A 72,089-nucleotide genomic window follows, 5' to 3' on the forward strand; every position below is an offset into this window, starting at 1 on the left:
CAGATGGCTCTAGGTGTTTTCTTCTAGAGTCAGAAATGTGGGCAGAGAATAGTCTTCTCTTGTTTCCCTGGCGTTTCTGCCCCTCTGACGGTCTAGCTCTCCCTCCCATGAAATTTCGGTGTAGGGAGCTGTTTATCTGAGTACTTTCAGATCAGGGTGTAGTCTGGACCACAGGGCTCCACACTATACAGTTTCTTCTTGGTCCAAGGATGTGGGCAAAAGTGGGTAGAAGTGGCGGTCTTTCCTGCCCTGTGGTCTCAGGATTGCCCACTATTCTGGGCAATCCATTCTCTCTCACAGTGGGTTTGTGAGCAAGAGCTATGGGCTGGGTTCAGCGAAGTCCGAGGGCCAGCTTGAAACCGGAAGTGTCTGGTCCCAGAGGAATTTTGCCTTTGTGTGTCTGGAATCCACCAGGCAGGTCACTTGGCGCAGAAAAATTGGTCTTACCTCTGGTCTCGGTCCTGAAGTCGCTCCTTGGGGCTGGCTTTCAGCTGTCCCTGTAGGCAGGAACCAGAAGGGCCTGCTCCTCAGGATGATTATTTTCTAGCCCCACCCATTGGCTCACAAAATTATCAATTTTCCTGTTTTTAATAACTGAATAGTATTCCATTGTATAAATGAATGACATTTCATGAATCTGTTGCGAATTTCTTAAAACCTGGGATGTGAGAGGTGCCCAGGACTCAATGGGGGTAACCTTATCTAAATTTCCCAATAGTGGGTACATGAAATCTGAGGAAACTACCCTCTGTAGTAAGATAGGGTCCCCAGTAGTGGGATGAGGACACCATCCCAGGTTCAAAATTTTTACCTAGAATTATTCCTCTCTGAAATGCAGGAGACTGTGACAGAATGACAGGGAAGTGACCAGTCCAACGTGGGATTCATTCCATGGGCAGGCAATAATCCCTGACACTATTACTAATGCTATGTTGTTGCCTTCGTCAGGGTTTCTATTTCTGCACAAACATCATGACCAAGAAGCAAGTTGGGGAGGAAAGGGTTTATTCACCTTACACTTCCACCTTGCTGTTCATCACCAAAGGAAGTCAGGACTGGAGCTCATGCAGGTTAACAAGCAAGAGCTGATACAGCGGCCATGAAGGAATGTGTCTTACTGCCTTGCTTCCCCTGGCTTGCTCAGCTTGCTTTCTTATAGAACCCAAGACCACCAGTCCAGGGATGGCACCATCCACAATGGGCTGGGTCCTCCCACCTTGACCACCAGTTGAGAAAATGCCTTACAGCTGGGTCTCATTTCCAGAACTGAGGACCTTTTCCTGTGATAACTCCAGCTTGTGTTAAGTTGACACACAAAACTAGCCAGTACAATTGACCCCTTGTCAACTTGACACACAAACCCATCACAATTAAGCCTCAACCCTTAGTTTCTTATTCATCCCCAAGATCTATATAAAATTGAGAGTCCCACAGTCTATATATATTAAAGTTCAATCTCTTTAAAATATCCAATATCTTTTAAAATTCAAAGTTGTTTTAAAATTCAAAGTCTCTTAAGTATGTACTCCACTAAAATATTTCTTACTTCAAGAGGGAAAAAATACCAGGGTACAGTCACAATCAAAATCAAAATAAAACCAAATGCCCAATGTCTGGGATCCACTCACCATCTTCTAGGTTCGTCCAAGGGCTTGGGTCCCTTCTCCAGCTCTGTCCTTTTTGTAGCACATGCCTTGTCTTCTAGGTTCCAGATCCTGTTCTTCACTGCTGCTGGTGGTGGTGGTGGTCATCTCATGGTACTGGCATCTCCAAACTACTGTCTTCCATTGCAGTTAGGCTTCACCAATAGCCTCTCATAGGCTCTCTTCATGGTGCCAGGCCTCAACTCCTTTGTATGACCCCTTCAATCCTGGGACATCAGTTGCAACTGAGGGTGCACCTTCACCGATGGCTTTCGATGGCCTCTCCCAGTGTTCAGCCTCAGTTGCTCTTCACAACCCTTTCATGCCTTCAAAACCAGTACCACCTGGGTGACGCTTACACATTACCAAGTCCAGCCACAGCACATGGTACAACCTTTGCTATCTCTGGAACACAGATTCTTTGCACTCTCAAACACTTCCCAGAAGATTTCACCCCAACGATGCTGGTCTCTTCTTAATCACCACTAATTTCTTAGCTCCAGCTAACCAGCATCAATTGTCCCAGTAACTCAAAGGTTTACTTTAGTAGTTCTGGTATCTTGTTAATCACAGCTGATTCTTCAGCCTCAGCTAACCAAAACCACAGAATCTTCACAAAAAAAGCAACATGGTCCTGACAAGAGTTTTAATCTTCCCTCTGAAATTTCACAAGCCAGGCCTCCATCTTCTGCACTATTCTTTTTTTTTTTTTTTTTGGTTCTTTTTTTCGGAGCTGGGGACCGAACCCAGGGCCTTGCGTTTCCTAGGCAAGCGCTCTACCACTGAGCTAAATCCCCAGCCCTTTCTGCACTATTCTTAACATTATCTTCCAAGCTCCTCCAGAAGTTCTTAACATCCCAATAGCTCTTCTAGCTCAAAGTTCCAAAGTCCTTCCACAGTCTTCCCCAAAACATGGTCAAGTTTTCACAGGAACCCCACTATGCTGGTACCAATTTGTCTTAGTCAGGGTTTCTATTCCTGTACAAACATCATGACCAAGAAGCAAGTTGGGGAGGAAAGGGTTTATTCAGCTCACACTTCCACATTGCTGTTCATCACCAAAGGAAGTCAGGACTGGAACTCAGGCAGGTCAGGAAGCAGGAGCTGATGTGGAGGCCATGGAGGGATGTGTCTTACTGCCTTGCTTTCCCTGGCTTGCTCAGCTTGCTTTCTTATAGAACCCAAGATCACCAGCCCAGGGATGGCACCCCCCATAATGGGCTGAGTCCTCCCACCTTGACCACCAGTTGAGAAAATGCCTTACAGCTGGGTCTCATGAAGGCATTTCCACAACTGAGGCTCCTTTTCTGTGATAATTCTAGCTTGTGTCAAGTTGACACACAAAACTAGCTAGTACAGTTGTGCTTGCAGACAACAGCTAGCATGGTTGTTCTCTGAGAGGCTCTACCAGCAGCTGACTGAGACAGATTCAGATTTTTGTAGCCAAGCATTGGACTGAGGTTGGGGAACACTATGGAAGAGTTAGGGGAGGAATTGAAACAGCTGAAGGGGATGGTGCAACTCCAAAGGAAGGCTAACAGTGTCAACTAACTTCAGCCCCTGGGAGACTACCACCAATCAAGGAGGATACATGCACTAGTCTTTGACCCCTGGTGTATGTAAATATCAGAGGACTGCCATATCTGGCCTCAGTGAAAGAGGATGTACTTAATCCTGTACATTTCATGGCCCAGTGAAGGGGGATACCCAGGCAGAGGGGGCACCTTCTCAGAGGCAAAGGGGATGGGGGGATAAGGTAAAGTACTCAGGGAAGAAAAACTGGGAAGAATGTCAAACTTTGGAATGTAAATAAATAAAATAATTAATTACAAAATAAAAGCTGTAACAAAAATTTCTTTTATATTTTATCAAATTTAGTGAGTGTATAAAATTAGAAAATGCACTATATATTATGATCTTATGAGTTTGCATTGCAACATAATAAATAACAAGTAAAAACTCCAATCCAAATACAGTTTGATTTTATTAAAGTGAGAATAAATGGAAATGTTAGCGCGAATCCACAGAAGTAAGTCCTTAGTCCAGATTCAGTGTATAGCAGATAAATCAAATTCTGAGTAAGCAGTGAATCCAGACGAACAAAACGATACATATATCAAAGTAGTATTAAGAGAAGTAACTGCAAAACATTCAAAAACATTTTCATTCTTTCACAGTTTTCAATAGACTCCCATTTAAATGATAGACATTGTAAAAGAGTATTCCTATAATGAAGGGTATATCGTACTTGCTTTTTAACAGCATATTTTCTCCAAAAATGTTGAATCAACCATTACAAGCCCTAATATTTACAGAAAATAACAGTTCAGTATTTTGTCGGGTTAAATTACATTATGATAAACACTTGTGTATCCGATGCCCTGAAATTTGAAATAACTATTTCCTGCTGTGAAAATGAGAAAATGTGGTTGATGATATCAGATTTCAGGAGCACATTTGATATTGATTTGTCAGAAGGAGAATCAGTAACTACAGGCCTGGGAGACCCCACTCCTCAGACCTTCTGGCTTGAAATAAGCCTGGAGATGAGGAGTAAATAATAATGAGAAAAAGGCAAAGACCCTGGGATTAGTATAGGAAAAGCTGTCTAGACCCAGGCTGTAGGGTATGTATTCTTGGAATGCCCTGTAAACAAAGAATGTGTACATGAATATAAATTTATTATACATATTATCCAATAGTAGGTATGTCAAAACCAGTAACAAAGCTTGCATTAAATATATTTTTAGTTTGCTGTGCCTCATACGTTAGCAATGAAACTGCTGAGAAATAATCTTAATCTTGGGAAGGTTTAATTTATACTTTCTACTTGAAAGATGTAACATCCCTGGGAGGTAGAATAGTGCTCCTTTTATACAACAAGGGCTATGTCAAAGATGTATTACTCTGTCTGAAGTCTCTTTTCTTGATGTCAGAATATGAAACATTTTTCAATCCATAAAATTAATCTGTATACATCCACTCCTGAATAGAAACTAAGGATAATAGATTTCTCAGTGGTAATTTTACTGTCTTAGAAAGCTAATAAATCAATGACTTGTCTCCAATACTTTCTTCATGCCAAGAATTAGGACAATACACATTGTAAAATTCACTCTTTTAATTTTGAACAGAAATATTAAATACCACATATTATTACAATGAAGCCTCATCTATGAGGCCAGTGAAAAGTATAATGAAGGAAAACTTTTCAACATCAAGACCAGCAAAAAAGTTATTGCCACAAAAAAAATCCCAAATAAAATTATTGTATACAGTTACCTGATGGGATTGAATTGTGGTTACAATCCAATTGTCTCTGATCTTTGTTCAAAGAGTAAGAAAGGTGAAGCAGAGTTGAAGTTTCTAACCCACTACCCATCGACAGAAACATCTGCTGAAATATAACAAGGCTGAGCAGAGAGGTTTGCTGAGCGCACACCAGAATGATGTACTTTCTTAAAGACCCTGCATTAAGATACATAACCTAGGGCATTACTAAATGAAGTATGCAAAGAGGACTGTAACTATTTTTATACTATGTGATTCTGTGTGAATAATTGATAAGACTTTTAATTCGGCTTCTAGTAAATTTTTCTTCAACTTTAAAATAAGTACAAATTATGTTTTTCAGATATATTATGAACTGAGTCTGTTCGGCTTTAAGTCTCAATGATGGGTATATCATCATAAATACATAATCAACGTAGTTACCTTAATCTACAAAAAGGTTTTGCTCCATAAACTTATTGCATTACATTGCCTATAAGAAACAGCAGGATGGGGGTATGGTAAGGGGGGTGGATGGGGGGGAACACCCTTATGTGGGAGGGGGAGGGGATAGGGGGCTTATGGACAGGAAACTGAAAAAGGGAATTACATTTGAAGTATAAATAAAGAAATATATCCATTTTTTTAAAGAAAGAAACAGTAAGGTGCTTTAATGCCTTGTCTTGAGTCAGTATTATTTCAAATGTCAATGTGCAAATTTTTGCTGATGTGGGGGTAAGCAGCTAGCACTGTATTAAAAACAAAATAAATACACATATTCTTGATGATGAAGTTATTTGTTAAAACAAATAGAAGAGAAAAGAGAACCCACAGTCTAAGAGGTCTCTTGGTCCATGCTCTTAACTTTTAAAATGTTTTCCTTTCTTGTAAGATGAGCCTTTGTTCTTTATTTAATGTTTTTGTTTAGTCACATCATTTGTTCAGCAAATTAGTGATTTTTTTCTTTATTAACTTGAGTATTTCTTATTTACATTTCGATTGTTATTCCCTTTCCCGGTTTCCGGGCCAACATCCCCCTAACGCCCCCTCTCCTTCTATATGGGCTTCCCCTCCCCATCCTCCCCCCATTACCACCCTCCCCCAAACAATCACGTTCACTGGGTATTCAGTCTTGGCAGGACCAAGGGCTTCCCCTTCCACTGGTGCTCTTACTAGGCTATTCATTGCTACCTATGAGGTCAGAGTCCAGGGTCAGTCCATGTATTGTGTTTGGGTAGTGGTTTAGTCCCTGGAAGCTCTGGTTGCTTGGCATTGTTGTACATATGGGGTCTCGAGCCCCTTCAGCTCTTCCAGTCTCTGATTCCTTCAACGGAGGTCCCGTTCTCAGTTCAGTGGTTTGCTGCTGGCATTCGCCTATGTATTTGCTGTATTCTGGGTGTTAAGTGCAAGGTTCCAAGGACTACAATCATAGCTCCTACTTCTTTCATTTGCATAAAAAAGAAAGAGAGAGAGAGAGAGAGAGAGAGAGAGAGAGAGAGAGGAAGGAAGGAAGGAAGGAAGGAAGGAAGGAAGGAAGGAAGGAAGAAAGGAAGGGAGAAAGAAATGTCACATTTCAAAATTGTCTTGCTGTCTCCTCAAAGTATCAATACTAACCACAGCCCTTCAACCAGCTACGTTAATGCTGGACTTAAAGAGCTTGAAACAGCTTGTATGGCCCCTGTGGGTTTACCTGTCCTCGCACTATGTGGTCTTGGGTGGGTGAAGTGATGTAGTCTTATCTTTAGCTTCTATCCGTTCCTGACTGGAGTTTTCCTGAACTTTGATCACATAGATGAATTGTTCTCCAGCCTCTCTTTGTGTGCCTTTACTTAGGCTTGTATTGCTTGCTTCGTCTTTGCTGAATTTGAAAGGATTTTTCATCCCTGAGATAAATAAATGTTACTCTTATTTTAAAAGAAAGTTATTCTCTCAACTCCTTGAAGGAACTGTCACCAGTTTTTTTTCATTTTTGTGCATGCACCTGTACTTGTGTGTCTGGAAGGTAGAAGTTGATACTGGAAGCTTTCCGGGTTTATGCTGTAACTTATTCACCCACACTATCTCTCTACTGTGTCCTGTGTTGGCTACCTTGTTTGCTCTGTGTCTGTTCCAGGTATGCTGGGATATCAGGTGAACCTCTACATCCACATGAAATCTGTTAACCCTAAGTCAGTCTTAATTCTTTTATTTGTCTGGAAGATTCCACTCTTACAGTACTGTGAATTCCAGAACCACAAGTTTGAATCATGGAGTTTTCACTAAATGCGTTAAATTAAATGAAAGAACTTGCCTTGTTAAAACCATTTTATCTTTGAAAGTCTGTCATCTTTTGCAGTAATGTTTGTTATGTCTCTGATAATAAAGTCTATTTTAATTTCAAAAAAAAAGAAAGTTATTGCTTTTATACGGGGTCTAGATAACACAGGTGAAATTTTTATTGAAAGTGTTTTGAAGGGAAATAAGAAAGATGGAGTGTTTTCATTATGGTAACATTTTAATATTAAGAATTAATTTCTGAGCTAACTTTTAAAACATAATATTTATGGGAAGTAATTATTTGTAGTTCATACTTTCTGAAAAATGAAAATAACTACATTTGATGAAACCATAAAGCATGAATGTCTATTATCAGCATTTATTATTGAATATACTAGTTTTCACTTAACCAAATATTAGAACTTTTTAAGAACCTAAAGGAAGGCAAAAAAGTTTTCAGATCACATGCTTATCTGAACACATAACAGAAAAAAAATCTGCAAAAGTAAAGCATTCACAATCAATTAATAATTGTGTTTCTTTGTTTTGCTATTCACAAAGAAAAATATAATGATATATATTGGGATTTAGTCTCTACATCTATAAAATAGTAGCATACAAATACTTGATGGAAATTATATTTAAAGATACTTTATGAAAAAATTACTTTTATTCTTTATGTGAAAGTTCTGTAAAAGTAGCTATTACATAGTATTGAATTAAAAATGTATATTCATATAGAACCTCTCTAACTTGAAGGTCTACTTTATTCCCAATAAAATTTTCCATCTTATATATTGCAGGTTATATATAACTAGAATATTTGTAATATTATTTAAAAGATTCTAAAGAAGGAAATTAAGCATAGCAAAGCACACATAACAACAGATTGATTTATAAAATATGTAATTGGAGTTATATGACTACTTGTAATGGGCAATCAGATGTATAACCTGAATATCTCAAAAATTAGCTAATGCTTTTAAAATATTGGTATGTTTTAGAAGCAATTACAGATCTGGATTAGAAGTGATATTTTATATAGACATCTATATAAGTAGAGAGTAGGGATAGGTTAATCACTGACATAAACAACAATTCCATGTCAAGTACAGTTATCAGTTCAGTGACAAAACAAATTATTAAATATTTATATTATAATGTAAAATACATTTACCAACTTCTGTTGAGGATTATTTCTCAACCATTTAATATGCTATTTAGTCCAAAGGTAAAATCTTCAACTCCAGTATAAAACCAATTCTATTCAAAATAAGAAAATTACAATTACACAAATAATTTTATTTTGAAGATGTTGCTAAATATGGAATAAAAATACATACTATCTAAAAGATATAAATAATCTTAACATTTGAAATAAGAATTAGTCACTAATAGAATTTGCTATCAGAGGTTATTTTTATGGTATTAAAGATCATATTTAAATAGAAAGTAAAGCAATTGAAATGGGAAGCACAGTAACTTGAAGATGTCATGAACCCAGAACTTACTAGAAAGTGAAGTGTGATTGATGAGAACAGAATACTAAGGGAACTGTGGGTTACAGGACTTATAACATCAGCAACTCACACACTTCTGCTTTAGACGTTCTTTTGTTTAAACTCTATTTAATCTTTCTTTTTCTTTTTTTTTCTTTTTTTTTACAATCTAGAATTTTTCCCTTCCTGGTCCACCCTCTGACTGTTTCACATCTGATACCTCCTCCCCCCATCTCCATGAGGACGTCCTCACCCCACCAGACCACCCCACTCCCTGGGACCTCCAGTCTCTTGAGGGTTAGGAGCATCTTCTCTGACTGAGTCCAGACCTGGCAGTCCTCTGCTGTTTATGTGTTGCAGGCCTCATCTCAGCTGGTGTATGCTGCCTGGTTGGTGATCTAGTGTCTGAGAGATCTTAGGGGTCCAGGTTAGCTGAGACTGCTGGTTCTCCTACAGGGTGGCCCTCCTCCTCAGCTTCCTCCAGCGCGTCTCTAATTCAACCAGCTTGTCCCAATTCAGCTTCGCCATTGGTTGGGTGTAAATATCTGCATCTAACACTTTCAGCTGCTTGTTGGGTTTTTCGGAGGGCAGTGATATTAGGCCCCTTTCTGTGAACACACCATAGCCTCAGCACTAGTGTCCGGTCCTACCCCCCTCCCCAACTCCCAGCGGGATCCCAACTTGGGCCTGCTGCTTCACCTCCTTTTCCTCAGGCTCTTCTCTATTTTTATCCCTGCAGTTCTTTCAGACAGGAAAAATTATAGGTCAGATTTTTTGACTGTGGAATAAAAACCCCATCCCTCACTTAATGCTGTCTTTCTCCTGGCGGTGGACTCTACAATCCCCTCACAACCCTTGCTGTAATGCTTTTCATCTAAGGTCCCTTTGAGTCCTGAGAATCTTTCAGGTGATCGCCATGAACACAGAAGATTGTTACTCTGCAAGTGCAGGGAGCAAAGTTGGACCTTCCGGAAGAGTAGCCATTGCTCTTAACCAATAAGCCATCTCTCCAGCCTCAGAAACGAATTTTTTAGTGTCTTTGTAAAAAGAATGTCCATAACAAAACTATGAATTAGCTGTATAAGTATTGTAAATGTACATAAATATATATCAGTATATATTTTAACAAAACCCAATGCAGACTAACTAGAAAAAGACTGCTTTACTGTGCTCCATGCCAAAGTAAATGAGACAAAAGAACCCCCAAAAGTGGGTGTAGCATTATTATTTATGTAAAAATCAAAAAATACTCAATAATATCTAAAATCATTAATGTATTTACATTTATAAAATTCTGAAGGTAATTATTAAAGGATGAACATAAACTGTAAGGTAGAATTTATTGTAGATGTGTTTTAAATTGTTAAACAAACTATGTTTCTACATCAATACAGGGTTTAGTCACTTAATTTAAGTGGCAAATTTCTATATATTTACTGTCATAGGGTCTTGCATAAATCATGGCCATGTCTGAAGAAAGCAAGGCGTTACATATACCTTTATTTCTACTAAGCTCCATGTACAGACTGTGTTAATTTCTGTTACTATATGCTTTAAAAATCAACATGGCTGTTTAGAGTAAATAAGAGATGCTGCTAACTATATCAGAAAATCAGATGAGTTCAAAATCCAGTTCTGTAAGTTTTTGTGTTTTGGAGATCAAGTAATTGAAACCTCAAGCCTCACTTTCTTCACCTAAGTGAATGCCATATAGTACCCAGCGTGTAGAGGGTTGGTTTTGGAAAGTGGCCAAACCTCATTGAATAATGCTACCGGTGTGCCACATGGGCAGCATTTATTGGGAGTAGTAGGTTATGTATGCAGCAGAGAACATGAAGATGGGGATGGCTTCAGGCAGAGATAACTGGAGAGGCAAAATCCATTAAATTGTATATATCTTTGATAATTAAAAATATTAGGAATGATTAACACAATTTTATGTGAATTAGAGTAAGGTAGAAGTATAGTAGAAAAATCATTAAATTAGTTGTATAAGGTATTATATAAATTGTCACATAGTTTTAAATATTTTTAAAATATATTAATTCTTTAACTAAGAGTAAAGTTTCTGAATTTGGGTAAATTATATAATAACTTCATTTGGTTTTCTTGTGAATGAATAAAATACATGCATTGATAAAATGTAATACTTTGTTATTGTATTATGTATTTTCTAATCATAGCAAATTCACAAAATGTGAAGTCTTTCTTTTAGTCTTTTAAAAACAATACTAAGTTTAAATAGGAACTATTCTAACTTTTTCAGGAAACTTTGCAACTGGTGTTAAAAATACACTGTTATAGATATAAGTAACAGGCAAAAAGACATAATTGCATGTGGCCCTTAGATGTAAAACCAATTCCTTGATGTTTAAATGCCACAAAGAGATAATTTTACTGAATATAAATGCATACAGAGTTATATTTGTGATGTATCACAGTGCCAGACTACTGACATATGTGCAGAAAACCAGTCACATCATTTTATCATTTCTCACAATGGCTATTAACAATTGGACTCACCTTTATTTTTTATCATGTCACTGAAACCTCAAAAAGATTTGTAGATGAGTAGATTATTGAAATTGAGCCTTAATTAGAACTTAATCTCCATAATCATGCATAATTGCTCATGTTTATTGCTCCTATGATGAGGACACATATTTCTTTAGCTTTCGAGAACCAGCACAAAGCATCACAAACAGTGTTAGGTAATATGATTGTGCACACTTCACTGGCTTTATTTGATTATGTGTATTATTATTCAAAGTGAGACACAAAGAGATTATAGTTCAATGGCCTCTGCCTTTGTTAAGCAACTTCAACAAAATCAAAGAGAATTTCAAAAAATCCTTTAGACTGTATTCACAGAATTATACTTAAATTAAATTAAAACAGTATAAAATGTATTGCCTGTTTTTCTTATTCTTGTTTCAGCATGTCAGGAAGACATTTTCTGGGATGAAGGATTGAATAAAATTGGTTGATGTTTTTATTAGATAAGATAAATTTATTAAGATGCTTTTAACTCATTAGCCATATTTAAAACACTTGTGGAGGAAAAAAGTGATTTCAGAAACATTGGTGTTTTCTGATGACAGGAATGTGTGGTAATTGGCATAACTATCAATAGTGATCAGTATGTGATTATAGTGCTTTATCATGTCCATGCCAGGCAAGTCATTATTTCAATCGTCATTTCAGATCTTGTAATTAGCAACTAAAATTAATGTAAACTATGTTTCCCAGTTCAAAAGGAATAAAAAGGTGTTTGTTCTTAAGCAACCAGACTGACAATGGCCCAGGAATTTAGATACAGGTCATCTTAAAAAATGGATAGATAGGGAGAGAGAGGGAGAGAGAGAGGGGGGGGGAGAGAGAGAGAGAGAGAGAGAGAGAGAGAGAGATAGAAAGAGACTCAAATATACTTTCTTCTCAGCTCCTCAAAAAGCTTTCCCCAAAATTGTCTACATACTTAGAAGCAAAGGAAGTTTCAAAAGATACAAGAATATTGAAATAGTATGCTGGTTTCTGTCTGACCACTATAGAAAAAGAAAGAAATCATCAATAACAACTAAACCAAAGAAACAAACAAACCCTTACAGACTGATAAAACCTGAACTTCTACTGAAAGAAGAATGGGGGTTAAGACAGATAGGAAGAAAAGAATGCATTTGCTTATTTTTTAACAAAAAATTAACTTTTATATGTATAAATAAAAACCTTTAGGTAGTAGGTAGAGCAGGTGCCTGGGTTCTTTGAAACCAGGTGTGGGTTTTTGACTCGTGTGAGATTTCACAAGGTGATCAGTGAATTGTTGATAAGGAGACTTGGTGAACAGTCTTTTTCCAGAGGTCAGCAGTTAGGTAGCTGTACGTCTTGGAGATAGTATCAAGGGGGACGGGGGTGTCATCTTTGGAACTAGTCAGAGAAATGTGATGGAGGTAGACCTCAGGCATCTATGGGGGTGATCCAAGCTGAGACTACAAGAAAGTTGGGGTGTGGAATCTTATGTGGCCACTTCCGGTAGTCAGGGAAGGCTAAAAGAGGGAGAGGGACATCAACTCACACACAAAACTTTCAACCGCAAATTTGTCCTGCTTACAAGAAGCACAGGATTGAAGATAGAGCAGAGATTGAGAAAACCATCAAACAGTGACTGGCCAAACTTAAGATCAATCTCTATGAAACTATGCTTGCATATAGGAGCCTAGCATAACTGTTTCCTGAGAGGTTTCATTCAGCAGCTGATGGAAACAGATGATGCAGAGACCTATAGGCATATATGATGCAAAGCTCTAGGAGTCTCGTTGAAGTGTAGAGCATAGGATTGAGCAAGCAGCAGGGGTCATGAACACTACAGGAATTCCTACACAGTCAACTTACCAGAGCGCGTGGGGGATCATAGAGAATGAACCACCAATCACAGAGCATTCAGGACCTAGACCTAGGCTCCTTACATATTTATAGCAGATGCACTGCTTGATCTTTATGGGTGTTTCCTAACAATTTAAGCATGGGCTGTCTCTGACTTTGTTACCTACAGTTACTTCCCCTAACCCTAGCGGGACTGCCTAATTGGACCTCAGTAGGAGAGGATGCTCTTAGTCCTGCTGCAAATTGATATTCCAAGTGGGGTAGTACCAAAGAGGGGAGGAACTTTCCCTTCTCTGATAAGAAGTGAAAGGAATAATGGGGAAGGTATTGTAAGAGTAGGACCAAAAGGAGAGGAGGCAGGGGGAGCTACAACCAGGATGTGAAGTGAATAAATGAAAATTGAAAAATTAAATTTTTAGAATGGAAAGCACATAAAAACACAACATACCAAAATATATGGTATGTACTAAAGGCAGTACTAAGAGCTGAGTCCCTAGACCAAGGTGCCTCCATAAAATTATTGGACTGAATATATGAATGACTTAATGGCTTAATTGAAATCTGCATAGTTAAAAATAAGAAAGAAAATCACACCCAGAAGGAGTTGAAATAAGGAAACTCTGGGTTGAAATCAATATAACAGAAACAACAAAAACAATTAACAATACAAGTTTCAATGAAACAATTAATTGTATCTCATTGAGAAAATCAATAATAGTGGGAAAATCTTAGCTAAATTGACAAAAAGTTGAAAAAAGACCATTTCTTTCAGTCCTTGCCAACTCCTCTATTGGGTTCCCTACACTCAATCTGATGGATGGCTGCGAGCATTTGCTTCTGTATTTGTCACCCTCTGGCAGAGCCTCTCAGGTGAGAGCTGTATCAGGTTTCTGTCAGCAAGCACTTCATGGAATCATCAGTAGTGTGGGGGCTTGATGATTGCATATGGGATGGATCCCCAGAAAATATCTGGGTGGCCATTCCTTAAGCCTCAGCTCCACTCTCTGTCCTTGCATTTCCTTTAGACAGGAGCAAATTTGGTTTAACATTTTAAGGTTGGTGGATGGCCCCATGCCTCAACCAGGGACCATGCCTAACCTCTGGATAAGATTGCTTCAGGTTCTTACTCCCCTTTATTGGACATTTCAGCTAATGTCATACCTGTTGGGTCCTGGGAACCTTTTGCTTTCCTGGCATCTGGGACTTTTTGGTGGCTTCACCCAGTTCCCCATACCCCATGGCTAAACACTGCTTTTCAAGTTCCTGACACTTTGTACATCTCCCCAAAGGAGCTGGAGAGGTTTACAACCCCATAGGAAGAACAATAATATTAACCAACCAGACCAATCAGAGCTCCCAGGGACTAAACCAAAGAGTTCACATTGAGGGATTCATGGCTCCAGTTGCATACTTAGCAGAGGATGGCCTTATCTAGTATCAATGGGAAGGGGTGCTCCAATGAAGGTGAATGCGAGGGTTGTGAGGCAGGAATTGATGAGTTGGGGGTGGGGTGGAAGAATACCCTCATAAAAGTAGGGGGAAGGGGACAGTTTGGGGATTGCAGAGGGAAAATTGGGAAAAGGGGATAACATTTGAAATGTAAGTAAGAAAAATATCCAAAAAAGAAAACACACAGAAAGAGATAAGTTGAAACATTAGAGAAAAAAATAGGTATATAGCATTAGATAACGTGGAATTCTAGAGTACTCTAAGTTTATACTTTAAAAACCTGTACTCAGTCTGCTCATGGAGCTGACCCTGTGCCTCACCTCTCTGTACCCAGATCCTGCCAGGACAGAGCTGGTCTCACAGGAGTGCTGGCACACCTGAGAGCACAGGTGAGACTACATCTTCTTCTCAAAGGCACCACCCCTGAGCCCTCAAGGCACAGGAACTGAGCAGCAGTCTGGGACAGGATGCTTCCAGTTTCTGTTTGTGCCCAGTGCTGCCCCTGTGCCACAGCTCTCTGTACCCAGTTACCGCCAGGAGAGAGCCTGTTGGTTTCCTAGGAGTGCTGACACATAGGGTCAAGCCACTGTCAGTGACAGCAAGACAAGCTAATATAAGAGACAACCTAATCAACAGAAACCAAGGCCACTAGGCATCATAAGAATCCTGCTGTCCTACTACAGCAAGTCCTCTGTACCTCAATACACGGAAAAGCAAAATTGTGATTTAAAAATCACACCTCATATTGTTGTTAGAGGGCTTTAAGGGCATAAATCACTCCCTTAAAGAAATACAGACACACAGAAAAACAGGTAGAAGTCCTTAAAGAGGAAACATAAAAATCTCTTAAATAATTACAGGAAAACACAACCAAACAGGTGAAGGAATTGAACAAAACTATCCAGGATCTAAAAATGGAAATAAAAACAAGAAAAAAAATCGCAAAGGGAGACAACCCTGGAGATAGAAATCCTAGGAAAGAGATCAGGAATCATAGATGCAAGCATCACCAACAGAATACAAGAGGTAGAAGAGAGAATCTCAGGAGCAGAAGATTCCATAGAAAACATTGACACACCAGTCAAAGAAATTGCAAAATGCAAAAAGCTCCTAAGGAAAGCTCCTAGGAAATCCAGGATGCAATGAGAAGATCAAACCTAGGGATAATAGGTATAGAAGAGAGCAAAGATTCCCAACTTAAAGGGCCAGTAAATATCTTCAACAAAATGATGAAAGAATATTTCCCTAATGTAAAGAAAGAGAAGCCCATAAACATACATGAAGCCTATAGAACTCCAAATACATTGGACAGTAAAAGAAATTCCTCCTGTCACCTAATAGTCAAAATACCAAATACAATGAACAAAAAAAAAAAAAGAATATTAAAAGCAGTAAAGAAAAAGGGTCAATTAACATGTAAAGGCAGACCTATCAGAATTATACCAGGCTTCTCAACAGACTATGAGAGTCAAAGGATCCTGGGCAGATGTCATACAGAGAACACAAATGTCAGCCAGTCTACTATATCCAGCAAAACTCTCAATTGGCATAAATGAAGAAACCAAGATATTCCATGACGAAACCAAATTTACACAATGTCTTTCCACAAATCCAGCCCTGCAAAGGATAACAGACAGAAAACTTCAACACAGGAGGAAACTACAATCTAGAGAAAGCAAGAAAGTAATCTTGTTTTACCTAACCGCCCCCCTCAAAAAAATAGCCACATGAATATAATTCCACCTCTAACAACAAAAGTAATCATTGGTCCCTAATATCTATCAATATCAATGGACACATTTCCCCCAATAAAAAGACATACACTAACTGGATACATAAATAAGACCCAGAATTTTGCTGCATAAAGGAAACATAACTCAGTGACAATGTCAGACACTAACCCAGAGTAAAAGGAGAGAAAAAAAATTCCAAGCAAATGGTGCCAAGAAACAAGGAAAAATCCAAGAAAATGAACTTTCAATTTTGAATATCTGTGCTCCAAATGCAGGTGCACCCACATTCATAAAAGATACTTAATTAAAGCTCAAAGCACACATTTCACCACACACAATAATCGTGGGAGACTTCAACACTCCACTCTCTTCAATGGACAGATCATGGAAACAGAAAATAAGCAGAGACACAGTGAAACTAACAGAAGTTATGAGCCAAATGGGTTTAGCAGATATCTATAGAACATTTCCTCCTAAAACAAAGGGATATAACTTCTCAGCATTTGATGTTACCTTCTCCAAATTTGACCATATAATCAGTCACAAAATATGCCTCAACAGATACAGGAAGATAGAAATACTCCCACGCATCCTATCAGATCACCACGTACTAAGGCTGGTCTTCAATAACAACTAAAATGACAGAAAGCCACATACATATGGAAGTTGACCAGATGCTTCCTTAAGTAGATGGTGTCAGACAGAGATTCCCAGCTATGCAATGTGTGGCTATTAAGAGACCTTGAAACATTCACTTATACATAAGACCTCTCCAGGCAATTCTTCACTCAAGGGCTCAGGAAACCTTGCAAAATAGTAAACATAAAGATTGAAAGTGTCCTCACACGTGGCACATACATATACAGCCACCAAACTAGGTAAGATGGATGAAGCAAAGAAGTGCAGGCTGACAGGAACTGGATGTAGATCTCTCCTGAGAGACACAGCCAGAATACAGCAAATACAGAGGCGAATACCAGCAGCCAACCACTGAACTGAGAATAGGTCCCCCGTTGAAGGAATCAGAGAAAGGACTGAAAGAGCTTGAAGGGGCTCGAGACCCCATATGAACAACAATGCCAAGCAACCAGAGCTTCCAGGGACTAAGCCACTACCTAAAGACTATACATGGACTGACCCTGGGCTCCAACCTCATAGGGAGCAATGAACAGCCTAGTAAGAGCACCAGTGGAAGGGGAAGCCCTTGGTCCTGCCAAGGCTGAACCCCCAGTGAACATGATTGTTGGGGAGAGGGTAGTAATGGGGGGAGGGTGGGGAGGGGAACACCCATATAGAAGGGGAGGTGGAGGAGTTAGCAAAAACAGAACTGTGTCTTTGTGTGTGCATTGTGCTTCCTGAAAGCTTTAGGAGCTTTTCTGGAAAGTTAATGGGCTTGAGTAAAATAATGAAAAGCCTCTTAATTTTGTATTATTGTAAAACAAGTAATTGTCTAATCAATAAAAGACTGACATGAACTCAGAGAGACAAAAGGGGAGACACACACCGGGGGGGGGAGAGAGAGAGAGAGAGAGAGAGAGAGAGAGAGAGAGAGAGAGAGAGAGAGAGAGAGGAAGAAGAAGGAGGAGGAGGAGGAGGTAGAGGAGGAGGAAGAAGAGGAGGGGGTGGGAGAGGGGGAGGAGAGGGAGAAGGAGAGGGAGAGGGAGAATGAGAGTGAGAGGGGAGGGAGAGGGAGAAGGAGTGGGAGAGGGAGAGGGCGAGGGAGAGGGAGAGACTGAAAGCTGACACAAATTATCAATGAATCGCCCATCAACATGCACATGCATTTTTCCCTGAGACTCTGATATCACACTGATCCCATCCTCCCATTTCGAGAATTGTGAAATGACTGGTCCTCAGTAGGGTCTGTGGACTGTAAGACGGTTTTCCTGTAATTTATGGTTAATATCCACTTACCAATGTGTGTACACCTTACATGTCCTTTTGGGTCTGGGTTACCTTTCTCAGGATAGCATTTTATGGTTTCATTTTTTTTTGCCAGCAAAAATTCATGATGTCATTATTTTTAATAGCTGAGTAGTATCCCAATTTGTAAATGAACTGCATTTTCTTTATCCATTCTTCAGTTGAGGGACATCTAGGTTATTTTCATTTTCTGGCTATTACAAGTAAAGCTACTATGAACAAAGTTAAGCAATGTCCTTGTGGGATGGTAGAGTGTCTTTTGAGTATAGACCCGGAACTGTTTTAACTGGGTTTTGAGTTAGCACTCTTACCAATTTTCTGGGAAATCACCAAGTAGGTTTTCAAAGTGGTTGTAAAATTTTCCATTACAAAATGCAGCTTCCTCTCCTTCCTCTCTTCCTAGCCCCCTTTTATCCCCTCTTCTCACCACCTTTCACTTCTCCTCCTTTCCTGCTCAAAAAGGTGTGGCCTTTCATATATATCAGTTAGCCTGATATATGATATATATATAGCCTGATAACATATGAAGACTAGGTGCATGTTCTTCTATTGAGACCATATGAGGCATCCCAGGTAGGGGAAAGGAATCCAACAGTGTAGGCCATGTAATAAGAGACAACCCCTGCTCCTGCTTTAAGAGTCCCATATCTTCATATGGGACAAGCTGCACAACTCACACGTATATGTAGATGGCGTAGGCAAGTCCCATGAATGCATTCTGGTCGGCAGCTCAGTCTCCATATGCCTCTATGCTCCTACGTTAGTAGTTCATGGTGTAGGTTTTCTTTTGGGGTTTTTGACCACCCTGGCTCCTTCCAATTCTTCCTCCACATTTTCCACAGGATTCCACAAACTTCGATTAGTGTTTCCCTTTGTGTCTCTCCATCAGTTTCAATCAATGGTTGGGTGAAGCCTTTCTGATAAGTCATGCTAGGCTCCCGTCTGCAAGTAGAGCGGAACATCGTTACCAGTGCCAAGGGCAAGCTTGCTCTCACGCCATGGGTCTCAAGCTGGGCCAGTCATTGTTTGAGCTTTCGCTCCAATTCTGCTCCATCTTTTACCTCTGCTCTTCTAGTAGTCAGGACAAATTGTGGGTCTAAGGTTTTATGGCTGGGTTGGTGTCCTAGTCCCTCCAGTAGAACTCTTGTCTGGTTGCAGGAGGTGGCCCTTCCGACTCCGTATTTCCAGGAGATTTAACTAAGATCACCCTAAGAGATTTCAGGATTTCAGGATTTTTCCATTGCTCTAAGTTCCGAGCTAGTCCTAGAGATATCCACCCAAATCCAATTGTCTCTCCAGTACTCTCTCCCTCCGTGCATTCCCAACTTCATCCTTCTTATTCCTTTCCCCATTACATCTCCCATCAATCCCCCTCCACCCATCACACCCATTTTCTAATCTATTTCCCCTTCTCAGTGAGATTCAAGAGTCCTCACAGCCCTCCTTCTTTTTTTTTTTTTTTTTCCTTTCCGGAGCTGAGGACCAAACCCACGGCCTTGCGCTTGCTAGGCAAGCGCTCTACCACTGAGCTAAATCCCCAACCCCAGCCCTCCTTTTATAAAATTTATTATTTTTTTTATTTATATGAATACATTGTCGCTGTCTTCAGACACACCAGAAGAGGGCATCGGATCCCATTACAGATGGTTGTGAGCCGCCATGTGGTTCCTGGGAATTGAACTCAGGACCTCTGCAAGAGCAGCTGGTGCTCTTAACCGCTGAGCCATCTCTCCAGCCCAATTGGGTCCTCCTTACCTTCTTTAGGTTTGTGTTTGATAGCATGGGTTTCTAGTATCTGAGTATTAGAAACAAAGTTGCTGTAAACATAATTGAGGACGTGTGTTTGTGGTATGGTGGAGTGACTTTTAAGTACATGCCCAGAAGTGGTACAGTCGGGTTTTGAGAGAGATCTATTCCCGGTTTTCTAAGAAGCCACTAAATTGATTCCCAAGAAGCTGGACACGTTTTTACTCCCACTAGTTAAGGAGGGGCGAGCCCTTTGCTCTACATTCTTGTCTTTATGAACTGCCACTTGAGTTTTTGATCTTATCTGGTCTGATAGGTTTAACATGGAATCACAGAGTTATTATAATTTACCCTTTTATTGTGACTATGATACTGAATGTTTAAGTGCTTATCAGATGTTTGAGAGTCCTCTGTTGTTAAGAACTCTCTCTCTCTCTCTCTCTCTCTCTCTCTCTCTCTCATATATATATATATACATAGATATAGATATAGATATATAGATACACACACACACACAAAAGACTGACATGAACTCAGAGAGACAAAGGGGGAGACACACACACAGAGGGGAAGAAAGAGACAGGGGTTGGGGAGAGGAGGGGGAGGAGGAGGGGGAGATCAAGAGGAAGAGGGAAAGGGAGAGGGAGAGACTGAAAGCTGACACAAACTATCAATGAATCGCCCATCAACGTGCACGTGCATTTTTCCCTGAGACTCTGATATCACACTGATCCCATCCTCCCATTTCGAGAATTGTGAAATGACTGGTCCTCAGTAGGGTCTGTGGACTGTAAGACGGTTTTCCTGTAATTTATGGTTAATATCCACTTACCAATGTGTGTACACCTTACATGTCCTTTTGGGTCTGGGTTACCTTACTCAGGATAGCATTTTATGGTTTCATTTATTTGCCAGCAAAAATTCATGATGTCCTTATTTACTAGCTGAGTAGTATCCCAATTTGTAAATGAACTGCATTTTGATATATATATATATATATATATGTATATATATCCCATTTTTAAATTGAGTGATTTGATTTGTTGATGTCTAGGTTCTTGAGTTCTTTATATATGCTTGATGTTAGTGTCTGTCAGGTGTGGGGTTGGTGAAAATATTGTTCGATTGTATAGGCTGCTGTGTTGTCCTTTTGTTCACGTTCTTTGCCTTCAGAAAATTTTCAGTTTTATGAAGTCCATTTATTATTTGTTGATCTTAGTACCCAAGACGTTGATATCCTGCTAAGGAAGGTGTCTCCTGTACCAGGCAGTTCAAGGATATCCCATGCTTTCTCTCCTATCAGATATAATGTATTCAGTTTCATGTTAAGACTTTAATCCAAGTAGACTTGAGTTTCATTCAGGGTGAGAGACATGGATCTATGTGCATTCTTCTACATGCAGACACCCAGTTAGACCAGCAACATTTCTTTTTTCCATTGTATAGTTTTGGCTTCTTTTGTAAAAATCAAGTATCCCTGGTTGTTTGATTTACTAATGGTTCTTTGATTTGATTCCTTTGATCAAACTGTCCGTTTTTATGCCAGTATCATGCAGGTTTTATTACTGATTTTCTGTAGTACAGTTAGACATTAGGAATGGAGATACCTCCAAAAGCTCTTCTATTATAAAGATTGTCTTATCCTGGGTTGTTGTTTTATCATATGAAGTGGAGAATTGTTATTTCAAGGCCTGTAAAGACTTGTGTGGAGATTTTGAGGAGAATTACATTGAACCTGTAGTTTGTTTTTAGTAGGATGAACATTGTTACTATGTTAATCCTACTAATAAATGATCATGGGAAATCTTTCCATCTTCTGACATCATCTTCAATTTCTTTCTTCAAAGATTTGAAATTCTGGTCATATATGTTTTTCAATTGAATGTTTAAAGTTAAACCAAGACTCAAATGAACCTAACAGGTATCTACAGATCATTTTGGCCAAACACACACACACATACACACACACACACACACGCACACACACACACACACACACACACACAAATATTATTTCTTTTTCTCAGTATTTCACACAATTTTTTTTCAAAACTGACCATATACTCACTCACAAAGCATGTCTCAACAGATACAGGAAAATTTATATACCCCCCTGTATCTTATCAGACCACCATGGATTAATTCTGGGTGCCGAAAAAAGCAGAAACATCAAAATGCCTACAAGATCATGGAAACTGAATCTTTACTTAGTGACTGCTGGTTCATGGGAAAAAAAAAGGAAAGACTTTCTTGAATTCAATGAAAATGAATGCATACCATACCAATACTTATAGGATACAAAGAGTGTAGCAGAGGAAAGATCATTGAATTAAGTACATTCATAAAAACAATAGTGACATCTTGTACGATGGACTAAATAGCACACTTGAAAGCTCTTCAACCAAAAGGAGCAAACAAACCCAGAATGAGTAGAATATTGTAATAACAGTAGAATTGTAGGAAATAATCAAACACAAGGCTTAAATCAATAAAATAGAAACATGGGAACAAAATGGATTCAATAAAACAAAATTTTGTTCTTTCACAAAAATGAACAGCTTAGAAAACCCTTAGCCAAACTAACTAAAATGCAGAGAGAATATTCACATTCAAAATCAGAAATGAAAAGGAACACTGAGGAAATCTAAAAAACAACAACAAAAATACAAAAAAAAAAACAAAAAACAAAAAACAGGTCTTACTTGAAAAACCTCTACTCCACAAAATTATAAAATCTAAACAAAATTTATGAATAGTGAGATAGGTAAAGACTTGCCAATGCTACCAGAAATCCAGGTAAACAGTGCTCTTGTGTTTCCTGTGGTTCTATTTTTCACACTATTTTTGTGTAAGCTTTTTCCTTTTATGAATTAAATTTTACTGTTTTAGTTTGCTTTGTTTTGTTTTATTCTATTTTATTTTATTCTCATTCTTTAAATGCCTGTTTATTTTCTAAGGAGAGACAATTTGCATTTGGGTGGAATGGGAGGTAGGAAGAATCACAGTAATTCAGGGAGGTGAAATATAAATCAGAATACATTGTATCAATATATTTATATTTTATGAAAAAATAAATATAGAAAAATTATAGAAAAAATGGAGAATACAGAAATATATCCATTAATGTCTATGCTTGAAGTTGACATTTTAAATATTTGAAAATCATGTTTTAATAATTCAGGAGATAAAATTTATATTCTGGATGTTAAAAGATAACAAATCTGTTTGGTATGTCAAAATAGCAACATGTTTTAATATTTCCCAAAATTCGTTCTCCTGTGTTATACATTAATGTTTCATAATAAATTATGAATTGTTTTTATCAATTTGAATCAGTGAGCAGACTTGAGTCACACAACAGATTGACGTGACTGCTAAGTTAATGGACCAAAAGCCTACAGTAGAATAAACCAACAGATACTTTTTACCATTGAAGACAAAAATGTAGATTGGTATATAAAAATAAATATGGCATTAAGAATGAGAGGTGGATGGCCTGGTAGGGGAATAAAATCTGGAGTGTAAAAACAAATAAATAAAAAATAAATTTAAAAAATAGTTATAAAAAATGATTGATAGGCTGACATACTTATGAATACACCTAGGTATTTATTTCTATATACTTCTAAGTGAATTTTCAAAAGTGGTTTCTGCAATAAAAATATTTCGAACAAGAATATACTGCATGGGTTACTTACTCTAATTCACCACAATCTTGCTCATTCAGTGCATGTATAATTTATAATCCTCAGATAAGATGCTGGATTTTTTCCTAAGACTTAAATGTCATATGAATAATGTGGTAAAATTTTATTTCTGCCACAGATTTGTTATCATATCATGTTACTTTGTGTATGTGCTCTCAACACTATGAAGAATAAGAATAAATAGAAGCCACTACCCAAAGACTATACATGGACTGACCCTGGGCTCCAACTGCATAGGTAGCAATGAATAGCCTAATAAGGGCACCAGAGGAAAGGGAAGCCCTTGGTCCTACCAACACTGAACCCCAAGTGGACAGGATTCTTGGGGGGAGGGCAGCAATGGGGAGAGAATTGGGAGGGGAATACCCATATAGAAGGGGAGGTGGAGGGGTTCGGGGACATTGGCATGGAAACCGGGAAAGGGAATAACATTTGAAATGTAAATAAGAAATACCCAATTTAATAAAGATGAAAAAGAAAAGAAAAAGAAAAAAGAATAAATAGAAGACCCTAATCATTCAAATAAAGTCAAATATGACCAACCTAAAGATATTCAGGTATCTGTAAGTTTAATGGGGTGCTGAATTGCAGGAAGAAGAAAGTGTATCTTGATGTTATTAGACATGGTTCACAATGCTTGTCCTTGACATTATTACATAAAATAACAGTGCAGAAATCTAAGGTACATTTATGGTCAGCAAATAAAATTGTTGGCAGAGATTGAAATGCCCTGAGGAGGACACTGTGATCTTCCAGTATAACTGAAGCATATCAGTAATCAAGAATGGTAAATTAAGATAAACAGTAAATGGTAAATTAAGATAAACAGGATTGAGAAGGAAAGTTAGCCGAATGAACTGGAATGCTAGAATGCCTATCTTTCTAATGAGCTACGTAGATACAAATTTTAAAACATAATTAAAATATACAGTTTTTAAAAAGCATCCATGATTTCTGTACTTTTTCAAAATTACCTAGTAATTTTTACCTTACAAAATGTAAGAGCAATATTTCATCTATTTAATGATAGTATGTCCTAGCATCCACTCTTAACTGAGGAAAATTATTATGGTCATTTTAGGTCCACTAAGGAATATAATTCTCATATGATTTGTCTCAAGTTTATAAAGAGTTTGTGTAATTATGATTAAGCAATATAAAGAAAAACATTCTAAGTAGCATCATTATTTTGCTTTATCCCTGTTTCTCTATGCCTGATGACGTTTATCTTACTGACAGTTTTATTTTTCATGACTTAGAATGTCCTTGACACTTAATTTTACATTTAACATTAAGTTGGTCATTATTATCCAACTGTTTTAAATTTTAAAAAGTCTTATCTATGATACATCAAATAAGATATATAAAAAAATTTGAAAATGACACAAGCAGAAAATGATAACCAACTTATAATCTCAACACCCTTAAGGTTGAAAAATCAGTGTGGTTTTACCTGGTCTGCACAGGATGATCATGGCCTGTATCTCAATTAATAAGCGAAGTGTAAAATTGACAAGTATGAAATTTACCTTTGCGTTATGTCACATATTAGAGATAAAAAAAATTGCAGAGAACTGTAGAAGAAAGCTAGTAAAATTTGAACTTAGTGTGTGCCTTAATTCGTGTTAACCTATCTGTGTTATTTGTTTTACTATTTCAAATATACCATAAAAAAGCAAGTATAAAACAAAGGAAAATGAAATTGGACTGTAGCAAAGCTTTGTGATAGCAAGAGATGCCTACTTGGACTTAAGGTCTGCTCCATAGAAGAAATTCATGCTCACTACTGGACACCTAGTCAGCTACCTTTGGATGTTGAGTCCATTGACTATAGAGGGGTCACAAACTACTGCAATTTTCCTAAACCAATATAATTCTTAAGCGTGATGTAAATCTGTTTTCTTATATACAGAGATAAATGCAGTTTTAACCCTTCATCAGAGAGGTTTCGTTTTGTAGACCACAGGGAACATTACTGTCACAGTGAAGAACAATTGACCTTGTGGCTCAACCCCACTCAAAATATCCACGGCACAGTACTTACACCCAAGGTTTAGTGATCATTCTGGAATATAGGGCAGAAAGAATTTACTAGCCCAAAGACAAGATGCATGCTACAAGATGATGATGATGATATATATATATATATATATATATATATATATACATATATATATATATATGTGTGTGTGTGTGTGTGTGTGTGTATGTGTGTGTGTTACCATACTTAAAAAAGGAAATGTAAAATTACATTAGTTCATAATCAGAGATTATGATCAAAGTATAGCTTACTTATATTGTCAATGTTTATAGATATTCAATCAAAAATAATAAATAAAAGAGTATTAAAACAAAAGGTACATGTACCTTTGTAGTTATAAAACAAACTTTGAAAATAAGAATATACCAAAAGTCTCAAAATTTGAAGTACATCATAAAAATCTGCTGTGTAACAGAAGTTCTACAGATTGTGTCTCAAATCCCTAATGGTGATAAGTTAATTGTGATATTTGGCAAGTTGCCTCTAGTCTAACAATGACCAAGTATCCATCTGGATGTAGTAATAATGAGTGACAGAAAGTGAAAAGCAAATGAACTTACAAGGTACACAGAAAAGAGAGAGAAAATAAATTCTTACTATTTCAACTTACACTATTTTATTGTAGAAAAGCTGTCATGTAAAATTGGAGTAAACATTTTACCTAGGTGTCTTTGAAATATATGCTTTACCGAGTAATTTCTTGGATTTGATTTCTGATCTGTCCATAATTTGTTTTAAGAAATGTACTCCAAATCAAAACAGTCAAGTGGCAAACAAAACTTTCCCAAGGTAAAAAAAGAAAACACTAACAAGTCATTGTTAGTAACATAGATCCCCAAAGGACTGTCTAATTAACATCCTCAATTTTTTGTTTTATTCCTTTAAGTTGCTTGGTAATATTTTTACCAATTGTTAAAATTCCATTCCTCTGGAGGCAGTGGCAACTTCAACTCTCCTGCTTTGGGAGGATTAAGTTCTAATCTTTTAAAATATTTGTCATAATCTCTTGAGTCTTCAGAAGCACAAGAAATTTAAGGATAATGGTTATGATTATTATGGAGTTGAGAGTACAAATTGTCAATGAAGCATAGCTGAAGTAGGTAATCAAAATGTAACTGTGTGCATTGCTTAACATTTTTCAAGTATATATTGTTTACTGGTCATTACCTAAAGCAATTTCCTAGTAGAATCAGCATTTTAATCATACTTTAGTAGAATCAGGCCAGCATTATCTTTATGTTTCATTAACAGATGAAGTAACTGAGAAGAAAAGACGTTTCCATATATGGTTAGTATAACAAAGAATGCATTATTTTCTGAGAGAGTGACTCATACATTCCAATTTGATCTCACACTCGGGACAGAGCAGGTTGTTCTTAGACTTCTGATGACCTTCTCTCCTTAGGAGATAAGATTACAGCAATCTGGCATAGCAGCCTGGTTTATGTGCAAAGGTGACTGAACTTAGAGCTTTGTGCATGAGGGATTAGCACTTGACCAACTAACCCAAGTTCGCACCAGCAAGAATGCCTTTTTAACTGCTGTACTTGAAAATGTTGACGTTAACAAGGAAACAAGGAGCTATAGAAAGAGATGTGCATATCTAAAATATTTTGTTAATTTATTCTCTGATGTATGATTATATTCTGACTGCAGTTTCCCTTCCCTCTCTTAGCCCCTATTTCCTCCTCCACACTACCTTCTTCATTCCCATCCACTCTTCCTCCATTTCCAATCAGGAAAGGGCAGGGATATCAACCAATCGTGACATAACAAATTGCAATATGATTAGTCACTTCCCTTCATGTTAAGACTGAATGAATCAACCCAGTGTGAGTTCAAGGACCCAAAAGCTGGTAAACTTATAAGAAACTCTCTGTGGTCCCTCTGTTAAAAGCTTCACAGAAACTCGAAGCCACACAACTATAAGATACACCCAGAGGGTCTGAGGTAGACCCATGCAGGCTCTGTGAGTGTTGGTCCTGATTGACGTGTTCAGTCTCATGAGCCCCTACGAGGCCAGGTATGTTGATATTATGGGTTTTCTTGTGAGTCCTTGATTCCAGTGGCTCCTACAATCCATTCCCTCACTCTTCGTTAGGATTCTCTGAGTTCTGCCTATTGTTTAGCTGTAGTTTTCTGTATCTTTTCCCATAAGTTTTTGGATGAAGCTTTTCTGATGATAATTAAATTACCACCAATCTATGAGTACAACAGAATATTATTAGACATCGTTTCATTGACGTTTCTGTTTGTTTGCCAATTGTGTTTTGTTTGCCTCTGTGCTGGATCACTGAGCAATCTCAGCTTTGGTTTCTGAACACTTTCATGGGTAAGTATCTTCTTGTGGTATAGTTCTCAAATGGAGTCAGTTCTTCATTGGTCATTTCCACAATTTTTGTGCCACTTTTACCCAGGCACATCAGCAAGCAGGATAAATTATAGGCTAAAAGATTTATGGCTGAGTTGGTGTAACCAACCTTCCATCTGCAATCTTGCCTCATAATAGAAGGCAGATTCAGGTTTTGTAACCCTTATTATTGGTGTCCTAGCTATGATTGCACTAATAGATTCTTTGGATATTCCACTGCACTAGATTTCTACCTTGACCCCAGATCCCACCATCCATTACAGTACTCTCCTCTGTACTCTTTCCCTCTATCTTATCCCTGTCCCCAGTCTGACTACAATATCTAATCTATTTCCCCTTCCCAGGGAGATCCATATATCTCTCCTTGTTACTTATCCTATTTTTGTGTGTTCATTGTGCATGGTTATCTTTTACACCTGATATCTACTTATTAGTTTATACCATATTTTTTTTCTGAGTCTCAGTGACCTTACTAGGTGACTTTTTCTAGCTCCATCCATTTGTCTGCAAATTTCATGATGACATTGTTTTAAAGGCTAAGTAATCATCAATTGTGTAAATGTCCATTTTCTTTTTCCATTCTTCTGTTGAGGGACATCTAGGATTTTTCCAGTATCTGGCTAGTGTGAATAAAGCTGTTCTGTATATAGTTGACCAAGTGTCTTTGTGGAAAAATAGAAGGACATCTTTCGGTTATATACTTAGGAGTGGTACAGCTCACTCTTGAGGTAGATCAAGTCCCAGTTTTTAGGAAAAAAACACCATGTTGATATCCAAAGTGACTGTACAAGTGGCCCATGCCCATAGACTTTACTAAAGGGGGAAAAGACAAAAAATTATAAATTTAACTTATAAACACTTAAAAGCAAAACTAAAGGTATCTATGATCCAATTTTAAAGTGACTGCAACAATCTCATTATCAATGAAGTAAGATTTGATTACTTGTTTTTACTTAATGTTAAGATATAAGATAGTTTTAGCCTACAATGACCAAGAACTGGGTACTGCATTGAGAATTATATTTAGAGTTACCTAGCCTTCTGTGTGAATCCATGTTACTTAACAGAATACAATTCACATTTAAGGGCAAATAGAAACAAAACTGATAGTTTTACTATATCCCTCTAGATAAGAAACAGAATTTCTTAAAAACATAATAAGATCTATTGAGAAAAAAAAAGTTATCTCACCTGTTACTACTGATTAAATATTGGATTAGAAACAATGCATATTTTAGAGGAATGGAATAGATCAGCGGGCAACTGAAAGAAAAACAACAAAAAGAAACAAACAAACAAACAAAGAAAAACAAACACTGAATGGCAACCACTTGGATGGTTTTATAACAACCTACCTGAAAACAGAAGGGCTAAGTTTATTGTTGGTTAGAAGAACTTGAAATTTCAACAAAGAAATCATTGGGTAGGATGGATCCTCTCATTACATTGCTGGAAAAATGGAATTAGAGTAAAATTCTTATGTTATGAAAGAAGAATATTAGTTCAAAAGTACCAAACCATTTTTCAGAAATCCAAAGATTATTTAGAAATCTTGAAGAAATTTGAGATTGTGAGACGCTGAGAAACAATCGAATATTTGTTTGCACTAATAGATTCTTTGGGGTTTCAATTGTACTAGATTTCTACTTCCCCCTCCCCAATTACAGTTTTCCCAGCAGTTCTCTTTCTCTCTCCTCTCCCCACCTGATCCCTGTCCCCAGTCTACCTATTATCTATTCTAATTCCCCTTCTCAGGGAGATCTGTGTATCCCTCCTTGAGCTGTCTTTGTTACTAATCCTATCTGAGTGTGTTCATTGTAGCATGGCTTTTGACGTAGCCTAAACTTCTGTTTTGCATATGTTGAAAAATTTTGTATGTATTTAAAGTAAGAAAAATGTTGTATATCTACCATGAAAAGAATTGATTGCAGATTCCTGTGATTATTAAAATTACATCACTAGTTTCATAAGGGAACCCTGAAAAATTTTAAGCAGGTTCTAGAATTTTATGAAAAACACAATGTATGGAATTTTGCAAGTCCTGCCTTTTTATTACATTTGGTATGGAAACACTATTTAAATTATATTATAAACATACAATGTAATTATGAATTATTTAAATAAAGTAGATAAAATATTTTATAATGTTTTCTTCAATTTTTTCTTGAAAGACTTAAGTTCAGTTGCTTTGTTTGAGTTACACGTGATATTATATGTTGTTTGTGACTATAGTAAAGTGTGTTGTCTACCTGATTTCTTTCTCAGGCCACTTATCATTCGTTTAAGTTTCCCCTCTACAAACTTTCTTGTCCCTAATCTCTCCAAGGCTTTTATCATGAAAGGGTATTAGATTATGTCAGGGCTTCTTCAGCATCAAATGGGATTATCGTGTTAAACTTTTTTTCCTTAAAGATTTTTTTATATGATGGATTACATTGACTGATTTCCATATGTTGAACCATTCTTGCATCTATAGTGGATGGCCTTTTGATATGTTCTCAGTTTGCATTTTTCAGAGTATTTTTGCATCTGTGTTCATGAGAAAAATTGGTCTATAATTTTCTTTTCTTTGTTGAATCATTATGTTTTTTGGAAATCAGACTGACCATGGAATCATAAAATGAATCTGACAATGTTCCCTCTGTTTCTATTTTGTAGAATAAGATGAGAAATGTTGGCATTATCTCTTCTTTGAAAGTCTGGTAGAATTTTTCATTAAAACTGTCTGGCCCTGGGAGTCTTGTTTGTTTTGTTTGTTTGTTTGTTTGACAGATTTTAATAACGGTTTCTATTTTTTTAGGTGTTACAGTTCTGCTTAAATCATTTTTCTGATAATGATTTAACATTGGCATGTAGAACTTGTCAAAATATTTTTTTAATTTTTTTCTCCAATTTTGCGGAGTAGAGGTTTAGAAGTATAACCCAATGATTCTTTGGATTTCCTTAGTATCTGTTCTTATGTTTTTTTTTGTTTTGTTTTTCGTTATTCTTTGATTTTGTGAGTTTAAATATTGTCTCAATGTCTTTTAGTTAGTTTTGTCTATCTCATTTTACTTCAAAGAACTCACTGTTTGTTTCATTGATTTTTTTTGAGTTGCTTTCACATGATTTCCTGATTATGTTGTCTTGAACTCAACCAACCTTTTTTGGATTATTTGTTCTTTGTTTTATTTGTGTAAAAAGGTATAGAGAAACTGAGGCAAAGTTGTCTATAGCATAGACTGTAATTTGCCACATTCTTTAAGGTCCTCAGATCCCTGGTCCATCTGAAAAGACCTGCATATGTCAAGAAAAGTCAACAAACAGCCACCAATAAGAGTAACCTCATGGAACTTTAAAGCTTTTGCGAGGTACTGAACATGGTCAATAGGAAAAAATGGCATCCTCCAAACTAGAAAAAAATGTAATCAATCCTACATTTTATTGAGTGCTAGTTATCAAAATACACAAAGAACTCTAGGAACTAGACACCAACAAACCTAATAATCCAATTTCAAAATGTGGTACAGATCTATACAGAATCCTCAACAACAAAAAAGAAAAAAACTTTTAAAAATTTATTTATTTATTTATTTATTTATTTATTTATTTATTTATTTTACATTCTATAGTTTATTCCCCTTGAGGTCCACCCTCAACTGTTCCTCCCATACCCCCTGCATCCCATACCCCTATTTGTAACAGGATGTCCTCATGCTACCCACTCCATGAGACCTCTAATTACCTTGGGCCTCAATCTCTTGAGGGTTAGGTGCATCTTCTTTGACTGAACGTTGACCTGGGAGTCTTCTGCTGTATATGTGTTGAGGACCTCATATCAGCTAATGTTTGCTGCCTGGTTGATGATCCAGTGTCAGAGAGATAATGGGAGTCCAGGTTAATTGGGCCTGCTAGTCCTCCTACAGGATTGCCTTACTCCTCAGCTTTGTCTAGCTTTTCCCTAATTCAACCACAGGGGTCAGCAGCTTCAGTTCATTGGCTGGGTGCACATATCTATCTCCATCTGACTTTTCAGCTTCTTGTTTGGTCTTTTGTAGGGCTGACATTATAGGTCCCTTTTTGTGACCATATCATAGCCTGAGTAATGGTGTAAGGCCTTGGAGCCTCTCCTCAATCTGGATCACACTTTGGGCTTCTGGATCTTCTTTTCCTCAGGCTCTTCTCCATTTCCATCCCTGCAGTTCTTTCAGACACGAACAATTGTTGGTCAGAGTTTTGATTGTGGGATGTAAACCCCAACCCTTACATGATGCCCTGTCTTTCTGCTGAAGGTGGGATCAATAAGTTCCCTCTCCCCACTGTAGGGCATTTCATCTAGGGTCCCACCCTGTGAGTCCTGAGAGTATTTCACCTCCCAGGTCTCTGGTACATTCTAGAGGGTCTTCCCAATCTCCTTCCTCCTGAGGTTGCCTGTTTCCATTCTTTCTGCTGAACCTCAGGTCTTCAGTCCTTTACCCCACCCAATACCAGACCATGTTCTCCTTCTCTCCCTCCCCACCTCCCAACACGATCTACTTTCCCTCCCAGTTCCCTCCCTCCCTACTTGTGGTTGCTTTTTTTCTCCTTCCCAATTGGGACTAAGGCATCTTCATTTGGGCACTTTAGCTTGTTGAACATTTTGAATTCTGTGGACTATATTTTGGCATTATGGGGTTTTTAGTTGTTGTTTTTGTTTGTTTGTTCATTTGTTATGTGTATGTATGTATGTGTGTGTGAATGTGTGTGGTTGTTGTTGTTGTTTAGCTAGTTAATGTCCACTTATTAGTGAGAACATACCATGCATGTCTTTTTGTGTTTGAATTATCTCACTCAGGATGATATTTTTTCTGTTCCATCCGTTTTTCTGTAAAACTCAGGATGTCCTCATTATTAATAAGTGAGTAGTATTCCATTGTGTAAATGTACCACATGTTTTGTATTCATTCTTCTGTATTGGGATATCTGGATTGTTTCCAACTTCTGCCTACCATAAATAAGTCTCCTATGAACATAGTGGAATACGTGCCCCTGTGGCATGGTGGGACATCTTTTGGGTATATTCCCAAGAGTGGTATTGCTGGGTCTTTAGATAGATCTAGTTGATCAATGGAATAGAATTGAAGACCCAGAAAAAAAGCACACTTACAAACACTTGAACTTTGACAAAGAAGCCAAAAATATACAATGGAAAAAAGAAACCATTTTCAAATAATGGTACTGATCTGAGTGTCTACTTATATGTAGAAAAATGAAAATAAAGCCATATTTGTCACCATGCACAAAGCTTAAGTCCAAGTGGATCAAGAACCTCAACATAAAATCAGATACACTCAATCTAATAGAAGAGAAAGTGGGAGAGAGCCTTGAACTTATTGGCACTTGCAAATTTTCCTAAACAGAACTCCAAACGCTCACAGTCTAAGATAAAGAATTGATTAATGGGACCTCATGAAACTCAAATGACATAGTCAATAAGGCAAATCGGCAACCAACTGATTGTGAAAAGTATCTTCACTAATCCCGTGAGTTAATCTAATCTAATAGAGGGCTAATATCAAAAACATAGAGAGATGTGCTCGCTTCGGCAGCACATATACTAAAAACATAGAGAGAACCTAAGAACCTAACCATCATAAAACCAAACAACCCAATCAAAAATGGGGTATAGAACTAAACAGAGAGTTCACAGCAGAGGAATCTTGAAAGACTGCAAAGCACCTAAAGAGATGTTCAAAATCCTTAGTGGTCAAAGAAATGCAAATCAAAATGACCCTGAGATGCCACCTTACACCAGTTAGAATGGCCAAGGTCAAAATCTCAGGTGACAACATATGTTGGTAAGGATGTGCACAAAAAGGAAGACTTCTCCATTGCTGGTGGGATTGCAAACTGCTACAACCTCTCAGGAAATCAATTGAATGTTCCTGAGAAAATTGGAAATAGATCTACCTAAAGACCCTACCAAAAAACTTAAATAGCTGAGACTTGCTTACAGAAATATTCAAGACTTAGATATCAGGGAAAGGTTAATCAAAACAACTTGGAGAGTCCATTATAGAATTGGCAGAATGGCTAAGATAGAAAATACATGTAGCAACATATGCTGGCAAGGGTGTTGAACAAGGAATACACAGATTCATTGCTGATAGGAGTACTAGCTTATACATCCAGTATGGAAATAAATATGGCAGTATCTCAGAAAACTTCAAATTGTTCTACCTCAAGACCCAGCTATATCACTCTTGGGCATATGCACAATATATCCTTCATCCTACAAGAAGGACACATGCTCAACTATGTTCATAGCATCTATACTTCGAATAGGCAAAACTAGGAAAAAGCCTTGATGTCCATCAACCAAAGAATGTATAAAGAAGATGTGATATATTTATAAAATATTGCACTACTCAGGTGCTAAAAACAATGACATCATAAAATTTGCAGACAATGAATGAAAGTAGCAAAAATTATCCTAGATGACGTAACCAAGACCCAGAAAGATAAAGAACTTATAAGTGCATATTAGGTATAAAATAAAGGATAACCATACTATAGTCTGCAGATCCAGAGAAACTAAGAAACAAGGAGGGTTCAAGTGGGGATGTTTGACTCTCTCTGGGAAGAGGAAATAGAATAGATTTTATAAGTAGAGGGAGTTGGCTGGATGGGAACATGAAGCATCAGGTCGTGGAAAGATGATAAGAAAGAGTACTGGGAGAGACAACTCAAATTGGGAGAAATCTTTGGCTTAATGTGTAAACTCTGTGCAATGGAAACTCCTTGGAATCTACCAGAATGATTCTAAAGAAGTGTCTTAGTAAAGGGCAATATGAAACCTGAGATGGCCATCTCCAGTAATCAGACATTACATTGGGACTTGGGACTGGCACAACAACCTAGCCACAAAAGCTCAACATACAGTCTGTCCTGCCTGCAATATATTACAGAACTTGTGTTAGTGACCAACCAATGACTGGTACAACTTCAATTCCACAAGATTAAAGGGAACCCATGTTTGCCTTTGCATGGAGGATTAAGAGCAAGAGGCTAGAAAGTCCAGAGCCCCAGTATAGAACCAAAAATCACTGGCAAAAGAAAAAATGTTAATTGATTCCTAATGATTTCCCGCTTTACTCATTCACATAGTTCAGGGTCTATCTCAATGGTTATCATAGAGGCATCGTTGAACATCTGATAGAAACGGGACCCTTAAGAAGATTGGGAAGACAGATTTTAGGAGGTAGAAGAAGTAAGAGTACAGCTGGAGTCCAGCCCCAGCGGGGTTCAGAATCTGAAGGAGGATGCATTGGAATCAGCGAATGAAGACTTAGACCAAGAGGTGCAGTTCACACACCCAGGCACTGCAACAACTCAGGCCACCTTTATTTATTGATCTCTTTCTTCACAACAGACAAGGTTTTACATTTTTTTCTCATTTTCTTACATACAGTCTCTTTTAAGAGCTTCCTGTGTTTATCAGTAGTGTGACTATTGTACTTTTTCTGTTTCTTCTCACCCTCAATCCCAGTGGTTTTCTGCTAACCCAGGAACTATAACAAGAAAGAGGAAAGATGGATTCAGCAAGCAGTTAATATTTAGCCCAGAATATTGGTACATTACCATGTGACCCTGGTGTTTGGTAACAATTGCAGCTAGAGTATAGAGAGATAAGAAATTCTAATTTAATTATTGAAACCTACATCCTGATGAGGAGATCTAATGCCCAGAGCTTCCTGCTAGAAGCAGGAAACTGAAAGAAAGAGATAGCAAGGAGCCTGAGGGTTTAAGGATACCACAGAACCTGACCCACAGAATCAATTAAGGAGGGCTCATAGGGGTCACAGAGACTAATGAGACAATCACAGATCTTTAGTGGCATTGATCTAGATCCTCTGAATATATGTTGTGGTTTCATGGCTTAGTATTTTTGCGGGACCCCTAACAGTGAGAATGGAAGGTATCTTTGAGTCTTCTTCTTTGCTTGGGTCTCTTTTCCTCTTACTGGGTCACCTTGATCAGCCTTGATAATGAGGAGATGTGCCCAGTCAAATTGTAATTTAAATGACATGTTCAGTTAATATTCTGGGAAGCCTGCTCTCTTTTTTTGGGGGGGGGAATGAATAGGGAGGGGGCCTGGGAGGAGAGAAGGTACAAGAAACTAGTTAGCATTTAATTTATGAAAAGAATAAAAAATAAAATTAAAAATAAATATTTTATAGAGCTGCTTTTACATTGTCTCTGCTATTTGTAAATAATCCTCCACTGACATTTCTGTAACAACAAACTAAAGTCATAAATACACACACACACACACACACACACACACAGCATAGCACAAGTATAATGCTCAAAAAGAAAAATAAGTACTCAAAATTTAAAACTAAAAAGCAGAAAAACATGTTGCTAAACAGTTACAAAAGTAAAGAGAAAGTATTCTTTATATCTAAAATATGTTCAATCTATTTTTATTAGATGTGTAAGCAAATGGAAAGAGTAAAACTAAAATCTGAAATCTGAATGTTTCCTTAAGTGATAAGAAAATGATACCTATAAATCAATCATATGTTAATACTATAAAACATATTCTATGAATGTAAAGTTATATGATATATCTATCAAAGTAATAGCTCCCAATACCACTATAAGCGCTTTGGTTATAGTAGTGAACTATGATATCTTTTTTTTTTATTAACTTGAGTATTTCTTATATACATTTCGAGTGTTATTCCCTTTCCCGGTTTCTGGGCAAACATCCCCCTCCCCCTCCCCTTCCTTATGGGTGTTCCCCTCCCCACCCTCCCCCCATTGCCGCCCTCCCCACAACAGTTCACTGAACTATGATATCTTTATCAATTCTTTATACTTAGGGTCAGGGTCTATGTGAAAGAGGAGTGAGAACGTGAGTAACAGCTAGAAGTGGTATAATACTCTAAGAAAAAAATGTCCTTAGGACACATCCAGGCTGGGGCACATCTGAACTCACAGAGACTGTGATGCTATACACATGTTCTACATAAATTCAAGCCAGAAATAGGAAAGTTTCACTTCTAACAGAGAAGCTATTTGTTTTGCCATCTGCTGGAAGATGGCAGTGATCCTTATGATCTGGATTGCATCTTTTCCTTACACTAGGAAGTCAGGCACTGTCACTAGATCATGATTGTTCTCAAGGATGAGATCAACAAAGTCAGGTGACAACTGAGGGTATTTGTACATAGACACATAACAGAATGACATTATGAATACATAGAAGAAAATACCTCCCGATAAGTCATAGAGAATATCCCATTGTACAAGTATTTAAATATTGCTAACAACTTGATCTCAGTGTGTTACCAGTACCAAGTACAATTTTTTGAGAGCCTGTAGTACTTTAGAAGCAGTCATAGAAATATGGAAATATGTCTATCTATTACCAGATGCTTTCAAGAGTAAAACTGCAAGACTAGCTATACAACTGAATTTCACATTTCAGTCTCCTTTAAAGTAAACCAGGTGTCATACTTTCACATTCTTTAGATTATACTTCATGGTTACATATCAGCATTTGATAATGTTCTTTTACAATACACTGTATGTAATCAGCATCCTTTGCTATTCATTTTAAAATACAAAACTGACCAACTATTATTCTTTACATTATTAATTCATTATTGTCTTTATATATATATATTATATATTCATTTATAGCTTTTCAAATATTCTCTACAATTAGAGAAAATACTCTTGAAAGAGATCAGAAAATCAGCTGTTAAACATGAGGTCTACAGTTGAAGTACTGTCTAGAGGAAGATCATGGCAGATATAATAGCAATCAGATAGCCTAGATTGTGTAAATACTATGGTCACTAAGATAGAGCTCTGTGATTAAAAAAAGTTATACGATAATTCAGAAACTATACCTGACATAGATTAAGTTATAAAATCTTGCCTTGGTGTTTAAGATAATTATCTGTAAGATTCCCACATATTATAGTAAAGTTGAGGAGCAGAATACAAACAATAATTTTTCTCTCTGTACCAAAGTAAATTCTGTTTAATGCTACCATTGATGCATATATTTATGTATGTAAGCAAAAAGAATGACAGTGCATATGTATTCATTCATTAATATTTAATAATTTTATCAATAAATAGAAAAATCATTGAAATGAGGCTAAGTATGTAGTTCATTGTTTGCATGTGGGCTTATCATTTTGTGCATGCCTAGATTCAACACATACAGTTTCAAAGAAGATAAATAGAAACTGTTAAAACTTTAAATTTGTCATTAGATCACAATGATTGTCTTTGTCTGTATTTTAAACATTTCTTCCTACTGGAGTCTGAACAAAAATAATTCCATTAGCCAGATTTGACTTTATAAATTATATATTATTCCTTCATATTTTCAATTTTTAATGATTAAAAATAATTTGTACATTAATCCTATAAAAGTTCTTCACTTTGAATTTATCTGATTCCTACAATTTGGAAATGTAAAGGTGTCATAAGATTTAGGATAAGTATTGATAACTCTGGAAGTGACGCTACAGAAGTTATAGCTACATGAATGACCCACTAAATGGGATTCTAAAACTGATCAGTTCTTAAGAGCTCAATATCTCTATTACAAATGGCCCCATAAAAGTTTCCAGTGGTGGTTTTATTATCAACTTCATAGATAAATTGCTTCATTCAAAGTTCAAAAGTGGTTATTTTCTAGTTCTACCATTACCTAGGAATATGTCACAAAGAACATTCTCTTGAACTTAGACCAATTATAGCTTATATTTACAATAAATGCAAAGCCAATTATGCACAGGGACTATTTCAGAATATAACTAGAGGATGCATGCATTCCCAGGATTTTTTCCTTTTGATTTTTTCAGTTATGCAATTTGAGCAGTGCACATATTTTCATTTGCTAGGTAAGCAAATTAACAATGTAGGAAGGCAATAGAAAATTAATCCAACAAATCTGGACCTAGAACATAAAAATAGCTTGTCCAATATGCATTGATAATCTCAATAATACAATCTCAGAACACAGCATAGCCAAATGCAGAAAAAAATGCTTCCTATGCACTGAAGCCATTTCTTAAGAGTTTTCTTTCAAGGCAGTGTCCACCAACATTTATTTATTTAAAGTTTAATAGACATGTGAACATCAAAGAGTAAAAATAATGGGACCAATGACTGTTTTAATAAGTGCAAATAACTAGAGAATACTGTTAGAGGGAGAATTAGTCAACTCCAAGGATGAGTATTTTAATTAGATATCTAATACCAAAATGTCACCTTGAAAATATAATATGTAATATGATATAGTTGGAAAGCTCAGTTAGTGTTTTATTTTGTCACACTATAATAAAAAACGGTTTTGCCTTTGTCTTTTCAATTTCTCATAAATTTCCTTTTACTACAGACATATATTGGAATTCCAGGAATATTGGACCCACAGAAAAATATTCAATTTACCTTCTTCTTTTCATAACAGGTTCATTGGTTGAAAATGATGAAACTGGCTTTGATTGTTATCAACTTAAACATATTAATTAATATATTAATATTATTAATATATTACTATTAATAATTAATATTATTAATATTTAATATTAATGTTATTAATTAATATATTAATGTTATTTTATAATTATAAAATAATTTTGTCCATGTTTAAATAAACTCAGTGTAAATGTAAGGAAAAAATTATTATAGATTGGTTATAAGCAAAAGTCATTCGCTCTATTTTCCTTGTGAATCTTAATACTGTTGGTTATCATAACTGCCCCTCAAGTTTGAGTGGCAGTGACAATGGTTGTATTAAAGATCCTGCCTTGTGCAACACAAAAATAGAGACAAATTTATTAACTAGGAAACGTCAACAACAATGTTGATATGAGCATTTGGAAAATAGAAATACTAAAGTCATTTTTAAAAGAAAATTATGCCAAGGGAATGAGAAGCATAATATAAGCAAGAGAGTTTAGTGTGCTAATCTTCAGCAAATAATGTGCATAAGCTCTGATAAAGATGCTGAAGTACTTAAAATTCAGAGCAAATAGACTTACAGGTAGTAATATCACATAATAAACTAAGAGATAGTATGTCTTAAAGTCTTAGGTTTGTGTGAATATATGTATTAAAGTAAAACAGTCTTACAGATTTATTATGAAACGAGTTAGTATTGCTACAGATCTATTTCTGGTTCAACTAAAGACATGTCTTTATTATAATGTCACATTCTGTCCCAAAGGTCATGTCAGGAATTAAAGCTGAAATTAATCTACTGGAGTCCCATTATTTATTCACCGTGAGAATCTTTAATAACGTAAATGGACTGACTTGTCTCAGTAACGTTTCAAAATATCTTGCTAAATTTCCCTTTTCATTATCATCTTCTCTCCAAAATATACTTTCTTCTACATATTCATATATATTACTAACATATGTATATTAAGTTCAGACTCACAATAGTCATGTTTCTACCTGTAGAACATATAGATTCTCCTATAAATTATGAAATATCAGGGGCATTTTTGCAAGGTAACTTCCATCTTTTATCTGCTTTTTCTGAAGCTTCGAAGCATGCTCAAACATTCACGAAAGTGTTTGTATCCTTCAGAACACAAGAACTCTTCAGCGGAAAAAACAACTGGATATTAGAAATATACTCTTTCATACACTAAAATTACGTTAAAAGTATAAGTGCTTTATCTCATTTTTTGAAAGAAATATTGTGTGTGTGTTTGTGTATGTGTGCGTTTGTGTGTGTGTGTTTGTGTGTGTGTTTGTGTATGTGTGTGTTTGTGTGTGTGTGTTTGTGTGTGTTTGTGTATGTGTGCGTTTGTGTGTGTGTGTTTGTGTGTGTTTGTGTGTGTGTTTGTGTGTGTGTTTGTGTGTGTGTTTGTGTGTGTGTTTGTGTGTGTGTTTGTGTATGTGTGTGTTTGTGTGTGTGTTTGTGTGTGTGTTTGTGTGTGTGTGTGTTTGTGTGTGTGTTTGTGTGTGTGTTTGTGTGTGTGTTTGTGTATGTGTGTGTTTGTGTGTGTGTTTGTGTGTGTGTTTGTGTGTGTGTGTGTGTGTGTGTGTGCTCTAGCCCATGCATGCATGCATGCACATGTTTAGCCAATGCTACCACACATGTATAAAGGTCAGAGGCAACTTTGCGGAAGTCAATTCTCTCCTTTTCCATGTGGGACACAGGGATCGAGCTCATGTCATTAGGCTTCCTGTAAGCACATTTACTAGCTGAGCCGTCTTACATGACCCCATTCTTTCTATCTGAAACCTTTTCCCTCTTAACTTAATTTTCTTATTTGGAAAACAGTCTATTCTACTGAAATGTTGTAAGAATACAGCTGTTCATTAAAAATAATTTAATGGTAGAATGTATGCCTTAATTTTATTTTAAAATAATTTAAAATCTTATTACTAGATTTAAAATTTTATAGGTTGTTACTCATAAAAATAATCTCAAAGTCTATGTAATATAATCGTTGGACACTTACTCTTAAAAAAATTTCTTGAGTATCCTCCCTACCAAAAACACATAAAACAGGATAAAACTATAGTTATGCAACAAATCCCCTGAGAAATGTGATCCTGATTTACATACAAAAAGAACTATTTCATCCTCAATCATCAGGCGAGTAATACCAGATGAAGAGTTGAGTACGACTATGGCAGGTGAAGACTCACATGTTCATAGAGCAGCCTTCGTATGACTGGTATATTTAGAAGTGCAGGTGGCAGAATCAATATTATGTTAAGTGCAAATAAATAATTTTAATTAAAGTGATTATGTTCATTTGTAAATACAGTATACTCTTGTTAACTGTCAGTTAAAGATGACTCGGGTTACAAAAAAGAACTCAGCATGTTGCATTTTTTTTAATTTTTTCTTGTATTGGATTTTTTTTAAATTTACATTTCAAATGTTCTCCCCTTTCCTGTTTTCCCTTCCAGAAACCCCATATGTCACCCTCCTCCCTCTGGTTCTATGAGGGTGCTCCCCCATTTATCCACCTACTCCCTCCAAGCTCCCCACCCTGGCATTCCCCTACACTGGGGTATCAAGCCTTCACAAGACCAAGGGCCTCTCCTCCCACTGCTGCCTGACAAGGCCATCCTCTGCTACATAGGCAGCTGGAGCTATTGGTATTCTTTGGCTGGTGGTTTAGTCCCTGGGAGCTCTGTTGGGTTGATATTGTTGTTTGTTTTAAGGGGTTGCAAACTTCTTCAGTTCCTTCAGTCCCTTCTCTAATTCCTTCATTGCTAACCCCATTCTCAGTCCAATGGTTGGCTGCGAGCATCTGCCTATGTACTAGTCAGGCTCTGCCAGAGCCTCTCCGGAGACAGACAGCTATATCAGGCTCCTGTCAGCATGCACTTCTTGGCATCTGCAATACTGTCTGGGTTTGGTGTCTGTATATGGGATGGATCCCCTTGGTGGGACAGTCTCTGTATGGTCTTTACTTCAGTCTCTGCTCCACATTTTGTCTCTGTGTTTCATCTTGTGAGTATTTTATTTCCCTTTCTAAGAAGGACTGAAGCATTCACACTTTGGACTTCCTTCTTCTTGAGCTTCATGTGGGTAAATATCCACTTAACAGTGAGTGCATACCATGTATGTTCTTTTGAGATTGGGCATGTTGCATTTATATGTATGAATATCTATTTAACAGTAACTTAAGAAAAACAGACAATCATCAGCTTGAGAAGGAGGAACATGGAAAGGGTTCTATAAAAAGTCCTAGGAACTTTTTAAGGTAGGACAGGAGAATGGAAAAGGATAGCATTAAATTTAAAAAAAAGCATAATTTTGAAAAGGTAATTGTAAAACTGTACATTCTACAAATTAAAGAATACTAATAGAATGTTACCCAAATATGTTTCACATGACCTGTTTACTACTATGGACTTATTAATTCGTTTTTAACTTTAATTTTTGGCTGTAATTTATTGTTTCTTGGCATTCCTATTTGAGATTTTTGAAAATGTTCTCTATTTGTATTCATTCATCAAGTCTGACTTTTAAAATCACTTCTGTGGTTTTAGATTAGATTAAATTAGATTAGGCCCTGGACTAGGTCAAAATTAGTACCTATAGTTATTTTTCTAGTGCCCCATGGTTGCTTCCTCCTAATATTCTTATTAATACAGATGTTAGTAGCCTTTTATATTTGTGTGATAAGCAGAAGCATGCATCTCATACACAGGAAATTCCTTCATGTCTAAGGATATAATTAATTGTCTCATTAATTGATATTTACCACCGAGCAAAACTTTATTTGCTTGAAATTATTCAATAATTCCAAACTATGAAAGGGTGAAATAAATGTGTTGGTGCTGGTGACAAAAGATAAAAAAATCTGGTGCTACTTAGAGCTTAAGAATTAGCAAATGAATAAAAAATTGAAAAATAATATGTTAATAAGCTTTATTCTATGATTTTTTTCAGTTTTGCTTAATAAATTTCCACTTATTGCTATGACACGAATTGAATCTATTCAGGATTCATATACTGAAGTGTTACTCTTTATAGCCAAGAAGAAATCAATACTTGGAAAGAATCACTTTTTGAAATGTGATTAAGTTAAAATGATATTTTAAAATGAGGTCCTACTGGAATAAGGTTGTTGTCCTCCTGTAAGAAGGTTCTTTGAGTACATACTCTAACTTTCAATTTTATGCTTTATGGAGTCACCATGTCTGTATGTGTTGCTTGTCTTTTAAACTCTTTTTTATACATTTTTCTTTTTTTATTTATTTTTTACACTCCAGATTTTATTTCCCTCCAGTCTACCCTCTGACTGTTCTACATTCAACACCTCTTCCCTGCCCGCCTGCCTCCATTAGGATGTCCTCTCCGCCAAACCCCAACCAAGCCAGACCTCTAAACACCCTAGGGCCTCCAGTCTCCTGAGTGTTAGGTGCATCTTCTCTGACAGAACAGATAATTGTACCCAACCAACGAACAAAAGCTGCTGACCCCTGTGGTCGAATTAGGGGAAAGTTGGAAGAATTTGAGGAGTCTCAATTAATCTGGACACCTGGAGATCCCACAGATGCTTGTGTTTTTTCTTTGATTCTTCTTAGTGTTTGTTCTGGCCTATTCAGATTTTTGGTTTGGTTTTGTCTTATTTTATTTTATTATTATTCTTTATATGCCTGTTTGTGGGCTCAGATAGGTAGTGGAATGGAGAGGATCTCAGAGGAGTTGGAGAAAGTGATACCTTAATTATAATATATTCTATAAAACAATTGATTTTCATAAAAGAAAGAAAAGTGATAAATAAATTTCTCCATATGGAAATAGGCCAGAAGCCCTCAGATGGGCCTACAGGGAACAAACAAAACAAAACAAAAAACAAACAAAAACAAAAACAAAATAAAAAAGCAAAGCCATAAGTACAGAGCACAAAGATGAACATATGTAAGCACCAATAAAAACATTAAAGAAACTGTTAATAAAAGGAAAAAAAGAGAAGGGAAGGAGGGGGGAAGGGAGAGAGTGGGGCAGGGAGGAAGGAATAAAGGGAGAAGTAAACTGCCAGCACCTTCATCCTGCATTCTAGGATACTAGTTAAATTGTTTTGATCAAGTCTCTTTGCCCCTAATTTTTTGTTTCTTTGTTTTTCTTAAGCTAAGGGTAATATATATTTCCCAATACACAATATTTTCCAGCAGAGATGTGTCCTACATCATTTTTATGGAATGTATAGTTTGCAACAATAAAAGTGGAGCTTGACTACTTCATATTTCAATGTAAGTTAACACATCAATTTCTACAATTCCTCTTGCGCTATTAACATAATTTGCTCTTGATTTTCATTGTTTTGTTTCTTTGCAATGGATGCACATGTGTGTGAGTTGATAGACATAAAAATGTCTTGGGGTAAGGAGTCCTTTAATGCCAAATAAGAGAAAATATGGATATTTGTAACTAATATGCTGCCTTAAATACTGGTTAAAGTAGCCATCTTCGCAGTGAACTACCGGATCAATGTCAACATTATTATAAAAGTATCATTGATAATAGTTTGACCCCTCACCTCTAATTCAATAATTGCTTAAAATTTTGCTTTGTTTATTTTTAATATACGAGTTGAAGTCAGTAATAGCATGTATAATCTCTTTGCATTCCAATAGGTAGGCACTGATGTGATCTTCATCATAGTTTGATTGCACACAAAAACCTCATCATGTAAACAATAATACATTTTAGGAAACTCACTTGGCAAACAAATTTTTGAAGAGTAACTTATTTTACTTATAAAGTCAGTAAGAGCTTCTAAGATAGTGTTGTACATCTCGAACATACAAATTTTACAAAAAAATAAAAATAAAATAGCAAACAGCAGTTTAGGGAGCCCATTAGACTTTTCTAGGTCACAGAAATGTTTAAAAAAGTCTGATATGCCAAGGGATCTATCATAATTTAAAATAAATTCTATTTGTGGAAATCAACCTATATAGCTTTTCCCCCAAGTTTTCATAAAAGCCAAACATCTTACTTGTATATTCAGGCAAGATTTATTAACACTGGATTTTAGGTACTTGTTTATATCTCAAAATAGTATTTTGTAAGGAAGTAGTTGTTATTCATTAGCATACTCTGAAACATGTCATAAATAATATAAACTATAGTTGTCAAATGAAATGAAAAAATTTATTTTGTACTCACTTTACTGTTTTATTATCTGTATTTTTGCTTACTTAATAGTGTACCAATTCTAATAAATCATATTTTATATCATTTTAGAATATTAATGTACATCATTTTAACATGACTGATTAAGTGGAAAGATGTCAAGAATCGCAGTTTATCATTTAGACATTCTTTTAAAAGTATATGTTAATAATTATAAAATGGAAAAATCAAAATATATTCAGTAAGTAAAAGTATAATATCAAAAAGAATATTTAAATTGATTTTTTAACATTGTGAAAATGATAGAAACATTTCAAGCAGAGAGCATATCAAACTAACTCAGAATGTATTAATGCAAAAAATGTAAAGTTTCATAGACTCACTGTGGAAGGAAAGTATATTACAGAAATAATTTTTGCCTAAGCATACAAATTAGGGGGGGTTGGTAAAAAAATTAGCTTCGTATTTCATTAATTTCTCTCTTTCTTCTATCCTTATCATTGCTATTAAAAACTTTTTAAAAAGTTTGGACTTCCTATCTAGTTCCTAATCTTCTTCAATATGTGACCTTTATTAATTCTTTTAACTTGTTCTTTATAATGAAAGTAAATCATCCTTTACTTCCTGTCAGGATATTTGACATATGGTCTTCTTCTGTGATGTTATTTTTAAGTTTGTTCTCATTTTATAACTAATTTCAGTGCTTATATTTAATTTATATATTATCAATATCACAAGTATCAGTCTAATTACCAAGTGGGTAATTAGTTTAAGCATTCTCTTTTCTGTAACCTGTTTGTTCAAACAGTACATGAGACAAGTGTTATGGTTATATTAAGGAGAGTACTTTAGGTAAGCTTTCAGGATTAGGTAATTTATTGATATTATTTTGTACTCTTTCGATCGCCCGTATTTTCAGTGTCCAACTGGGCATTTTAATCATGGCTTTTTAGAGGAACAGATCCAATATAACAGACATAACAGACTATGTGTATAAACACACACACACACACACACACACACACACATACACACACACACACATACACACAGAATTTATTAGAGTGAGTTGTAATTTGTGGTCCAGCTACTCCAACTATGACTGACTATATAAGAAAGTCCAAGTCCAAGCATACAGTAGGTTTTCAGTCCACGAGGCTAAAGGTTCAGCTGATCGTCAGTATAACAGAATTCTGAGAAGAAAAGTCAGTGTATTCATGAACTTAGCAACAGTAAAGACAAGCCACTGAAGAAAGAAAAATCTTTCTTCTTTTGTGTCCTTTATTTGGGCTGCCACCAGGAGATAGCCTACCTTAAAGGTGGATCATCTCACCCTAAAAGAACAGAATTAAAGGTGAGTATTCCTATCTCAAATCATCTAACAAAGAAAATTTTCTCATAAATGAAACTAGCCAGCCACTTGAATTTTAGCTAATTCTAGATGTAGTCAAGTAGTTCTTGAAGAATATTCATCACATGGGACTAAGTTTTAGCAGAGTAGGAATACAATTTTCCTCTATCATACCAGAAGTATATAGATCAACAGCTAAACCCTTAGTCCACATCCTTAGAGTAGCAAGCTTGATTTGCATCACCATTCTAAGAGTAGATTACTAGGTGCAGAAGCAGACTTTGCTCGTTAAAAATTTGTTCTTTCTCTTAAAGAATTTTGGGGGCTAGGGTGAGAATAGAAGGAAAAACCCTCATACAATGCAAACTAAGATGTATGTTATTAAATCTAAGAATCCAGGGGAAAACCAGGAAATGACTACTCCTTAGCACTAGAGGAGCGAGAACTTCAAAAGGGAGAGAAACCTAAAATAAGAAGAACCATTAAAGAGGAAGGGCTACAGTAGAGCATCCGATGCTTATGATAGAGGAAAGAGAGAAACAAGGGAGAAATATTAATCAGCCCAGTGTAGAACATCAGTGGTCCCAAGCAAAGGAATGCAGGGTGACACAGTGGCCTGAGGCCAACTGCTGGTCTTCAGAAAAACACAGTTTCAAAATAATCACAGTAACGACAATAGCAGCCACCAAAAACAACTTCAAAAATAATAGAATCTGATCAGCAAACTGAAGTTTGAATGCAGGAAGGGACATAGACAGGTGGGGAAGATCCTGTATTTCTGCTACCTTTTGCCTGGATGGAGGTGCTTTATCAAAGTTCTAGGTTCAGATGCAGAACCTGCCTCTATTCTGCCCACTTATGCATGCAAGTACTCTACTACTGAGATCCAGCCCGCTCGCACAGAGCCCGCAGGTTGTGTGCAGGCCGTTGACAAAGTCAAAGCATCAATTTCTTTACTTACTTTTCCTAACACAAAAATGACAGCCCCAGTCTTTAGCAAATTGTGAGCGTTCATAGATGCAGGGAGTTAGTGAGTGCAACACTCATGTCATGGCCAGAAGACTTTCTGACCTTCACATTCTTTAGGGTTTCTACTTTTTGAACAAACATTTTCTGAGCATTGCAAAGGCTGAGATGTAACACACAGTTAGGAGTGAACAATCAGGTACTTCTTAAGTCAGTTATGATTCTCTGGAAACTGTTATCCACTGACACAAGAAGTTTCTCTTCTGAAGGATAAGACGATAGCAATATATGAACATAACCACATACAATGAAAAGACACTTTTTTTAACATGGCCATCTGTCTAAAAGTAGCAATGCTTGGAAATATTTCTGCAGTAAGATACAGAGAATTTTCAGTATTTTATCAGGAATGGCATAGCATCTCAACCCTTATTTATACAGGGATTGATCAGTTTAACATGATCTCTATAGTGAATCTAGGCCAGTCAGTGTTACAGTGAAAACCCTCAGCCTAAATAACCAGAAAGAGAGGCTTTGGGAAAGAAAAGGATGGTGGAAGAAGGAAGTAAGCAAGAAAGAAGGAAGGGAGGGAGGAGAAAGGGAGGGAGGGAAGGAGGGAAGGAGAGAAAAGGAAAGAGAAGGAAGAAGACAGAAGGAAGAAGAGGAGGAGGAATAGAAGGAAGAGATGGGAAGGGATGGGAAGGGAAGGGGAGGGGAGGGAAGAGAAGGAAGGGAAGGGAAAGAAGAGAAGAGAAGAGAAGAGAAGAGAAGAGAAGAGAAGAGAAGAGAAGAGAAGAGAAGAGAAGAGAAGAGAAGAGAAGACCAACTAATTATCTCTTGGTCAAGAACTCATTAATTTATTTTTGTGTTTCTATCTAGTTTTAGAGATATTTGAGTTTGCTTTCCTGTTTTTTTCTTATCAATTTATGCTCACTAGTGCACTAAACATTTTTGTTGTTTATATGCTCATTTTGTCTTCTACGACATTACTAAGTTTGAATATTAACTCCAACAATTGATTTGTGAAGTGGATAGCATTTTTTATACACAGGATTTTGTTGTCTGTGAAGGAAATTAATTCTTGCTTTTAGTTTGGGTGTCCCTTAATGCCTTATCTTCCCCAAAGGACTGAAGGTTTGTAATAACATGTTCAAAAATTGTTAGAGTGGAAATTTTTATATATTCCAAAGCTTATATTTTTTCCACAATTGAATCATATTAACAAATTTATAGTAAACAGTTTTGAGCATCCCTCTATAACTCTTTGAACCACTATTTGTTTTAGATCTCAGGCCAATTTTGAATATTAATACATTTGCTTAGACTTTTAATATTAAATACCTATAATAGAAAACAGATCTCCATGATTAAACAGTTTTCAGTATTGGAGAATTTTACAGCTTATAGATTTTTGAAGGAGGAATTTCAAAGCATAAAGAATTTCTTGAGTTGAGGGTCTTTTTCTATAATATTTTGAGAGATATTTTACTTTTAAAAGGAGAGAACGTGGCAGCTAGAGGTTTTTCTAGTTTCTACTGAGCACAGTTTTCTCAGGCTTTGGTACGTTTGTATTTCTTGATGCTCAGTTTGTTTGATTTTTTTCTCCAATAATGATTTGTAACGTAATCCCAGGCTGTTCTCAGATTTGGCATCATTCTCTACTGTCTCCCACATAAATAATTATATATACAGCACTTGTATGTGTGTGTCTGTGTGTGTCTGTCTGTATGTCTGTATGTAGCCACATACAGATCTCTTTTTATTTTATATTATTTTATTTATTTAAACTTGTATTTAGATATATGCTTTTGTTCTCCTGCAGACTCAGTATCTCATGTCCCTGAGGTTGACTGCCCTTGGCCTGATTGTCATGTTGATTATGACCTTGGAAAATATCATCCTGAGTGAGCTAACCCAAACACAGAAAGACATACATGGTATGCACTCACTGATAAGTGGCTATTAGCCCAAATGCTTGAATTACCCTAAATGCCTAGAACAAATGAAACTCAAGACAGATGATCAAAATGTGAATGGTTCACTCCTTCTTTAAAAGGGGAACAAGAATACCCTTGGCAGGGAAGAGAGAGGCAAAGATTAAAACAGAGACTGAAGGAACACCCATTCAGAGTCTGCCCCACATGTGGCCCATGCATATACAGCCATCCAATTAGACAAGATGGATGAAGCAAAGAAGTGCAGACCGACAGGAGCCGGATGTAGATCGCTCCTGAGAGACACAGCCAGAATACAGCAAATACAGAGGCGAATACCAGCAGCAAACCACTGAACTGAGAATAGGACCCCCGTTGAAGGAATCAGAGAAAGAACTGGAAGAGCTTGAAGGGGCTCGAGACCCCATATGTACAACAATGCCAAGCAACCAGAGCTTCCAGGGACTAAGCCACTACCTAAAGACTATACATGGACTGACCCTGGACTCTGACCCCATAGGTAGCAATGAATATCCTAGTAAGAGCACCAGTGGAAGGGGAAGCCCTGGGTCCTGCTAAGACTGAACCCCCAGTGAACTAGACTGTTGGGGGGAGGGGGACAATGGGGGGAGGGTTGGGAGGGGAACACGGATAAGAAAGGGGAGGGGGGAGGGGGATGTTTGCCCGGAAACTGGGAAAGGGAATAACACTCGAAATGTATATAAGAAATACTCAAGTTAATAAAAAAAAAACTTCATATTCTCTTACCTCCTCTATCTAGGTGCTGGATCCATAGGTGTACTAGCATTTTTCTCATGACTTACATGATTTTGCAAGCCTATGTGATATTTCCCAACTAGTATGTTTCCACTAATACCATAAAGATTTGTATGCTATAGATATAATTGTGTTTTGAGATGACATTTTATGCTTCATGCTTCCAAAGTGTTAATAAGTTCTTGGCTTTTTTGTTGTTGATACTGTTAGTTTTGTTTTGTTTACTGATTTATTTATGTATTTATGTATTTATTTATATTACAAATATTATCCCCCTTCCAAGTTTCCTCTCCACATACCCCTATTCTCCCCCTATCCACCCATCCATTCCTGCCTCAGCACCCTAGCATTCCCTTACACTGGGTCATTGAACCTCCACAGGACCAAGGGGTTCCCTTCTCAGTGATTCCAGATAAGTCTATCCTCTACTACATATGGAGCTGGAGACATGGGTACTGCCATGGAACTCTTTGGTTTATGGTTTAGTCCATGGGAGTTTTTTTTTTGGGGGTGGGTCTTATTGGTTGATATTGTTCTTCTTCCTATGGGGTTGCAAACCCCTTCAGCTCCTACAGTCCTTGCCCTAACTCCTCCATTGGCATCCCTGTGCTCAGTTCAATGGTTGGCTGTGAGAATCCTTATCTGCATTGGTCAGGCTCTGGCACAGCCTCTCATGGGACACAACAGGATCTTGTCAGCAAGTGCAGAAGAGTGTGGGTGGGTGCGTGAGTAACTTCATACAGGCAAAGGGGGGGGAGGAGGGCAGATGTGAAATGGGGAGCAGATGGAGGCATAACCTGGAATGAAATATAATGGGATGGGTGGTTAGTGTAAGGGTAACCGGGAAGTGGGATATCATTTGAGATGTAAACGAATGGAATGATTGATAAAAAATAGAAAAAAAAATAAAGATACCACAAATTACTTTGCTGGAGGAAAAAAATCCTTATTCCATTCAGAGTAAAAGATGTAAGAAATTTTGTATCAAGTTCATAATCTACCATATCGAGAAATTTTAAAAGAGAAGAATATGTTCTCTGTACCTAGCAGGATTTAGTTCAATAGCTAGGGAGGCAATGGCAAGCACGAGTAAGCAGAGATGAACTCGTTAGATAAACACTTACTTGGATAGAAGAACAGAGAGATTTACCACAGTTAACAACCCAAAGTACAACCAAATTAGCAAAGCAGTTTTTGAGGAAATTAATGGAAGATTTTTTGCTTATGAAGTAAACTCTAGTGTGTTCGTTTTTAAACTGTACATGAAGTAGAATAATATTTTTGAATCATTTCCCATAAGTAAGTATTGGACACTGTTTGAGCTACATATTCAAGGGCTTCCTCCCTTAGTCCTCCATATTTGGCTCATTTGAAGTGGACCCAAGGAGTAAGAGTGCCCTTCATACCTGTACAAATGTGAAGTTCGTTGTGTAACAGAAGATTTCTATTAACTTTCAATGCCAAATGTAGATTATGATCAAAGGTCATTTTTCTATATTATACATCGAGAAAAGTATGATTCTTCCACATTTCCTAATAATAGCAAGTTTTGAGCCTTACATAATCAAACAAAAAGCTTTTATGAGAATTTAAGGGCCATGTTCTGTATTTTCTCCTTTCTTCTGTATGCTACAAATTTAATCAATAAAATAAACTCTGTGGAGCTGACTGGAAGACTACATCCCAGGGATGCCTTACCCAATACAACTAATAAGTTTTATAAAAGTTTTGTTTTCTTAACCTTCTTTGCTTCAAAGACACTGCTGTGGTAATTAAGATGATTTCCTCCTTGGGATCTGAAACCAAAGAATACATCAACCTGAAAGATATTTGGGCATAAATTATCCTAATTCCTTGCTTTGTACTTGAAATCAAAGAGCCATTACTGCATTATTTTTTTTATATATCAAAGTATTATGGATATACTTCTCAATAATAATAAAAAGGAATTTCACATTAATTTCTTCTGCTGGGTCCAACCCCAACAGGCCATTGACAGGATGGTCCAAGAGAAGATAAGAGGGAAGAGATAGTGAGGGAGTGAGGGAGTCAAGAACTGTGCTTAAGAGAATCTTGCAACTCCAACTGATTAGCAAATGGTTGGCTTCTGTATATATACAGGATTTGCAGAATAGAGACAGAATAATGATTATTCAGGAAGTAGTGATTATATTATTTTGTCTCTGGATGTGTGTTGGATTTTTCGTTATATGCCTGGGTTAAAAATTCAGTAATAATTAGAATATATGTAAAATGTTACAGATTTTATTTTAACTATCAGCCCTATATCTCTATGTTAAAGAAACTAGAGAATGTCTCTAACCCCGGTGGAAACCTCAGGGGGTGGACCAGGAGGAGAATAATATCTGGAGTGAAAAAATAAATAAATAAGTAAATAAAGTTAAATTAAAAAAGATAAAACCATACACGCACAACACACACACAGAATATCACCACCAAAACAAACAACAAACACATCTATTCTATGAGAACCTGATTCTATCCTGGTAGGGTTTGCAGGGTGTTTTGTTTTGTTTTGTTTTGTTTTGTTTCGTTTTGTTTTGTTTTGCTTTGTTTTAACATTTCAAATGTTATTCCCTTTCCCGGTTTCAAGTCCATAAACCCCCATCCCATTTCCCCTCCTCCTTCTTATATTAGAGTGTTCCCCCACCCATCCACCCACCCCTTTCCACTCCCACACCTGACATTCTCCCACACTGGATGGCTCCAGCCTTGGCAGGACCAAGGTCTTCTCCTCCCATTGGTGCCCAAGAAGGCCATCCTCTGCTACATATGTGGGTCTGTCCATGTGTACTCTTTGACTGCTGGTTTAGCCCCTGGGAGCTCTGGTTGGTAGGTATTGTTGTTTTTATGGGGTTGAAAACTCCTTCAGCTCCTTCAATCCTTTCTCTAAGTCCTCCAATGGGGACCCTGTTCTCAGTTAAATGGTTGGCTGCGAGCATTCCCCTCTATATTTGTCATGCTCTGGCAGAGCCTCTCAGGAGACAGCTATATCAGGCTCCTGTCAGCATGTACTTCTTGGCATCAGCAATATTGTCTGGGTTTGGTGGCTGTATGTGTATGGGTTGGATCCCCAGGTGGGGCAGTCTATAGATGGCTTTCTTCCAATCTCTGCTCCAAACTTTGTCTCCATATTTTCTCTTATTAATATTTTTGTCCAGACAAACAGAACATATCTGAACTGGTAATTTTATGAATAGAAAATACTAATATGTAATGCTATTTATTTGTTTATTTATTTATTTATTATTTGTCTATATTAGTCAGTAAGAAAAGGGTTATTTTACTCAGTGTATACTGCTTAATGAGTTTTACTCATCTGGGGGTCATATTCTGTATGATCCACTATCTTTAAAATTTACTTTCTGAGCGCTCTAACCAAATTGGAAAAAGAGAACTTGACCTTGTTACCAATTTTCTCGAATGGTCAATTTGCCAACTAAGTTTACCCTATTCTTATTATATTGTTAGAGTTTGGTTAATGGTGGATACACCAAGGAGATTCCTTGAGTCATGGCCTCATAAAACATTACTTAGCATCTTTGTACTCACCTATGCTTATCACATTCAGGCCAAATAAAGCCAGAAACCATTATTTCCATAAAAGCCAAAGGGATAGTAATTTTGGGACTTATCCTAAAAGGACTCAGACACATGAACCATAATGCAGAATATCCCCCAAAATGCCACATGCCAAAACCAAAGAGACAAAAACCTGAAAGTGAGAGGGAAAACGACCGCGGTTGCAGCATTCGGCTCCATATTGTTGGAACTGTCAGACAGCTGTACTGGCATCACGATTTCCACGACATCCAGTGCAAATGGCTGTGATATTCTTTCAGCATTTTTTCCAGTGATGTGGTCCCCTTGAAAGACCATCAGAGAGAATCTTCCTCTCAGGAGGGAGATCCTCAAGCCCAATGACCAGTCCGAGTCCACAGGCTGCAATCTGTAAGAGGGTTTATTTTGGGGTACACAGGTACCTGTGGGCGTCCCAGTCAGCTCGAGAGGACTGGCGCGCCTAGCAGAACCAGGGACGGGTTTTTATAGGGTATTGGGGAGCAGAAGCAGGCTTACAGAAGCAGATGTATGGTTGGTGGATTAAAGTGAGGTGCGGATGTATGGTTACACCTAATTGGCTATTTTAAATATATTCAAATGAGGTTGCCACACAGCAAGAGAATACGTGCAGGTTGGGGCGTCCGGAATGTCAGGGGCTAGGGGCTTATCTCTTGTTAGGTGGCCCATAAAGCAATACCAATAATTTAGACTGGTTTCTGTATTTTGTTTCCTTTTATGGTCTGTTTCGTCTAAATGATGGGTCAGCTTGTCCCACAAAGCTTGGACACATCTGCACTTTCCCAGGCTTATTTTAGTTCTGAGTCTGTGTATCTAAAAACTTACTTTATACTTCTATAGTTGAGGGCCTTGGGCTTGTACAATTACCTTTTTGGGAGGGGGTCTTTCACCCTATAAAGAATTGCTGCATGTGAACATAACAACTGTAAATGCCACTTTTCATTTTCTCAGATGAAACAATGAAATAAGAGCCATACCCAAGCTGTGCAACTACACTGCTTGAGAAGAGCCGCAAGGGTTTGCTTCTCTGTTCTACCTGTCTCTGGGCTCCTAGCACATCCATACTATCTAATCCTATGAACTGACTGCTACGGTTCAGCTTCCCTCAGCTTTTGATTCAACTGTTCTCCTGGGAAATATGTTATAAATATGTTCCTGCTCCTTCTGAGTTGCTGTAGTGTTCTTATTTCACCAGCGTCTAGCTTGTTATTTCTATAATCTGTAACGTTGTCTCAGTAAAACTGCATAGACTTACTCATAGTCTCTGTCTCTCTCTGTCTCTGTCTCTCTCTGTCTCTCTCTCTCTTTCTCTCTCTCTCTGCCTCTCTCTGTCTCTCTCTCTCTCTTTCTCTCTCTCTCTCTCTGCCTCTCTCTCTCTCTGCCTCTCTCTGCCTTTAAGTAGCCCCTCTCATCAATCTGTTCTCCTGTGAGCCTGAGTTGGGCATATCTCTGACCCATTCTATAAAGCCTTTCTCTGATTGGCCATGTTGTCATCCTCTCAATTATATGTCACTTTCAAACATGGCTGCTTCCTTCTACAAACTAACCATCCCTTTATTGTAAGGGATTAAAAGTGTGTACTAAAGGCTTGTCTGTAATGCAGCCATATTATACTGTAATCCAGTGTCTGAATTACAGCAAGATCATATAAATTTAGAGGGTTTTTGAATATGATCCCTTACCAGACCAATCATGTTGCCAGATTAAAATTCCTCTACAAACAAGAATAAATTTTACCCATGTTCCTTGGCAATAAGGAACATCTTCATGCTTCTTTTCCAGAAGTGCCAGTCTCTTCTTGACCTTATTTTGGAATGATAAACCAATGGGAGAAATCTTCTAACGAAGTGCTACTATAGTATGCCATTTGTCAGATTAATCTCAGTGATATAATTCTTTTAAAACCCATTTGGTGCTATTTCACAGACCAGTGCAAGAAATGTTGTTGAGACATCTTTACTGGTGATTGAGTGGCACTATTAGTTAGCTTTTTATCAATTTGACTTAAACCACTTTCATCTGTGACTAGGGAGTCTCAACTGAGAAAATGCCTTAATCAGATTGACCTGTGGCCAATTTTTATCAACAACTGATTTTTGCTTGACGACTTATAATTCAGCAACATGGCTGCACTGGCAAGAGATTATATCCAAAGACCTTCTTGATTTATTCAACCTGGCTAGAATGTAGACAGAGCCTGGATTGACATTTTCTTGATGAATGATGTTGGTATAAGAAAGCACAAGCCAATTGTAGGAAGTGGACTTAGGTTGTATTGAAAATGAACTGCCCAGTCAGGTAGGCCTGGAAAGCATCCAGCAGAGGTCAGCTGATTGTGGTCTCTGTTGTATAGCCATTTAATCTCTAGGAGCTGTATGGAACCTCAAGAGTGCCCTGCTCCCCATGAAGGCTTGTAGCACCCCAAGACTAAACAGGTTGGAATCATGCCTCACCAATCCCTTTCCAGATGGTCTGCCCAGGGCACAGTTGGAAGAGGTGAATTGTATGCAGTCCTCTGACTTCCATTGTTTCTGTGTTGTCATTAGCAGTTAACACAATAATAATTACAATCGTAACCACAATAAAAAGAGAACAAGCCTTCATAAAGTCTCATCTCCTCTTTCTTGCTTTACAGCATAATCTCTTATGTTCACAAACCTCCTCTAAATTTATCATGTTTTGCTTCTAGTACTTTTAAGCCTTTACCTATGTAGAAGATTTTACTTTGAGTCTTCTTACTACATCCAGTGGTGTAATATTGAGATGATCTTTAATATGATGTTGGAAGATACAGAAAATTGCTCTAACCGAAAGTATCCTCAAATTCATCTTCTCACGACCCTTAAATTTCTCACATTCTGAACTGCTTATGATCACATGCCCTTATTTACATAGAAATTGGTTTTACAAGTTAAAATTATCATCTCATAAATTCACTCATTTTCATACTTTTAATAATGTAATGCACCCAATCATTCTTTTTCTAATTAAAGTAAAACATTCAACTTACAATATTCAAACAAACAGACAAAGGGCATTAAAAATAAAAGGAACAAAGAGTAGTTTTAGATTGGTTCCTTTGTGTCTACTCGCATGTCTTCTTACAACGTTGGGATTTACACAACACAGTTCCCAGGACCACATGCAACTCTGCTGGCTGTATCCAAGGCCTACCTGACTGTTCTTTAATACAACCTAAGTTCCTATAGGCTTGGGCTGTCTTATACCAATCATCAATCAATAAAATGCCAATCTAGGCTGTGTCTACATTCCAGCCAGGTCATGTAAAACACAAAGGTCCTTGGATATGATCTCTTGCCAGTGCAGCCATGTTGCTAGATTAAAAGTCCTATACAAACAAGAATCAGTTGTTGATAGGGATTGGACACAGTTCAGTCTGTTTAAGGCATTTTCTCAGTTGAGATTCCCTAGTCACAGATGGCCCCTTCATCTTCAAATGAACAGAATTGCATCAAGTAGCAGCTATTTGATTCCATGACTTTGCTCATTGCTGTCTATTTTTCTTCTACAAACTGAAAATGGTCTTTGAATGAAAGATGCTTCAGGTTCATTTGGAGGAAAAAGTATAATTCCTCATCAACAAGTCCTGTTGTATTTGTCATTCCACATTTTTCTACAATGCAATAATGTATTTATTAGTACCCATTAAGGCATTAACAACATTGAGGAGTGATGCTGTAATTAATCTAGTTGCAGCATTCCTAAATGGATATATTCTATACACAGTTTAAACAACATCCTTTGAATTTCTATTTAGTGCTTCAACTCTATGGTTTTCTTTCCTATTATATTAATTTCTTATGGCTTTCAGATGTTTTTTCTAGGACTGATTCACCATTAGTATTTTTTTATATTTACTATGCATTTGCAATAATTAGAATTGTGAGCATTCCTCTGAAGGGCAATGCATTAAAGACTCTACCTGTTATTAAAAATCTGTCACATTTAATGCAATTGTAAACAAAGCCTTAAAATGTCTCACACAACTTCTATAATCTATTAAAATGTATTCACATTGATGACCCCGCTTATGACACTTCTTCTTTGTGTTGTTTGAGAACATCACTTTCATTGCTTTTAATACAAGGAGTCTCAGTTTTAACTTCAAGACCACTTCATCATATGCTGTTGCTGCTCTAAGCAATCCCTGTCTGTTTCATTATTTTCAGGATTTTAGGTTCACATTAATGTCAAAAGAAACTTCAAACCTGAATTCTGTACATTTGTTCCCAGGGTGGAAATCAGTAACTAGATATCCAGAGAGTTTTGTGCCATGAACACGAAAAAAAAAGGGGGGGGGGACCATGCAAGACTTAGCAATCTGATCTCCTAATAAAACTATTTATCTCTCTCAACTAATACCAGGAGCTTATGTGGACTGAAACATCATTCTGATTGTAAACCAGTGCAAAGTCACAGTATGACAAGAATGTAAGCCAGGAACAAGAAATATGAGATGCGAAAGGATTCAGGCCATTCTGCCATGAGCCACATGGGGAAAATTTCTGCTTTATAAGTTCCTCATTTTTATCCTGAACTGTTTCTGCCAAGTTCATGTCTAATAGGAAAAATTCCAAATCAGCTGTATAAAAGAGATATAAAAGAAACCTTGGCAACATAAACTCTAACAGAATATATTTGAGTCTCTATTACTGAAACAAAGTAAATTATTCCATATTATTATAGAATGACTTTGAAGCTTTTACCTATACATATTTATTCAATGGCATAGAAACAATAATTGAGTATATTTTCTAAAATTGACCTCATGTCATAAACATGGAGTTTCTCTGTGCACCATCCATTTGATTATTTAAAAATACACAGAATTAAAATAATTTTAAAACATTTTAGTGATTCCAGAATCACTAACAAGCACATAGCTTTAATTTCAGTACTTGTAGTAGAGTGATCTCTTTTCTTTTCTTGTTTTTGTTTAATCTTTATTTTTGTTACTTGTGTATGTCTATGTGGATTCCTTTGGAGGTTCAAAGATGGCATCAGGTCCCCTGGCACTGGGATTATATTCAATGTGGGTGCTTGTCAGCAACTCAGGTTTCATTAAGTTCAATCACAACATTGTCTAGAGAGTGAGTTACGGGCCAGCTGGGAATTCATAAGGCCTGATATCAATTTAAAAAAGTATAGAAAGATACTCTTTATATATCTATAAATATTTTTCATAGTTTTAGACTCTTTAAAAAGCTCTAAAAGTGTTACTTCAGAGATACATTATCTGCTGAATTCTTGAGTTTTGCTTTTTTTTTGCTCAATGAAATGTGATTTATTGTTAGATTCTTAATCCCCCTTCACGTGGAAATTTTGTTTGTATTTGGAATATTTTTCAGATGTTTGTAATTATGAATTATGCTTATGGTCTATTAATCTAGAAAGACTGTTGCTGTTTCTAACAATAAGAAAAATGTGCATCAAATATAGAATCATAACACCTTGAGTGTGAAAGTGCTGGAAGTGCCCACAAGCAAGAACCCTGATATCTAATTTGCTTTGCTGAACAAAGTATAATGATTACTTTTTCTGTGTGAAAATAGTAAATGTTTACAGAGAACCTCAAGAAGCAACAGACATAAAGGACCTTGGCTTTCATCTCCAGGTTATTCTCAAGATTACCAGTCATGGCCTATTTTCCACACTGGAGATACCTAAATACACTACGTTGCTTTTGTATTTCACATAGTAGTAAATAGTGCAGTCAACGAATCCCTTGTTTCCATGAATCATTAAATCACTAGCAGCCTAATACCAAAAGTAACCTCTGGCAACAGCAGGTTCATTGTCTCTGAATGAGGAAATCTTGCGGAGGTATCTGCGATACAGGAAAAGTAGATAAAATTATAGATTTGAAATTCTATTTTATTATTATAAGAGATTTACCACTGGGGGAGAAGGGGGAGGAAATTGAACTTAACCAAAGACCTACATGTGCTGTACTCTACTGGAGGCAACTGATACCATAAGAAGTTGTTTTATTTCTTCTGGCATAATTTAGGTGCCTTCCAGTTTGTCTTATAACTGGATGGAGTGTCCAATTAGATACTGAGTAGCAGTGGAACAATAGGAGGGATCTCTTCATCCCTACACTTGTTTGGACAGTGTTTGATCTATGAGCAGAATGTTAGCTGTAGCTTCTGTAATCATCAGTTAGGACTTTACCCTCTAATCTTCGTTTTATAATGAGAGGGTGTTTGTACCTGTGACGGCATCATTTTCATCCTATTAATGTGATAATTACATTATTGATTGCCTTAGTTAAAATACCTCTTGTGACTATCGCGAATAATATTTCGATTATGCTACACGGTCAATTTTCTAATAGTTATTGAGAATTTGACATGGCTATAATCATAGGAAATGTGAGCATACAATTTATTTTCCACATGATATTTAATGCCAGTGCTACAGGTTTTTGGATTCATAGAATGCGTTTACAATTTTTATCTTCTTTGATTTATCAAGATAAATTGAGAAGATTTACTGTAAATTCCAAAAGGTTAAATATTAGCCAGGACAAAGTCTTCTTTACAAGTAAGTATTGATTACTGATGGAATCATTTTACTTGTTATGGGTTAGTTTAGTTTTTATAGTTTTCTACCAATTTATATGGCTGTGCGTGCGTGCGTGCGTGTGTGTGTGTGTGTGTGTGTGTGTGTGTGTGTGTCCACATACCTGTTCTTGCATATGTGTGTGCTGTTTCTACTTTATTTTTTTTTTGCTTTGTTTCCTATCTAACAATACATCCATTCCACAGTGTCACATTATCCACGCTTCCCAGCTCGTCACCCTCCACCAGACCCATAACTCCTATGTCTCTTCTTCAGAGAAGAGAGAACTTCTGTATTACAGTTCTCTAGAGTCATAGAACTTATGGGTAGTCTCTATACTTTATGGGAATTTGTTGTGATGACTTAGAGTCTGTAATCCAACTCCACAACAATGTTCAGCTTGAACAACGGTCAGTCCAAGGATCTGGTAGTTGCACAGTACCACAAGGCAAGCAGGAAAGAAGAGCAAATCTTCCTTCTTCCAATGTCCTTATACAGGTCTCCAGCAGAAGGTGTGGCCCGGTTTAAAGGTGTGTACCACCACGCCTGGATCTGGGACATGCTTTGTCCCAGATGACCTTGAACTCAGAGATCTCCTTGCCTTAATCGACTGGGATTCATAGCCACCATACTTCAAGATTTCTATGCCAAGATCCAGATCAGGAACTTGTAACTCTCAGTTTCAACATCTGGATCAAAGTTTAGCCTTCTAATTCTGGATTGTAGTTCATTCCAGGTATAGTCATGTTGACAACCAGGAGTAGCCACTTCAGGCTCCAGGATGTAATAGTCAAACAGCACTAAATAGAACATAATAAGACAATAGAAAACACCTCCTCATACAGTCTGAACAAGGCATCTGAATAAGAAGAAAAAAACAGGGAAAAAAGGTAGTGATCAACTTGCAGTTAGAAGTCCCAGTGAGCAACAACCAATAGGTGTTGCATATACACAGAGGACCTAGTGCAGACTCATGCAGGTCTGGTGCCCAACTGAGCTCTGCTTCTGCTTGGTTTATTTGGCAATGTACAATGTACTATGCAAAGCACAGAAACAGAAACCTAGGCAGCCAGTCAGCCAGGAAACCCTCTACCTACAATATTTCCAGCCTGCAAGATGCTGGGCCAGTGGTGACACAAAGTATGTAGGAGTGGTCAACCAACGTTCCATTTAGGTAACTTGCATATTTCAAAATATTGCCTTTCTTCTACCTTATTGTAGTCTGACAGATCTAGTTTAAAATGTTTTCTTTATTTTTTTTACGTTTTGCACATTGTTGTTGTTGTTGATGTTACATTGATTTGTCTCTGTTTATTTGAGACAGGGTCTTACAATATAGTCCTGGCAAGTCTGAAACTCACTACATAGATCAGCCAGGCTCATATTCACAGTGACTTGTTTCCTTTACAACATGTTGGGATTAAAGTTATATGCCATCAGGCCTAAGCCTGTTTTTATATGCTAAAGTCAACAGTACTATTCTGATTTTACTCCTGATTTTTCTACTTGTAGCAGGCATTTTAAGTCAGTAATAATATTTATATGTACGCTGGCTGAACAAGCTTTATACTTTCTGCCTTTTCAAAGACAGAACATTGTATTTAGCAATTTAAGATTTTGTCCTCAGCTCTCAATTTTTCTTTTTTCTTTTCCTTCCTAGTCTTTGTTTTACTATTCATATTAGGTGAGTTTACTATTTCTAATTAGCTGGGGGTTTTATTGCCATTTTAGGGTATGATATAAAAATATCAATTTGAGATCTTTCATTGTTTTTAATGAACATGGTCACAATATGAATTTCTCTCTGAACTCTGCTTTCCCAGATGCTTGTATGAGGTTTGAGAGTTTTATTTATTTTAATTTGACATTTTATACACATTTATGATTTCTTCATGAAGTCATTAGAGATTTTGATTTCTTTATTAAATGTGTTTAATTAAAATATAATTGCATAACTTCCACCTTTCCTGTCCTTCTGACTATCCCTTTCATGGTGCCTCTCCCAAATCCCTCACATGATTCTCAAATTCTTTTCAAACTTATTACCTCTTTTTTATGACTATTGTTTTAGATAGATAGGTGATAGATAGATAGATAGATAGATAGATAGATAGATAGATAGATAGATAGATAGAGATATGAAAGCACGAATATAACTCAGCAAGTCAATTTAATGTGGCTTGTATGTATACAATTTAGGATTGACCATTTTGTATTAAATACCCAATTAGGCACCTCATGCATGGGTGAGGCTAATTCCCTCTGTCTATACAATGATCATTTCTTTGTAGTTTTTGTCTAGGGATAGGAGTAATGAGATTTTTTTTCCCTTACTCTATTAAGATGTCTATTGATATTATCATTGTTAGCCAGCCATATGTGGTCTCACAGTTGAAGCCTCCCTGCCATTTCTATGATACAAAATCTCACAGCAGACTTCCTTTGACACTTAAATTATTTTTGAGACCCCATCCCTTCTGTGATGCTCACTGTAGGAATTGTGTTTTTGTGTTTAATCTGTTGGACCTGAGCTTCACATAATCAGGTCATCTTTACATTTTTTCTAGTTATGGTTTTCTGTAATGTTTTATATTTGCTGTAAATAGAAGTTTTTTTTTGAGGAGAGGTGGGAGCTATACTCATCTGTAGCAATAAAGAGAAGTTTAGACTGCAGTGAGGAATGATGGTGGTCTAGTAAAGTGATAAGCGTGACTTTTACAATAGTGGGCTAATGTCCATTTATTGTGAATGTTTCAGTTTTTAATTTTTTGATGTTGTTAAAATCCAGCTTCAAACTATTGTGGCTGGAGAAGACTCTTAATTTTTTTTTAAGTGGATCTTGATTCTTTGTAACTTTGCTGTGATTTCTTTGGCAAATTTCTACCTCCTAGAAAACATCTCAACACTCTAGTAATTATTGAGTCGTTGGCAGGAAGTCTGATCTGCTCAAATTCATATTCAGAAAGTTTATTCATTTTTTTAGTTTTACTTTTTTATTTATTTATCTTCTGATTAGAGGGCTTATGGTAGTCTCTATTATAGTGAATTTTCAGTTTTCAATCCCATTCAATCATATTTAAATTAATATATATATAAATCAACTTACAAACCTAGTCATAATTTTTTCTATTTGTAATTCATGATTTTAAATGATATTAAAGTAATGAAATTTTAAATATTTATGTATGTTTTATATTTTAAATATGCATGTGTATGTGCCAAAGATATGTTTGTTACCAAAGGCATAAAGCCTCTACAGTTTGGAAGAGAGCATTGGATCTCCTGAATCCTAAATTCTCCTGAATTTAGGTAGTTTTGGTGTTCCTTGTGGGTTCTAGAACATAAATCCAGGTCTCATGAAATGTATGATGTATGACATTTCTTAGAATAAAATCAGCTTTTCCTTATTTTAATCATGCTCCCCAGAAATCTATTTCTTACTTTTTTATATGAAACATTGATTTCTTTCCTTTTCTGTTCAAGTCACAAGAGTCCTTTTGAATATAAGCATGACTCACAGGTTGGGGAATTGCTAATTTAAAAAAAAGTCTGTCTATTAAAGAAAAGTCCAAGAATATAATAGTTGTTTATTTCCTGAGAACGGATGTCTGAGTTCATCTTTAGCGTATGCCAAACCTTGAAGAAATAGATTCTAATGCCAGTGAAGAAAGACTTGGTAGTGAGCAAGATGGCAAATAGGCAAAGAGAGAATTTTCTTTTTCTCCGTCCTTTATACAGGCTGCCAACAGAATTTGTAATATAGTATCATATCAAAGGAGGAACTTTCCTGCACAAAATATCCACATTAAAATTGAGTCTTCATACTCCAAATGATGTGATTAAAGAAAAATAAAATCTTTCACAAATGAACCAGCCACTTGGGTTTTTGTTAATTCCAGATATAATCCTGTTGAAAATAAAGTTATATCCTTCACAAAGAATGAGAACAATACCTACATTTAGACATAAAAATAAATGTTTAGAATACAGTTAGGGACTATTTTGCTTTTGTAAACCATAGATTGTAGTTTCTCCTGAAAATACATGATTTTGAAAATCCCAGATAGTATTCCAGTATCACTTTTAGTATTTCAGGTTTCAGTTTTAGGTATTTGATGCACTAAGAACTATTTTGTGTGTGTGTAGTGATTGATAAAGTTTTAATATCATTCTAGGTTTCTCCAACCACTTTTTCTAGTACCATTTGTTAAAGATGGTTTCTTTTCTCCAGCATATTTTTGTCACCTTCATCTAATATTAAATGGCTGAAATTATATGTACTTGTGTTTGGGTCTTTGTTTTATATATATATATATATATATATATATATATATATATATATATATATATATTATGTGTGTATGTGTAGACATACATATATGTGTGTTTTTTTCTCATAAGAATCATACTGAGAAGGGGCATCATATTTTTAAATTATATATTTTATAATTATATATATATATAAAACAAAACATGATTATATTTATTGCATAAAACCAAAAGAGTGATTATATAGTCACTATGGCTCTATGATATTTTAGGTCATGTAGCATTTTTCTTTATGTTCTATATTGTTTCGGCATTCTGGGTTTTGTGTGTGTGTGAGTCTGTGTGTGGTTCCATATTCCATATGAATTACAGGATAGTTATTTTCATTTATGTGAAGAATGAGATGTTAATTAGGGGAAGTTTGCTTTAAATTTGTAAATGGCTTTGGTAAAATGATCATTTTATATTATTAATTTTACCAATTTATTAAAATGTATTATAAAATCTTTATTGCCGTCTTCCTCTAAATGCTTTGAAACCAGTATAAAACAGTGGTAAGAATAATGCTAAGAGTGAGAGGTGGTGGTTGACTTTAAAGAAAAAGCATTTTTAAACACAGTAGGCTGAGTTACATATAAACTCACAGAGAGTATGACAGCATGAACAATATCTGCATAAACTCAGGCAAAACAAAATTCAAGAGCTAAGCAGAGGAAGTGGACACAGCATACCACCACTAGCCAAGAACCAATTCAGAAATGGCAGGTGATGGGAGAAAGATAATCAGTTTCTTCAATAGAGTGACACTAAGCTGATTATCTACAGTCCAGAGCAGAACTCTTGCTAATAATTTATTGACCATTACAATTGTGATTATTTGATTTTTAACTTATTTTTTTAAATAGGGAGGGAGTGGAATAACCTGAAACTGGATTAGTGGGGTTGTTTGAGTGGAGTTGGAGGTTAGAACATGGTAAAAATTACTATATTGAATTCTCAAAGAATAAAAAACTCGTGTGACATGATTATTCTTAGGAGAATGAACTAAGATTAGTTATCTCTGAACATTTATTCTAGATTTTGATTATAAAAATGAAACCATCAAATTTAGACTGTCACTGGGAACTTTCAGTATAAAATTAAGAAAATAAATGACAGAGAGAGAAATGTGACATGCTGTTTGAAAAATATGTGTTTATGTTTTATATGACATTTTCAATAAAATTTCTTTCTAAATTCAACCCTTTTCACGTTTAAATTATCTTTAGATGCTCTCTACATTACCTCCTTTGTTATGTTATTTTATTACCAGAATTTTTTTTGTATAAAAACATTGATTTCATTTTTTCTCATAAGCATCATGATAATAGCTGAGAAGGTACTTATATTTTATAATAATGTGTCATCTCAATGCTACAGGGAGTCCTTGAACACATGCTGCCCATATGCCCAATGAATTTACCCTGTGCACATCATTCTAAATGACTAACTGACTAAATAATTCTCTCAAGACACATCTCATCATAATGCGAGTCAGCTACGGTTCATTTGCTTTTATATAATTGTAGAGGATGTTTATCCTTTTGTGCCCTTTTATGCCGCACAAGCTGTCGTTACGTTCTGGGTCACAGATGGGATGAAACAGTGACTAAGCTCTTTCGTGAGGGTTCTGCAATTTAGTACTCTGTAAAAAACCTAAGTAAATAAAAAATGTCTTCTCATTGGTATATCATAAAGTTTAAATAGAAGCATGGTCTATTAAACCCATAAAGACTGATGTAAGTCTTCAAAATCTCTTACAAATGACTTATTCTGTTCTCTTCTTTACAAAATTATACTTTCCAATTCAATGCATTGAGATATTGAAGTATTTTATAATTTTCACATTACTTGTGTCTTAAAATTGTACTCCCACAAATTTGTAAAATACGAAGAGATAGTTTGAAAGAAAATAAATGCATTACAATTGAATGATAGGTCCTCAAGATAGAAAGTTAGGAATAATTTATCCTAAAAGTTTAGCGATGGAAACTATATAAATCGAATTACAAAACATCTGCATATTTAGATTGCCAATGTACAGCCACAATTGTGTTTAATCTAAAGAGAATTCCACAATTAGAGGTGGATATTGATATACCTTTGTATATTTGTGACGTATTTTGAAATAATTGTATGTCTATCATTTCTCTTCACTTGCAAATAGACTCAAAATTAGAGGTGAGGTATGGCTGGGGACTATTTCTATTCCTGTTCTTTCTTTCCCAGGCTTCTGGAGAGAGGTGAAGTGGCACTATTTGTCTGGTTATAACGCTAGCATTTAAAATTCTTACTCTTGCTTCCAGTCTCCATCTTCGCCCAGAGCTGGGACTATCCAATAGCCCTCTGGATCCAAAAGCTGCCTGCAGAGACCTGGATTCCCAGGGGTATTCTCACTCCTAAACCCACAGATTGTACCCCATATTTGCTCCACTGCCTTCCAAGGAGAGACCCACCAGGAGCATGCATGGACTGCGAGCTGCAGGGTGACCTGGAGAGGACACTTCTGGTCTCCATCTGCACCCAGAACTGAGGCTGTCCCACAACCCTCTAGACTGGAAACCGGTCCAAAGAGACCTGGTGTTCTAGGATCACTCTCACTCCTAAGATCACATGCTCACAGGTCCACAGAAGGGACAAGCTCCAGTCAGAGACCATAAAACCAACTAACATCAGAGAGATAAGCCAGACGGCAAGAGGCAAGAGGAAGAACCTAGGCAGCAGAAACCAAGACTACTTGGCATCATCAGAACCCAGTTCTCCCACCAGAGCAAGAACTGTACATCTCAACACACCAGAAAAGCAAAATCTGGATTTAAAATAAAATCTCATGATGACAATAGAGGACTTTAAGAAGGACAAAAATAACTCCCTTAAAGAAATACAAGAGAACACAGGTAAACAACTAGAAGCCCTTAAAGAAGAAACACAAAAATCCCTTTTAAAAAGTTAGAGGAAAACACAACCAAACAGGTGAAGAAATTAAACAAAACTATCCACGATCTAAAAATGGGGAAAAAAGGAGCAATAAAGAAATCACAAAGAGAAACAACCTTGGATATAGAGAACCTAGGAAGCTCTAAATGCTCGACAATAGGTGTTTTGCAAAAGCATGTGAACTTTCCTTTCCAAAAGCGTTGTCCTTCAGTAGTGCACCTTCTCTTTAGTTTTCTTCCACGAATTCAAGTGGATCTATGCCAAAGCTGAAAAACATTAATCCCACTCATTAATCATATAAGTAAATGAAATATCAATTCTTTTTATAATGCTTTGAAAATCATTATCTTGAAAGTTCTATTGGCTGCCAAGGCCAGCGTCTGAGTGCCCTTTGGCAGAAACAACACACTCCCAAGCATTCTGATAAATTGCTCATCCTTTTATCATATATATATATATATATTTTACACTTTTAACTGTTTATACACTGGTACATATTATATGCTTTACATTTGTTTACATTGTTTATTTTGGTGTTATTACATAGCATAGAGAAATGGTAAATTCATATCATTGATATTAATGTCTTGAAGACAGCCATTTTAATGTATTTCCTTTCAATAAGACTATGAATCATTCAATTTTTACCTTCATAAAAAATCAATTTATTAATTTATATTCTGTTGTGAATAAATACTGATGATTTACTTACAATATTTTCATACTTTCTAACCTGAAATAGCATTTTTAAATTGTTACAGAATAATTTATTAGTTGTTATCATAGAACACAACATTGTTAGTTGAATCACAACTTCATGGCATAAAATTTCAATAGAATATCCCATTGTAAATTTCCAACCAAATGTAGGGAACATTCATCTAACACACTGACAATATAGTTTCCGATATATTGTTGTAATTTGTAATATTTTATGCCAAGTATTAGCAGATTGAACTTATTCATTGCCATTGACACTTGTTACAATGTATTTAATTGTTCATAAATTACAGTCATAGATTAATGACTGTATTGGACTGCATATTTTAATCTATGGAGCATTTCGTGTATTTATATTCATTTTATATGTTCTATATACTGTAAAATATGCATAGATGTAGTAAATGATCAGTACTTCAGTAACTTATTCAATATTATAATGTCTTTATATTCATCTTCAGAAAGATATAGGCATATCTAAATGCATGCTATAAAAATATTTTATCATGCACTCTTTTACATCAATTTAACAATGCTAATTTAAATATGAAGAGACTTCCATTATTATTACGTATATCTAGTTTTCTGAATTTTAATTTGTTCTTTTAATATTCTATTTGGCTTATGTCATTGGTGTTTTCACTCATATTATTTAACCTTTTCTTTCTGAGGGCAGAACAACCTTTTAAACCAAACTCACAAGAATGTGGTGTGTACTTATACCTTTGAATATATAATTACAAATATTTAGAACAAACATAGTCTTACACACACACACACACAGAAACAGACACACACATAAAAACACACAAACACATACATAAAAAGTGACCAGACTAATCCTTCCCAGTTCCACAGTTTTTAAGTGGTAAAACAATAGTTCATTTGATTACTTCTTTGATGTTTGTAGTAGAAAAACATCATGCAATATATACTAATCACATGGGCTTCCTCCCCCACACCCAATTACTCTCTGCTGTAGAATATTTTTAATAGCAATCCAAGGTTTCTATACTACTTTTGACCATTTTGTTCCCAGATAAAAGATATACATGACATTTACATTTACAATAAGCCTTAATTAGTTCTACAGCTGGGCAAATATCTACCTTCTATGAAATAAAAATCCATTTCCTCTTTATAACTCTGAGTTCTTACTTCTATATTTCATCTGGCCTGTTGTTCTTAACTCCAATTAGCCAACACTCAGGGCCATAATTTTTTGACTCTTAACCAATGGCTACTTTCTCTTCCTCATCACCTTCCTTTGTCTCTCTTTTTTTCTCTATCTTTGTGTCTCTGTCTGTCTCGGTATATCTCTGTGTCTTTGTCCCCCTCTCTGTCTCTGTCTCTGTGTCTCTCTGTCTCTCTGTCTGCCTCTCTTTCTGTTTCTTTCTCTCTCTCTCTCTCTCTCTCTCTCTCTCTCTCTCTCTCTCTCTCTCTCTCTCTCTCTTCTTCTATTACCAGTCCACCAGACCCAGGAACCTTAAACCCACTATGCCTATGTCTCTTCTGCCCAGCCATTATCTACCAGCATCTTTATTAGCCAATCAGACATTGTGTGGGGGCAAGGTCACATAGTGTTACTTCGTTACTTGGGTCCACATTGGACTTTCTGTCTCTAGGGCAACCAGGTCACGAGGACCCAGTATTTGCATCAAGAAGCATCAGGTTAACCCCTTGTGTCCATCTCCTCTTCCACCCAATTCCATGCTCTTATCTCCATCTCTGTCACTCTCTATCTCTCTCTTTCTTTAAAAAACAAATAAAAATAGAAACATACACACCAGCTAAAACAGGAGCCAAAATATAGAAGCAAAGACTCATAAAACAAACAAAGAAGAAGAAAGCCTAATGAAGCAAAATAAAAAGTACATAAAAACACTACTCAACTCACTTTGAAAACCTTGACCTAGATATGAGACCTTCCCTAAATTCTTATTTACTATATTCAGTGATACTCATTACCCTTTCCTTTATAAACAGGTATTACTTGTAGCTATCTTCTTGGCAGGGGAAGGAATCCTTGTTTACTTATCCATCTCAGTACTGGAAAACATCTGACTTGAGCATGGACAAGCACTGTGCATGAGGTCAGTCATCTATGTATTGCTTTAGTCTGTTGCTCTTTTATTTTTGATTTTATTTCATCTTTATTTTAAACTCCAGATTTTATCCTGCTCCCGGTCCACCATCTGACTGTTGCATATCCTCCCATTCCTCCTCCCTGCACCCAGTCTCCCAAGAGGATGTCTCCCCCCCTCCCAACCCACCAGACCTCCCGACTTCCTGGGGCCTCCAGTCTCTTGAGGGTCAGGTGAATCTTTGCTGACTGAACCCAGACCGGCAGTCCTCTGCTGTACATGTGTTGGGGGCCTCATCTCAGCTGGTGTGTGCTGCCTGGTTAGTGGTCCAGTGTCTGAGGGATCTCAGGGGCCTAAATTAATTGAGACTGCTGGTCCTCCTACAGGGTCGCCCTTCTCCACTTCTTCCAGCTTTTCCCTAAGAGGCTCTCACTCTTTTTCACCTCATCTTCCCCATTGATCCCTGAACTATGAGAAGTGGGGTTTAATAGAGACATCCCATTTAGGACTCAGGATTCCCACTCCCTGTATACTGTCTAGTTGTGGTCTCTGTGTCAGGTCCCATCACCACGAGAAGAAACTTCTCTGATGATGGTTGAGTGATGCAGTGATTTAAGAGTATTGCAGAGTATTATCCATATTTATGTTAAATGTGTCCCTTAAGCAATTGCAGCACATAGTATTTAGATTTCTCCTAAGCCTATACCCTATACAGTCTGAAAGTTTTGTGCATCTTAGAAGTGTTAGGAATGGTTATATCTCAGATTAAGACATACATGTGGTTTCCCCCAGAGACCAAATGAAGGCATGTGACACTTTCTTTGTATAAACATTTTTTACTATTATTGTTATAAAAGTTCTAATTTTTATGACATCTCTTCAGAAACCAAACTTCATATTACTTATAAGAAAAATCATTTTCCCATTTTTCCAAACAAATCCATAAACTTTTCTTGTGTTTATTTCTTTTTATTTTGTTTTGTGTTACAAAAAAATATCTCTCCCTTCATATTTTTATTTATTTCAACCACTCAAACATTTTGTATAAATAAAATGTATTTTTATTTATAGATAAAACTGTATTTCTGTCAATGGCTAATAAAATTGACACATGATTTTGTTTTTTCTCTTTTTATATTTTTATCAAGACAGTTATATTTTTATAAATTCTGAATATCATTCAATGTTGTCACTTTAT

The 72,089-nt window shown here is 36.5% G+C and overlaps 1 long non-coding RNA gene across 2 annotated transcripts; it reads left to right on the forward strand.

Moving 5' to 3' along the window:
- The first annotated feature begins 27,495 nt into the window (after positions 1–27,495).
- Positions 27,496–50,220, forward strand: LOC148001086 (uncharacterized). Of its 2 annotated transcripts, XR_015638403.1 has the most exons (4): positions 27,496–27,667; positions 31,261–31,365; positions 44,622–44,743; positions 49,769–50,220. It is a non-coding gene; the product is annotated as an uncharacterized LOC148001086 (long non-coding RNA). The 2 variants fall into 2 exon arrangements; XR_015638402.1 differs by lacking the exon at positions 31,261–31,365 and having other exon boundaries at positions 49,769–50,211.
- Positions 50,221–72,089: the final 21,869 nt, after the last annotated feature.

This window comes from Rattus norvegicus, chromosome 15 (assembly GCF_021556685.1).
Source record: "Rattus norvegicus strain SHRSP/BbbUtx chromosome 15, alternate assembly SHRSP_T2T, whole genome shotgun sequence".
Taxonomy (NCBI): Eukaryota; Metazoa; Chordata; class Mammalia; order Rodentia; family Muridae; genus Rattus; species Rattus norvegicus.